The sequence below is a fragment of the Psittacula echo genome (genome assembly GCF_963264785.1).
Source record: "Psittacula echo genome assembly, chromosome: 2".
In the NCBI taxonomy this organism is placed as follows: domain Eukaryota; kingdom Metazoa; phylum Chordata; class Aves; order Psittaciformes; family Psittacidae; genus Psittacula; species Psittacula echo.
The window spans coordinates 100,140,156-100,212,244 of NC_137737.1; positions in this window are offsets into that span (position 1 = coordinate 100,140,156).

Genomic DNA, 72,089 nt, shown 5'->3' on the forward strand with positions numbered 1-72,089 from the left:
CTAAAATGTGTCTTTTTCTCATTCCTTTGACAGATAATTTTCTTCATCGCTGCAATGTCTCTGAGTGGAAGTTTCAGTGCAGGTCAACATTTTTATCTGCTTGTAATCTGTCAAAAAAACCCTCAAAACCCGATGCTTTCTAGCATAGTATTGATATTGGGGTTTAATGGATTGAATTTTCTTTTCTTTTTTTGTAAACTGGGCTACCATAGCTCACTAAAGAGTTGTTACACTTTGCCACCCTTTACTTTACTGGGGCAGTCTAAATTATCTTAGCATTTGACATGAGGTTAATTTTTTGTGATTAGTTAAACCACTGTTTCTCTAGTTCTCCATCCTTTCTCAATGAATAATTTCTCTCTCTTAGGTTCCTCTTGAGTGAAAGTCATCCTTGATTTCTTTTTGTTGATACATTTGGATCAAAAATACATAATGTGCTTCTAATAGCATATGGTAAAGATTTCTATAGACTAGGAAATATTTTCATCTTTGTATGTCATATCAGTGAGATTGCCCAGAGAAAAAAGAGGAGCCCAGAAAGTATCTTATCAGAAGTATGCATCCAGAAACACAGAAATTTCCAGAACCTGCAAATGAAATATTGAAAATGTGTGAGAAGCTCTTCAGCCGCCTCCTTGCCTTCATACTTCCCTGTTATCTGTCAGTGCTGCTTTACTTTTTCTAGAGCCTGCCAGGTTCTAACATCTTTGTTGCAGTGGTAAACGCTGTATTTACATCTGGAGATCAAAATACTTTAGTCAGCACTTTACTAATGTTTTTGGGTTTCACAACTGACCTTCTAGGTTTACACATACTAAATTTTGTTTCTGCCAGCCATCTAATCAAACTCACCCTGACTGATGTAGCAAGCAGAATACCAACTGTAACTAACTAGCCTGAGTTGGTCTTCTGTTCTGATTGCGCTCACAACCGAGCTCTCAATCCGAAACCTTATACCTGGGAGCACCAGTTTCTTTGACAAAAGCAAGAGGGCTTGGCTGCAGAAGCTTGTAAAATCTCTTGCTGGAGTGGATGCATGAAATTTACTCTTTATTGCTGAATTTCAGAGATACAGAAGACCAGGTCAGTAATTCAGTAAAGCTACACAATGTCATCTCCTTGCTCTAACATTCACCTCATTTACACACCAAAACCTCATGTTTAGCCTCTTAGTTACAGCCATACACTGGGGCTTTGTTTTCTTTTGGTTTTGTAGCATTATGCTCAGTCTGATCTCATTATCTACCCCTCCTTTGTATTACATCTATACTGTAGATCTCTACAATTGTACTGTATAACTATAACTTACTGTTCATTTCAAAGCCTAGATTTGTATTTTGGGTATTCTGAAGTGCATTTTGTTCAGCTGAGCCCATCTGACTGGTATCCAGGTTGCCCAGTTTGAGCATCGCCAGCTATAGTGTTTTCAGCATTATTAGTGTTACAATGAGCTTCAGCATCATTTGCAGAATTTATCTACTGTTTTCTTTTCATGTTTTCTTCAAAAAAACAGTGAGTACAATTGGGGTTTAGTAGAAGTTTTAATTAAATAGTCTCATCTGGCTTTAGATCTTTGCTTTTTTGTTTGCTTAAAAGGACCTGTGTGGTGTTTAGCACACAGGATGAATGGTGTTCACCATTCATGACCAGCTACTTAATTTTTCACTTTTATCTTCTTCATTCAGTATTTGGCCTTATATTTTATTTATTTCAAATTATAAGAACGTGCACTGAAGCTAGAATTATTAATTTCCTCATGGAATTTACTGCAGTACTCAATATAGTGCTTTACGCTTTTATCAGTGCTTCTGAGGCATTTATTTGAATACATTTCCAATAAGCTCCTCTGAGGTACAATGTTATGAATGTTCCAGTTTTACTAAGAAGATACATGAAAACTAAGGCAGCAGTTTCACAAGAAGCTAAGCTGATGTACTGTTTCTTGGTTTTTTTGGTTTTGGGTTTTTTTTTTTTTTTCTTTCTTTTCAAATGTTAGGCCCTTTCATGAATCAATTCATGTTCATAGCATATATGTTATGTAGAAATTTTTTTTTCTTGTCCCCCTGGGTAAACTTCCTGCTATATTAGTGTTGTGTAGGCTCATGGAGTGGTTTCAGGATGAAAAGTAATGGAGGCAGTGGAGTTCTCTACCTGTCAAGTAAGGTGGGCAATTAGATTTGTTTATGTCTTATCTCTTCCAACCTCATGACAGGATTACATACAACATGGAAGTAGCTGTATCAGACATCCCTGAACTTAAAGGCCAGTCGTTCCCATAAGGTGTTGCTATATCTTTCAATAATTAAGAATGCATATAGGCATATGGTGCTGTCTAAACATCTTGATACATTGTGCAACCTCATGTAGTCTGCACGTTGTTATGCACCTATCTGCATTGCATTTTGAATAAATTTTTTAATTTTTCACATTTCAAACTTTTGAATGATGTTTTTGAATTAGATTGGTTGGTTGGTTGGTTTTTTTTCTTCATAGGTCTTTGAAGCAGTTAAGGATAACAAGTTAAACAGGAAGCAGTACACATGCTAAGAAGCACAGGGACTCTTCATTAACATGCAGAACGTATATTAAAGAAAGACTTCAGCATTTTGGATCTTGCCTACTTAAGAGCTAAGACATCTGGTTTCAGCTACCTCATCCAAAAATCCCAAGTTTTAACACAGGACAGGTGCTTATTGATAAAAAGAGAGAATTATGCAATGTTTGGATTAAGATACTGCCAAGACAGAAAGTGCCAATCAGAGGGTATTGATGAGCCCCAAATTCTCAGCTCACCCTGTGATGTATTGTTGCTATAGCTTGGTCTTGTTTATCATCTGAAGATACTTATTTACTTAGCAAACGAGAGTAAAATTTTAGTTATTTTCTATAAGCAAGTTAGTGCATTTGTTTCCTGATAATCTATTTGTTAGAGTGTGGAAGAATCCATTACTGTTCTTTTGGTTCCTGATCAAACCAGATGAAGGTGAAGCATGTACATGTAGGTAGATAATGGCTTCTGTTCCCCAGCCCCTTTGACAAACACAAAAGTGTCTTGAGTGTTTCTAGACTCTACATTTATTCATACCTTTTTCTACTGGATGATGCTGGTGATGAAAGCGAGGGGTGAAGCTGAATCTCCTTCCTGTAACAGCTTTGAGGACCACAGTTTACCTCTGTTCCCATCAGGTGGGAAAACTAGTTTAAATGTCTCTTGTGTGACACTGAGCATAGTAACATGGCTAATGATGTTTTCAAAACTCTCTAAGGAGCCATGCCATGCTGATGAAAGTGTCCAACTAGAACAGCCCAATCCTCTGTCTTCCAAAACACAGTAACTCTTCACAGTGAGGTCATAAAATCAGTCAATAGTATGCTTCAGCTGTGGATGATGACTTGGAGATAGGTCAGCTGTGAATGTCGTAATTGTTTGAAGAGTGCATGGTTAATTGCCACTACTGAAAAGTGAAATTGCCACTAATGAAAGGTGAAATCAGTTCAAAATATTTGCTCAGCACCACCTTGAGCCTTTCTGGGAGATACTAGGATGGGATCTACTTCTCCAGAGGGAACAAAGTTACAGGAACTGTATGTTAATTCTTCCAGTTTTTTCTTGTTTACTTTCACACTTTCTAACCCATTCAAAGGAACAGGAGCTTCTAAAGATGGAAGCTTTTCCTGTGTTCCTTACTTATTCTTACAATGTACTTGTGCTCTGAGTGAGACAGGGTCCTCTGGAGAAAAATAGCCTGCAGTTATAACAAAGACTGCATGTGTTATTGTCCTTCTGCTGCTGAGGTAGGTAGATGTTATCTTGAGTGCGTGGTTGATTTCCTCTCATTTTACTCATTGAAAAAGAACAGTTTCTAAGGGAGTTGCTAATCAGAAAATCTTTCTATGAAAGATCCTGGACAATCCAATGGATTTCTATACACTGAAAGTCTGGCTATTTATTTCCTACATGAATAAAACTTAATGAAAGTGAAAATGTTTTAGATAGTATCTGCCATTTTTGAATAGTTGTAAGGTCTAGCTTTATATAAAAAATGCTTGCACTCCTTTAGAAAAGCTGGTAATAGCTGCCCTTATGTGGGAAAGAGTAACTTTTTAGTTTTGTGCAAATGGCAAATAAATTTTTTGGCAGCTTCTGGTTTTTTTAGTGTTCAGCAACCAAAAGCAAGACTTACAAAGCATTTAGCAGGCAACTCCGTTTAATCCACTGCACAAAAATTACATAAACATGTTTGCTCCTCTGGAGTCCCTCCCCTTCCTGCTGTACCCTTTTTTAGGTTAAGTTTCCCAGAATAGTGTTTGGGAATACCAACAGAGTTGCCTCTGTTGTCCTCAATACAAGTAGACATGCTGAAGAAATTACTTTTCCTCTATTAAGTGCAATTTGACTAAATAATGATGGAAAATGGAGATCTTTTGTTAAGTCCCTATAGCCCTGCATCATCCCTGGTCATGAAGGATCATATGAACCAGTGATGTTTCTAGTGCTTTTTAAATGATGGGGATCTCAACAGAAAATTATGTAATAGTCATGGGTAACAGTGTTCTAAGAAGACAACATCGTATAGAAACAGTATGGGTTATTCATTTTCAAGATGACACGAACTTGAACAAAATAATTATTTAGCACCCACTGAAAGCAGAAAATTCGGCTTTTAGGTGGTGAATCATAGAATAGTTAGGGTTGGAAAGGACCTTAAGATCATTTAGTTCCAAACCCCCTGCCATGGGCAGGGACACCTCACACTAAACCATGTCACCCAAGGCCTCATCTAACCTGGCCTGGAACACCGCCAAGGATGGAACATTCACAACCTCCCTGGGCAACCCATTTGTCCTGGGTTCAGCAGCAGCAGTCAGTTTGTCTCCTTCTTAGTAGCTGTTGCAGCACTATGTTTTTGACTTTCGGCCTGGGAACGGAGCTGATAACACTGATGTTTAGACTGACCAAGGACTTTGTGAGTCTCATGCTCTGCCAGGGAGGAGCGGAAGCCGGGAGGAAGCGGGGACAGGACGCCTGACCCAAACTAGCCAAAGAGGTATTCCATACCACAGCACATCATGCCCAGGGAGGTAACTGGGAGCTACCCGGAAGGGCACGTCCTCTTCTTGGTCGGGCTCTCTTTTCCGGCGGGCGATATCGTATTCTCTTCCCTTGTTATTTCTCTTATCATTATTATTATTGGTGGTAGCAGTAGTGATTTGTGTTATACCTTAGTTACTGGACTGTTCTTATCTCAACCCGTGGGAGATACATTCTTTCGATTCTCCTCCCCATCCCTCTGGGGGGGTGTGGGGGAAGTAGACTGCGTGGTTCTAATTTACAGCCGGGGCTTAAACCACGACACCATTCCAGTACCTCACCACCCTCACAGTAAAGAATTTCTTCCTTATATCCAATCTAAACTTCCCTGTCACGGAAAGGACTCAGTCGGAGATCAATGTGATCAGACAAAGCCATTTATTCTAGAAAACTAACTCTTTATATACTATTTCTTAAAGTTGTTTTCACTAACTTGGCCCATTGTGATTGGATACATATCTGTGAGGCCCTTAACAACTAACATATAATTGGTTAAGCACAGGTGTGAGAACCTGACCTTCAAAGTTTTCCAACAGTCCTCAATTTAACAACTCAGTAAATTCCTGCTCCTTCTTATCTTGCTGGGATTCTCACTCCCAGTGCCTTGCTCCCATCCTCCTTCACCTTTTGTTGTTCCTTGGTTCATGTCGGACTCCATGTAGGCACTTGCTGATCTGGGTATGTGGCTGTTCTTTGCCAGAAAATCATCCACATCTCCCCCTTTTTCTTTTTATACAAGCCAAACGCACTTTGTAGCACTCATAATCATTCGTTGGATACATTAAAAATACACAGCAACAAAATCAAAATCGTTAAAATGACAATAAACACCATTAGTCCACCTTTTACTAAAGCAACCAGCCAACCTGTCAGTCCCCATTCACCTAATAAATCGTCCAGCCAAAAGGCTTGCCCATCCTCATACACCATGTGTAAGATCTTAGCATGTTTCCATATTTCTTCAACAGATGCCAATCACAGGCTACTGGGTCTGCCATTTGTCTCCTGGATGGCTCTCTGATAACAGGGGAGGCCATCCCTCACATCAAGGTCTGGCATGGCATGTGTCCCCATCGCTCCATGCCTGCTGGGTTGCAGCCAACAGCGGAGCTAAAGGTTCTTCTTGGTGGCAAACACAGAGGCCAATCCAGTCTTGCCCTTGACAGTGGCAGCAGGCATTTGGTCAACCTCAGTTCTTGTACCTTGTTGTCAATGAGGAGTTTCACCTGCTTCATCCAGTAACAAGTTGCTACTGTGGCAAAGCACACACAGATTTACATTACCAGAGTAACTATTACAGGTTACAGCAGCATGTTGAAGATGCTGATGGCAACAAGAAACCAGCCAAAGAATTTTCTTACCAGTGGAGTTCTCCCACCCTCTTAATTTGTTCCATTACCTGCTTTATAACACTACCATCATATTAGACTCTTTCTAGCTTTTGCCTTAGCATTTTCTAGCAGCTGCTGCAAATTTGCATGCTCTAACATCTCTTTTACAAGTAACAAATCCACACAATACAAGGTATAGTTTCTCATTAGCAACTGGCTAGTAAATACAAGTGGTTTTATACACAAAATCACAGCCTCTAATAATAGCTACATTACAAGCACACATATTCAAGTTGTTACTTTTCAGCTGCCCCCAAGTGATGTCCTGTAATCATTCATTTTTTTTTTCTTCCTCTATCTCATTCTGCTCGGGGTATTCACTGTCAGCTCCTATAACTGAGGCATTGGGTTCCTCCACTTGTCTGTCCAGCTCATGGCAAAGCTTTGCAAACTGCAGGCAGCTGCCATGGACCTGTAGGTAGGACGACACAAACATACCCCCTCTCCCACACTATCAGCTCCTGAGAAGGAGCTGGGTTAAAGTGATTCAAAGGCATTCTGATGGAAAAGGAATGTGAAGCTACAGCTGCCTGCCTGCTTAGCAGCAGCCATAAATACCTGCCAGCAACAGCACCTTGCATTAACCCTTTCTTGTCCAAAATGTTAATCTGTTACCCATTAAAACTTTTACACAAACCCAACAACAAAAAATACACAGAACACTGTCTGCCCTCAACACACACACACATGCATGCATGGGATCCCACAAGCAAACTCCATACAATTACAATATTCGAAATACAAAAAACAGACAATCATTACTCCCACTACACAGTCCCTCATACAGAACGTGGCGTAAGGACCCTGTGAAGACAATCAAAAATCAGCTCCAAGAAGCACCATCGCAGTGTGAGGCAGCAGGCTCAACTTCAGCGGGCGTCCCCGCAGAGGCTCTGCCTCCCCCACATCGCATGAGTCTTGGGCTTTTACACTGACCAAAATGCACACTCATTCCGATGCAGGTGGCCAGCCTACATGGGAAGAAGTGGTCAGCAATATCCATAAAAGTCTCCAAGGGTTGACAGAAACATGGATATACTTATATTTGCTATCTTCTAGTACATGTGGATCACAGAGAGACTATCAAATGAGTTGTATAGGGGGTCCCAAGTCCACAGTCCACAATGGTACTCATATAACATGTTCAAAAGCCTACAAGGGTTAAGACTTGTTCAATTATTTAAAGGGATTCCTAATAATGGTGCATTAAATTGCTCTACATTTTCACACACCCAACAGTTTTTCACTTGTGTACAATTAACTACCTTTTCTGACAGATCTACATAAGCATTAGCCTTAAAAGCAGTATTAGCTATCTGAAACATAAGCATGAATATTGAAAGAAAGAATACTCTATTTACACTCATGACTATGTCTGTCTTCATGCTTTTAAGCAGATCGCTTGGCACACCTTCGCTTAGTCCCCTCCCAATGCTCAGGAGGAATCTGCCATTTGTATGGCACCAGTAAGGGCTTTGAACATTCAAATTGAATAATGCGTATCTGCTTCTTCTGCTTCAATACCCGTCTCTGCAGCTCAAACTGTCCTTCAGAAATTCTAGGCATGAAACCTGGCTCGTGCCTCTTCATCCAGCCAATTCATTCGTCGGCAATGAGGGTGTTCTGTCTTCTTTTGGCAACGCTGGCTCCTTCCAAGGTTTCACCCATCGAGCTGGTACCCAACGTGGACCAGAGTCTGTGATTACACACATATATCCTCCACCAGTTAGTTTTACTTCCACAGGACCCTTCCAGGTACCAGTTTCCAGATCCCTATACTGGACCAGTATACCCTGAGTCTTATTCACATAACCTGACCCTAACGCTTGACATGTATTACAGCAGGAGGGTCACTAGAGTCTCCTACCAATCACAAAAAGTTCATAGCATACACAGCTTTCTGTATTCTTGCTGCCGGGGTAAGCCCTTCTTCCCCCGTTTTTTGTTTTTCTAACAATTGTTTCAAGGTCTGATGCGTACATTCAATAATAGCCTGACCTGTAGGAGAATGAGGAATACCAGTGATATGAGCAATGCCCCAGTTATTTAAAAATTTAGACAGCATTGAAGAAGTGTAGCTAGGTGCATTATCCGTTTTAAGCTGTAAAGGTACTCCCATAACTGCGAAGCAACCACGCAAATGCGTGATTACATGGTGTGTGGTTTTGCCAGCCAGAGGGGTAGCCCAAACAAAGTGCGAAAAGGTGTCAATAATAACATGGACATACTTCAATTTTCCAAAAGATGATTCATGGGTTACATCCATCCGCCAAAGTTGGAGAGGCTGGAGACCTCGAGGATTGACTCCAAGGCCTATGCTTATTGTCTGGCCCTGACAATCAGGACAAGAGTGTACAATGCCTGTCAGGGACAAGCCAAACTGGCAAACTAACATTTTTGCTGATTGGTGAAAGAAGGCATGAAATGCTCGGGCTTGTTGAGAAACATCTACCGGTGGTCCTGCCCAAGCTGGAGCAACTAATTCATCTGCTTTGTCATTACCATCACTAAGGCTCCCTGGGAGGCCCAAGTGACTGCGAATATGCATAATGAAATATTTACAGTTATGATTATTTACGAGATGTAACAGAGTTTTCAACAAAGTCCATAACCTGCAATTAACAACCTCCTGTAAAATTGCCCTCTCTAGACGTTGAACAATTCCTATGACATACAAAGAATCACAATGTTAAGCAGAGTATCAGGCCATCGCAGAAATACCACAACAATAACACTTAGTTCAAACGTTTGTAAGAAATCTGTAGAGTGACCAGGTATTTTGTTTCTTCCAACCATCTCCTGTTTTCCAAATGTATCTGGCTATGTGATTATTTCTGCTAGCATCTGTAAAAACAGTTATACCTGAAACAGGTCTGTCAGAGTAAAAGGTAACATCTTCATATTGGTTGTTTTTTAGCACAGTAAACAAGTTATGTGGCGGAAAATGTATGCTAACTTAGCCAACAAAATCTACTAAGACAGTGAAAAACAGTGCTGGACTACTGTGCCCACTCCAACCATATTTTGGTAAGGGGTAAACAAATTTGTGATGGATCACTACCTAGAATTTCTTGACAACGTTCACAGCCTTGCTTAATTAAAAGGGCAAAGGCTTCCAATCATGTAGCAACAGTTTTGCGCAACCAGTAAGGTAAGAAGATCCATTCCAATATACACAAGGGATCCTTTTTCTGCAGATTCCATTGTGCCAACAGGCTAAACAGATGATACTGATTGTTTACAACAAACAAAGTTATAGATAAATCTGGGTTCCATTGGGAAGCATAAGAAGTAGATATTTTAGCCATAATATGGGCTAGGGCCTCATGCTGGATTTTTGACAGAGTTCTCTTTTCCTCTGTCTGTGGTTTGCTCTTCAAAAGAGGCATTAGTTCTGCCAAATCATTAGTAATTCCACATAAGGAACAGATCCACTGAATATCACCTATTGATTTCTGCATGTCTGACAAGGTTCTTATCTCCGTAGTAGTCTTCATCTTCTGGGGCCTAACTTCAGTTCTGGAAATAATCCACCCCAGGTATCTCCATGGGGCATTACGCTGTACCTTTTCAGGTGCAATCACTAAACCTACTTTTGCCAGTTTGGAGAGGTATCAGTTATGGTAAAATCTATTGCTGTTGCCATGTCCACTCCGGCACTCCCTGCTGTAGCGGAGGGGATGCGGTCCAAACACTCTGATTTTGTGTCATCGCGTGGGGTGGCATCGCGCTCACATTCAAGTTTCCCAACGGAGTTCCATCTTTCTTATACTTCGAGTGACATTCAGTTGCCCTATGGCCATGTTTGTCGCATCTAGTACAATCACCTCTAAAACCTGAAGCACCACCTGCTGAGTTAGTTTTCTTTACTCTACATCGTTTTCTATGATGCCCCATTTGCCCACAATTAAAACATCTCATGCCCTTCATACCCACTCGATCACCTCGACCTTGCTGTAACAAAGGTTTGACAGCAGCAGCAAAGGCAGTAGCCATGTATTCTGCCTTTTCTTCGGCCGTGCCCACCTTAGAACAAGCGTCCATCATTTCCTGCAAGCCAGCAGATTTCGGTAAAACCTGTAAAATACGCTTACAAGCTGGGTTAGCATTTTCCATGGCCAAGGACATAAGCACAGATTCTTTAGCATTAGGTGCCAAATCAATATTCTTTTCAATAGCTGCTGTCAATCTATCAATAAATTGCATATATAGCTCAGTAATTCCCTGTTTTATCGATGTATAGGAGGGATTAGGTTTTCCTGCTTCTGGCACAGCTTTTAAAGCAGCTAAGGCCAATTGCTGCGCTTGCTGTAACACCTCGGTTCTCATACGAGCCTGTACTGCATCAGGGTGAAATTGTCCCTTCCCTATTAACATTTCAGATGTAACACCATGTAAGGGATCATTAGGGTTGCGATCCAAATTATCATCAGCAGCTCTTTCAGCAAGCTCCTCAAACCCACTTTTAAAATGTAATAGCTGCGAAGGAGTTAACAGGACTGAAGCTACCTTAAGACAATCATTGGGAGTTAAGACCATACTACAAAACAAGGCAGTTAACATTTGTTGTGTATATGGAGAAGACAACCCATATTGAGAAATTGCTCCCTTAAGTTCCTTTATGATTTTCCAGTCCATAGGAGTCCATTGGGTTTGTCCCTGAACATTCGTAATGACTGGAAATGCAGCAGGGATGTCAATTGGTAGAACAGTGCCGTCTATCATTGCATCTTGAATAAGACCTCGCCATCTCAAGGCAGTAGGGTTAGGTTGCAGAGGGGGCTTCGAGGGCGGTGGCAAGGGCGTAGCAAAAGGATTAACCTTGTTTAACTTTTCTGATTCGTGCCCCTCTTGCTTTGCTTCAATTTGCCCCAATCGGTCTCGTAGGTCCCGTAATTTTTTATCTAAAAGCTTAGTCCACTGCCCCCAATCCTGGTCAGTTTTTGGCCCCGATTGGGGCAGCGCTAACGATGGTGTACATGGTACGGGTGGGTATAAATTCGGAGTCTCAGTGTCCTCCTTTGGATGTTCCCATTCTTCTGCATCAGGCGGTGGAAGGGCGGCGGCGGCGTAAAAGCGGCCGTCAGGGGCGGGGGGGGCTGTGAGGGCGGTGTGAGGAGCGGGCGGGCCGTCGTCGACGTGAGGGGCGGGCGGGCCGGCGTGAGGGGCGGGCGGGCCGACGTGAGGGGCGGGCGGGCCGACGTGAGGGGCGGGCGGGCCGACGTGAGGGGTGGGCGGGGGAATTTGGGGGCTGGGCTCAGGGGCGGTAGCGGCACGAAAAGGATTCGAGTTCGGCCGTTTTGGCGGCACATCATCCTTTTCAAAATCCCGATCACTAGTTATTGCTGCCGCCGGTGAAGGCATTGTCGGCACAGGATAGGGAGGATGCGCTGGATCCTCAAACATTCGCACTCTAGGGTGCACAAGCTTTCGAACCAGATGTTTTGCGCTTGAAGCGGCAGGCAGTTTCCCCTTAAGTACGGTGTCAGGTATCGGACTCACAGCAGCCGGTCCCCCATGCTTTTGTGAAGGCGAGTCAGAAAAAGCTGCAAAAGCTGACTTTACTACTTGTTGCTCAACCTTCATCGTGGATATAGTTTCTTTGAGTAACCGCCACAGGGTAGCTAGAGATTTTGCTTCTTTAGACCCAAGGGTAATTTCGTCCCACAAGTGTGCCCCGATCTTTTCCCAAGTCCCAAGCTCAAAGGCTTCGCCGACCCCCCGGATTAAGTTTTTCTCTGTACTCCAGAGCAACAACTTTTTTAACATAGAGTCATCATACTCTATCCCTCTCGTAAAGGGGATATGCTGGAAGAGCTTAAATATTGCTGCCTTTTTTTTACTCAATTGAGTCCCCATTTTAATCCTCTTCCGAACACTCGGCTGCTCACCTGAATTCCACAGTAGTGTGTCCCGGGCTCAAAGGCTCCGTAGGGTTCCGAGGCTTCTGCCTCCCGGGCTCAAAGGCTCCGTAGTGTTCCGAGGCTTTTGCCTCCCGGGCTCAAAGGCTCCGTGGGGTTCCGAGGCTTTTGCCTCCCGAGCTCAAAGGCTCCGTAGGGTTCCGAGGCTTTTGCCTCCCGAGCTCAAAGGCTCCGTGGCGTTCCGAGGCTTTTGCCTCCCGGGCTCAAAGGCTCCGTAGGGTTCCGAGGCTTTTGCCTCCCGGGCTCAAAGGCTCCGTAGGGTTCCGAGGCTTCTGCCTCCCGGGCTCAAAGGCTCCGTAGCGGTCCGATCCTGCCGGATGAATCCTGGTCCTGCCGGATCGACTTCCCCGCGGCACCGCGTTCTTCGTTTTCAATGTGAAAAAGCCTGTTCGGGCGCCATTTGTCACGGAAAGGACTCAGTCGGAGATCAATGTGATCAGACAAAGCCATTTATTCTAGAAAACTAACTCTTTATATACTATTTCTTAAAGTTGTTTTCACTAACTTGGCCCATTGTGATTGGATACATATCTGTGAGGCCCTTAACAACTAACATATAATTGGTTAAGCACAGGTGTGAGAACCTGACCTTCAAAGTTTTCCAACAGTCCTCAATTTAACAACTCAGTAAATTCCTGCTCCTTCTTATCTTGCTGGGATTCTCACTCCCAGTGCCTTGCTCCCATCCTCCTTCACCTTTTGTTGTTCCTTGGTTCATGTCGGACTCCATGTAGGCACTTGCTGATCTGGGTATGTGGCTGTTCTTTGCCAGAAAATCATCCACACTTCCCCTGTTTAAGTTTGAACCCGTTACCCCTTGTCCTCTCAATACAGTCCCTGATGAAGAGTTCCTCTCCAGCATCCTTGTAGGCCCCCTTCAGATACTGGAAGGCTGCTATGAGGTCTCCATGCAGCCTTCTCTTCTCCAGGCTGAACAGCCCCAACTTTCTCAGCCTCTCTTCATACGCGAGGGGCTCCAGTCCCCTGATCATCCTCGTGGCCCTCCTCTGGACTTCTTCCAACAGTTCCATGTCCTTTTTTCTGTTGAGGACACCAGAACTGCACACAATACTCCAAGTGAGGTCTCACAAGAGCAGCGTAGAGGGGCAGGATCACCTCCTTCGACCTGCTGGTCACGCTCCTGTTGATGCAGCCCAGGATATGGTTGACTTTCTGGGCTGCGAGCGCACACTGAAGCCGTCTCATGTTCATTTTTTCATCGACCAACACCCCCAAGTCCTTCTCTGCAGGGCTGCTCTGAATCTCTTCTCTGCCCAACCTGTAGCTGTGCCTGGGATTGCTCCTATCCAGGTGGAGGACCTTGCACTTGGCATGGTTAAACTTCATAAGGTTGGCATCAGCCCACTTCACAAGTGTGTCGAGGTCCCTCTGGATGCCATCCCTTCCCTCCGGCGTATCAACCGAACCACACAGCTTGGTGTCATCGGCAAACTTGCTGAGGGCGCACTCAATCCCACTGTCCATGTCACCGACAAAGATGTTGAACAAGACCGATCCCAGCACCGACTCCCGAGGGACACCACTCGTTACCGGTCTCCAGCTGGACATCGAGCCATTGACCACAACTCTTTGCGTGCGGCCATCCAGCCAGTTCTTTATCCACTGAGTGGTTCACCCATCAAATTGATGTCTCTCCAATTTAGAGACAAGGATGTCGTGTGGGACAGTGTCGAGTGCTTTGCACAGGTCCAGGTAGATGACGTCAACTGCTCTGCCCCTGTCCGTTAGTTCTGTAGCCTCATCATAGAAGGCCAGCAAATTGGTCAGGCAGGATTTCCCCTTAGTGAAGCCATGCTGGCTGTCACCAACCACCTCCTTGTTTTTCATGTGCCTTAGCATGACTTCCAGGAGAATCTTCTCCAAGAGTTTGCCAGGCACAGAGGTGAGACTGACTGATCTGTAATTCCCTAGGTCATCCATTTTCCCCTTCTTGAAAATGGGGGTTATATTTCCCTTTTTCCAGTCATCGGGAACTTCACCTGACTGCCATGCTTTTTTAAATATGATGGCCAATAGCTTAGCAACTTTATTCGCCAGCTCCTTCAGGACCCGCGGATGGATGTTGTCAGGTCCCATGGACTTGTGTACGTTTAGGTTTTTAAGATGGTCTCGAACCGGATCCTCTCCTATGGTGGGCCTAGGGTCTTCATTCTCACAGTCCCTGTGTCTGCCTTCCAAGACTTGGGTGGTGCAGTCAGAGCCTTTGCCAGTGAAGACCGAGGCAAAGAAGTCATTAAGAACCTCAGCCTTCTCCAAATCCTGGGTAGCCAGGTCTCCCAATATCTTCTGGAGAGGGCCTACGTTGTCTCTAGTCTGTCTTTTACTCGCTATGTACCTATAGAATCCCTTCCTGCTATCCTTAACATCCCTAGCCAAGTTCAATTCTAACTGGGCCTTAGCTTTCCTAACCTAGTCCCTAGCTTCCCAGACAACATCCCTGTATTCTTCCCAGGCTGCCTGTCTCTGCTTCCACCTTTTATAAGCTTCTGTCTTCCTTTGAATTTTCCTGAGCAGCTCCTTATCCATCCAAGGAGGTCTCCTGGCCCTCCTGCTGCACTTCCTTCTAGTTGGGATGCAACACTCCTGAACTTGGAGCAGGTGATCCTTGAATAACAACCAACAGTGTTGGGCCCCCCTGCCTTCTAGGGCTATATCCCATGGAACGTTACTAAGCAGGCTCCTGAAGAGGCCAAAGTCTGCTCTCTTGAAGTCCAGGGCAGTGAGCTTGCTGCACGCTCTTCTCACTCTCCTGAGGATCTCGAATTCGACCATCTCATGATCGCTGCTTCCAAGGCTGCCCTGGAGCGTCACATTTCCAACCAGCCCTTCCCTGTTGGTGAGCACGAGGTCAAGCATGGCACCTCTCCTTGTCGGCTCCTCTATTACTTGCAGAAGGAAGTTGTTTCCCACACAGTCGAGGAGCCTCCTGGATTGCTTGTGCCAGGCCATACCTTCACTCCAACAGATGTCAGGGTGGTTGAAGTCCCCCATGAGAACAAGGGCCTGTGAGCGTGAGGCTGTTCCTATCTGTCTGTAGAGCACTTCATCCACAGATTCCTCTTGATCAGGCAGTCTTTAACAGATCCCCACAGTAATGTCCCCCATTGCTGTTCTCCCTTTAACCCTGACCCACAAACTCTCTGTCGACTGCTCACCCGTCCCCAGACAGAGTTCCATACTCTCCAGCCTATCCTTAACATAAATAGCAACTCCCCCTCCCCACCTGCCAGGCCTGTCTTTTCTAAAGAGCCCGTAACCACTGTTCCTTGAATGACCTTTTAATTTTCTTTTGTCCTGAGCTATCACCTGCTTCTTTCTGTGAACTTGTGGACAGCCAGGGAAATCCTTATTGAGGGCCACTGTGTAGGCATAGTATGCTTCTCATACTTGAGTCTTGGGCTGTCAGGCCTACTAGCATATATGCATGCCATTCTTACTAATATGAGAGGAGAAAAAAGTCTTACAGATTTTACCAAGGCCTAGTAAATTCTGTTGGGAACAGATGTCCAGCGTGTCCTAGTTAAGAGCTGCCTACGATTGTACAGTTAGAGACTTAGCTGCAGAGAGAGAACAAGTGAATTATGTTCTAAAATAGGGAAAAAAGAAAGACAAAAATTTTTGCAAGGGTTTTAGTGTTTTTGTTTTATGGCTGTTTAGATTTGTATTGCCTTTCCTTATGGAATACAACTATTTCTGGTGAAATAAGTTTATATTCTCCTTAATATTCTCTAACGGTCTCTGTGGTACATGTTTACTAATAGTCTTTTTTAATATCTACTTTTTATTTCTAGCGTTAGTAATACACCTGGTTTCATAGAGGACTTTATGCTGTAAATGATTGTCTCCATTAAACGAGAACCTGGGAAATAATGTCTTTTGCAGTAATATGCTAATTTGACATAGTCCTTTTCTCTTTTAACTTGGGTTTTATTGATTTTTTTCTATGCCTTTAAAATAACTTGCTCTCTAAATAAAGATGAGGCTCAGACTTTTTCTCTTAACAGTTTATGTTAGCACTAGATATGGCTTTGATCTTTTCCACAGGAGGTGAACAAGATCACTCTAATGGCAGTTTACACAAAGTGCTTCTGTTCCTTTAACTTATTTTTTTTTACATGCATGGTGTATATATGCATGTATTTGCTACTGTAAAACTTTCTGTTAAGTTTATCATTAGCTAAAAGTCATCAGCCTTGACTGAAAGGATACATGATGACTGAAGATGACAGTTGTATCTTATTGTTTATAGTGTGTATATACATATACACCAGATATACCCTCACATGGTGGTGTTACCTGCTCCCTGCACCCCAGTATATATCCTTACATGTTCCTTTGGAGTTTGTGAAAGCTTTTCAGGAGTATATTATTAATGCATATGTTGTTTACTCTTTTCTTATCTTCTTCATGGAAAGCAAGTTTTATTTGTAGTAGTTTCATTTCGATAGAAGGCCTTTAGAAAACAAATACCCTGCTGTGTCTGTCAGAGAGGACACATCAAAGAAGACACTTCGCATTTGAAAGGGGATGAAGTTTGCAAAAGTTCTTAGTTATTTCCAGATTTAATGCCAGAGTTTTGCATCTGCACTGGTAAAAGCTCAAAAATAAAAAAAACATGTAGTGTTGTGGTATAAAACTCTTTCACCAGGAGAGTGCAAAAATAAAGTAAAAAAAAAGGATCATACTTTCAATTATTAGTTTTTCCTACTATTCCGACTATTCATGAGGGACTGTAATGACAGGACAAGGAGTAATGGGTTCAAACTTAAACAGGGGAAGTTTAGATTGGATATAAGGAAGAAATTCTTTAGTGTGAGGGTGGTGAGGCACTGGAATGGGTTGCCCAGGGAGGTTGTGAATGTTCCATCCTTGGCTGTGTTCAAGGCCAGGTTGGATGAGGCCTTGGGTGGCATGGTTTAGTGTGGGGTGTCCCTGCCCTTGTCAGGGGGGTTGGAACTAGATGATCTTAAGGTCCTTTCCAACCCTAACTATTCTATGATTCTATGATCTTATGCATGCACAGAAAAAGAAGCTGCATTTTTATTTATAAAACACTAAGGAATTTATTGCATGCATTAACAGCATTGGGTAAAGAGAGCAAAAGCAAACCCACAAATTTTCTTGTGGTCTATCTGGCCATTTAAAATGGTGTATGTGTTGCTTTTCTGCTTTGTAATTTAGTGAGACTGTGACAAAGAGGAACTTCATATTCTTGCATATGTATTGCATTGCTCTCAGTTTTTGTTGCAAAGGACTTGATCTACTACCAGTAAATTTTATTCCAAGAAGTAATGATGACTTTCTTGCTGTGACAAATAGAAAACTTGCTTTCTGTTAGAAGATTGTCGTGATTGCTGCTAATCTTCAGCCACTCCAGTTTTATCAAAACTGCAAACACTGGGAACAATATATGCTTAAGTTTTGAACTGGTAAATTAATCTCTTCTTTCCAACTTTCAGTGTTGACAGTCATGTTGCTGTTGAACTTTATTGCTTTATGTACCATCTTAGTTTCTTCTTTGTGCCTCTTTCCTTTTCTATGCCTTTCTGTGTCTGTGTCTCCTCCCCTACACAGACAACATCCCTGGGCATGACGTGCTGTGGTATGGAACACCTCTTTGGCTAGTTTCGGTCAGGTGTCCTGTCCCTGCTTCCTCCCGGCTTCTCCTCCTCCCTGGCAGAGCATGAGACTCACAAAGTTCTTGGTCAGGGTAAACATTCTGACCAGCAACTGAAAACGGCTTTATCAGTATTATTCCCAGGCTGAAAGTCAAAACCACAGCGCTGCACCAGCTACTAAGAAGGAGAAAAACTGACTGCTGCTGCTGAACCCAGGACACCCCCCCACCAGTTCAAGTGCAAGTCCTTGGTACTGATTGTTTGATTGTTGTAGTGTGTAAAACTTATCTATGAATTATGAATCAAATATTTGTGTGACTCATTAAATGGCCAGAAATTCACAGTGCTCCTGTTCATTTACGTAGTCCCCACATGCAACGTGTGCCAAATGGACTGGATTAAATCCTTAAGTTTCCCTTTAATTTCCCACTATCACTGGGTGTTCTCTATAGCCTATTCTGTGCATTTTTAGTTCTCAGCTCCAATTAAAAACTCCGTGTCTTCTGTTCTTTTTGTTTAGCTTGTAAGCCACCAAAATATTACTGGATATGAAACTTTTTTTGAAAGTAATTTTTGCAATTATTCCAAAAGAAAGCACCACTAGCTTTATGCATCAAACTTAAGATAACTTTGTTAGCAATACAGGGTGGATCAGAAAAATGGTAATCAAGCTGTCATATTCATAAGTCATTCAACACACATGCATGCTGGAAGATAATGATCTAAAGAAGCACTTTACTTAATCTCCTTTGCTATATAGGATATGGGCTTTAGTTCTGCTGCCTTTAGTAGAGCATGTGCTCAGAATTAAACATATGTTTGATTTCCTTGTTCAGTAAAAATCAATTTTCAGTATGTTGTTAAGTATAATGAGAGATTTAATGAGAAGCAAAATACGGCCAGTTCAGTAACTGGGCTATACTTCAGTACTCTCAGTGGTCATTCTAAGTTCAGAAACATCTTTTCAGTAGAGCTATGAATTACCAGCTTTTGCTTTCTACCTATTTTCTACTTCCTTTTAAACTAATTGTCTGTGTTGGAGCATTAGCATTATTGCTAGTAAAGAAGTAGTATGTTGATCCAATGACACATGTTTCTTTACTTCTACTAAACAAAATAATGGTGTTAATTAATTTGGTGCTGTTTTACAGCCAGAAGACTTGTCTTTTTAGGAGCTGCATAGATTCTGGAGCGTAGTGGTGGAGTTTTGCTTGGATCTTCTCCAGTGGAAACCTCTGGAGAAATATTCACTAAGGTGTTAATGCAGTTATATTACCTAGATATTAATTACATCCTGATATAGAAACACAAGATAAGTGTTCTCGATAATAGAGCTTTTTAGAATTTCCTTCTTTGGTTCTTTTTCCCCACACTTCCTCTAAGTCAATTTTTTCCTAATTGTACATTTCATAGTTTAGTTTTGTATTTTCCTCTCCATTTGTATGACTGTTATTCAGGCTTAGGTTTCCCCATTCTTCTTTGCTCCCACACTTGAGGGGTCTCAGTTTTTTGGTTTTTTTTTGGTTTTTTTTATTTTTTTTTATTTTTATTTTTATTTTTTTGTTTTGTTTTGTTTTGTTTGGTTTGTGTCAAGTTTTTAGGTTTTGTGATTTTGTTTGTCTAATGAAAGTAAAGGGTGCTGGAGCATAATCAAAAGAGCATTTTCTTTGCCACCTCCTCTGAATATGTATATAGCTTTGACAAGTAGGTGGGAAAACCTACCGAATGGCCATGGCATATAAAATGTAGCATAGAATGAATCATTTTAAGCAGCCTCGACAGAGTGGGAGATGTTCTGGTTCGAACTGGAACCATCCACCTACTTCTGTTCATTCCATCGGCGCTAGTCTGTTCTCTACTCTGAACTCCTGAGAGTTACTTATCCACCCACATGATTAATCTACAGAAAACGTTCTGAAAGGTTTGTCCTCGCTCTATAATCTTTGATACTTTCTACCTATGTTGTGTCATCAGCTAATTTATGTTTTTTGTTTTGTAAAGGCAATGAAATGAGGTGTTATTAACAATTTCAGAACAGAAGTATATGAAAAGTGCTCTTGAGAAACAAATATAAAATCTCTTTTATGTGACCTTTCATTATTGGGTTTTTTTGGTATCCATAGATGTATCTCATTACATCTTTTCTGCTCTCAATTTTTAAAACAACTTTCCACTCAGAAATTATTGCAACCTATAACATGTTGTCCTGGGTTCAGTAGCAGTAGTCAGTTTTTCTCCTTCTTAGTAGCTTTTGCAGCACTGTGGTTTTGACTTTCGGCCTGGGAATGGAGCTGATAACAGTGATGTTTAGACTGACCAAGGACTTTCTGAGTCTCATGCTCTGCCAGGGAGGAGGAGAAGCTGGGAGGAAGCAGGGACAGGACACCTGACCCAAACTAGCCAAAGAGGTATTCCATACCACAGCACGTCATGCCCAGGATGTAGAACTGAGAGTTCCCGGAAGGGCTGGATCATGGCAGGGTGGGGGTGAGGTACTGGTTGGTGAGCGGTTGTATTCTCTTCCTTGTTATTTCCTTTAGCATTATTACTATTAGTGGTAGCAGTAGTGATTTGTGTTATACCTTAGTTATTAAACTGTTCTTATCTCAACCCGTGGGAGTTGCATTCTTTTGATTCTCCTCCCCGTCCCTCCAGGAGCGGAGGGAAGAAAGGTGTGTGGGGGGGGGAAGTGGACTTCGTGGTTCTGATTTACGGCCTGGGCTTAAACCACGACAGTTCTTTTTGGCGCCCAACGTGGGGCAGGAAGGGTTGAGATAACAACAGATCTGACTGAGGCACAATGCTGATTTATGGGCTCTCAAAGTTGTTCTTTTTGATACCACAGTTTCTGTATGTCGTAGCTTGCTTGGAGCCGGTATTTGCTGTGTTAGTGTTTATCAAGTGTGGGCCTTGGGCTAAGGTTCTTGTTTCATTGTACTTTATGGTAATGGGCCATAATACGGAAGGGCTCCGGCAGCAGGGCGGGATGGACGTGGCCGTGGACTTGTACCTGGCCGTCCCGCTGCTCTTCACCGTCCTGGCCCTCGTCCTCGCCTCCGTCTTTGTGAGGTTGCGGGGAGCTGAGGGGGAGCGGCCCCGGGAGCCGGCGGCGGCCGAAGCGGCCCGGGAGAGCGGCCCCGGGGACCAAGCGGCGGCGGGAGTGGGGCCGGAGGCCGGGAAGGAGGCGGCTGCCGAGGAGGGAAGGAGGCGGCGGAGGAGCCGAGCCCCACGGCCGAGCCCAGCCCCGCGGCGGCCAAGAGCATCCCCCAGCAGCCGTCCGCCGAGCCCCGTGAGCCTGAGCCGCAGGAGGATGCAGGAGACCCCGCAGCACTTTCCAGCAAGGCAGAGGAGGAAGATCTGGACTCAGAAAAAGCGAAGCTGGTGGTGAGAGAGCCTTCAAGCACAGCAGCATCATTTGAGAGTTCTGAAGGTTTTGAATGGCCTTTGGGTATCCTTGGAACCTGCCTGCTGATTGTGATGGGGATCACCATGTTGGCACACACACAGAGTGTGTTCTACCAACGGCCATTTTGTCTGATCCCGAGAGTTAAGCAGAGTCAGGTTTGGGTCTTGTCTGGGTTTAGACAATACAGGGGGACCAAGAGGTTTTCCCCAAGGCTGGACAGTCATGAGTGTCATGGTGTGTGGGACAGTATGGGCGAGTATCTAATCCACTGGGCCCCTCCAGTGCTTTGGAAGCGTCGGAGATGGAAGGCAGCTGTGTGGAGTCCCCGACGACAAGTTGCAGAGACTGCTGCAGGGGAGGGTGAATTATTTTAAGCCTGATGGGCCCATCCATCAGGGCGGAGATGCAACACAGAGATGGACTCATGATCGAGGGGTGGACTTTGCAATGGGCCTCTCCTGCTCTGAAAGACTGTTACAAGAGATGGAGCCCACCATCATGGACCGAATGGACTCAGCAGCTTTATAGGGATTGGTCCATGCACTAAGATAAGAGTGCACTGAGATGAAAGTGATGGTATATTGAAAATGTGGGATCTGAGCATGACGTGAATGGTATGGAATAAGGGGTGGATACTGTCCTGGGTTCAGTAGCAGTAGTCAGTTTTTCTCCCTCTTAGTAGCTTTTGCAGCACTGTGGTTTTGACTTTCGGCCTGGGAATGGAGCTGATAACAGTGATGTTTAGACTGACCAAGGACTTTCTGAGTCTCATGCTCTGCCAGGGAGGAGGAGAAGCTGGGAGGAAGCAGGGACAGGACACCTGACCCAAACTAGCCAAAGAGGTATTCCATACCACAGCACGTCATGCCCAGGATGTAGAACTGAGAGTTCCCGGAAGGGCTGGATCACGGCAGGGGGGGGGTGAGGTACCGGTTGGAGAGCGGTTGTATTCTCTTGCTTGTTATTTCCTTTAGCATTATTACTATTAGTGGTAGCAGTGGTGATTTGTGTTATACCTTAGTTATTAAACTGTTCTTATCTCAACCCGTGGGAGTTGCATTCTTTTGATTCTCCTCCCCGTCCCTCCAGGAGCAGAGGGAAGAAAGGTGGGGGGGGAAGTGGACTTCGTGGTTCTGATTTACGGCCTGGGCTTAAACCACGACACATGTTCACTCACTCTTACTTGCAACAAATCTGGCACAGTCTTCACAGCTGACAGCTGCTGGGAATAACATGTGTTACACATCTCTACTGCACTCAGAGGCTGTGTCTGTGCTGCTGTCCATCCATATAATATATTCATTTCCAGAGCCAGCTCATTCTACCTAGAGCTGGGTCATCACAGCAGGCAGTTCAATGTGCTGCAAACCCAACACCCCCCTCCCCAAAAAAAGAAGTAAAGTAAGTCTGACCTAATAGTGACAGAAGAAGCTGATGGCTGTACTGCTCGTATTCCTTATTCAGTAAATAAGGTGCTTCTGCATGAGCACAGAGCAGTTACTGAAGTGCAGACAGTCCTAAACACTGAGGCACTGGAACAGGTTAGTAAGAGGCGTCCCTGCCCGTGGCAGAGGAGTTGTAACTAGATGATCTTAAGGTCCTTTCCAACCTTAACTATTCTATGATTCTACAGGATGTGATGAAGTTAAAAGCCTCTGGCATAATTTAGCCATTGGTGGCCTGTGTAGGTTTCTTGCAAAAGGCTCCTTGAACGTCAGCTTTCCTAGGTGTCTGGGCTGAAGGACATATTTTACTCAGGTGGATACACATCTTTTAGAGCACTCATACTATTTCAGCCGTTTCATACAGTGTAAAAAGATGAGAATATGGATGAGTATATACTCCCTGCTAATTCACTGGATATTCAGAGAGAAAATGTACCTAAGTGAGTTTCCCCCAGGCATCTAAATAAGCAGTTTGAGAATGAAAGTTGTGACTACTGAGCACATCTGGAAGATAAGTGCATGAATTGTAAAACCAGTCCTACAACTGAATTTAATCTGTCCTACATATGTGCCAAAGTCTTCCCTCTTCCCATGCTAGTGCTTTCATGATTCAGGGCTGTAATTCACCTGGGGCTTGCTGGTGCTCTGTCAATGTTTAATTGCTCTAATTGCTTAATTACCTGCTCTGGTGAAGTGGTAAAGCCTTGACATTTCACATTTTCCCTAGGAATATGTATACGTGGGATATATCAACCTCTGTATTTGGTAAAAACAGGACAAAATAATTCAGTTAATCCAGTCTTTCAGTGGCAACATCTACATTGTATTGGGCCACTGGATCACTTGTTTTCTTTGTCTGTAGATCTTTGTGAGAGGTTTCCTCTTTAAAATATATCTATTTAGTTTTGAATTTGCTGGTGAAACAGGAAAGCTAAAAAGGGTGTGTTGAGCCGTATTTTTGCAGGCTAATCCAATTAAACTGGAAAGTCACTTTACAGGGGGTTCCTTTGAATGCCAAGTGAGAAGCATGACCTCATCAAGCAAGAAAGCTATGTTGTATACAGACTATTAATTCAATGTTCAGGGATTATAGCAGTCACTGGTGAGTGACACTTTAGGAAGAAATGTAATAGATGATGCAATTAAATTTTTATATTTATAAAAAGGCAAAAAAAGGTATTTTTCTGCAATAAGTAATCTTTTGTTTGCATGTTATGGATTTTCATTGTAGAAGCAGGGAGAATAAGTTTCAATTAGGTTAAGTTTTTGTGCAGTGAATGTTTTTGTGGTAAAGAAAAATTGAAGAGATAAGGATCCTAAATGTTATTTACTGTTAATAATTATTTCTTAAAGGTATCTTTTACTTCTCTGAGAGTGGAAAAGAAAATGGTCAATGTTTGCTTAACTGTTTTTCATAGCTTGGGGAATGCTATTGTTAAGATATTACAGAAAAATTCTTTATGGGATAGATATTCCTTAAGTGTCTGAAATTAAAAATACTCTTGAAAAGCTTCAGAAAATTTTGTGTTAGATTTGACTGTAGAAACAATAACATGGGTAGAAGATAGTGCAGTTCTAGTAGTAGTAACATGATGCCTGTGCACTTACTGTGACAGGGACAAGTATTGCTAATTTTCTGTTTTCTTTCACTGGCAGCAAAGGAAGAAGCACATTTTATTTAATCAAGAAAAAATTAATTGGATGATAGTGGGGGGGGTGGAGGGAGGAAGGGTGTCTTTCAAAACTACTGTACAAGTTCTGTTCAGTTCCTTGGAGAATTTGAGGAGTTGTACTTGTAATTTCTAGCATTCATGAAACCAATTCAATAAGCTCTTGAAGGTCTAGGTCCCTTTCTCCCTCCTCCCCTCTCTCTGTAAGTAGGCAGCGTGCGTGTTGTAATGGCAATTACATACTTTTGCCTCATGTTAGCACCGTCTCTCATTTTTGCCTCAAGTCTCTCACCATCAGAGAGAGATCAGTGTATAATAATAAAGCTACAGGAGCAGTAAGAAAGCTTCTTATTGTGCGAGCTTGGGGCAGAAAATCTGCTGATTATATGGACAAGAAGAATCAAATGCAAAGAGAATAGGCAATGCCAGACAAGAAGCTGTAAAACATGAAGTCCTTCAGCTTTCACCAATACTGTTATGATTTAGGCCTAAGGAGAATATTTCTTGATGTCAATCTTAATTTTCCTATTCCCCTTAAGTAAGTGTACTTTCTTGATAAAGCCCTGGACTGGGATGGATAAACGTGCACCTGAATCTTATCTAGGCCACTGCGAGTTTTGCTGAGGTTTCCTAAGAAAGTCACTTGCCCAGCCTATGCTATTTATTAGGGTGTTATGTATTGATGTGTAAATTACCTTCTAATTATAATATTTACAGATTAAAAGTCTACATTAATTTGTAGATATTGCTATTTCCTCAATGTATTACATTTTAAAGAGCATTTCTTTTTTAAATTAAGCTATTGCAAATTCTACAGGCTAGATATGTTCCTAACGTAAAGCTGGGATTTGTGAGGTACAAAGAGGATAAAGAGTCACTTTTGCTCTTATTGCTTCTAGGCTGCTGAACCTCAAAATGCTTTTGAGCTGTCACGTCTGACTACAGCTTAATCAGGGCAGGTCTTACTGGACACCAGTTCTCATCGTCTCTACACTTTTGTGTGGAGAAATGGCTCATGTGTTTCCTTCCCAGCTTATACGTCCTACTTAGAGTGTGACACAGTCAAGCCAACGAGACTCCTTATGAATTCTGAAGGAGGTGGTCTTACCTTACTGCTCTCCTAGTACAGCAGTTGTGCAAATACAGATTCTTGCCTGAGACTGTAATAAGTCAGTTAAGGGCATTACACCAGCATAAAAATATTCATGCCTTCTTGTATGGCTATTTTCTCTCCTGGTTTAACTTCTCAAATTCTCTTATCCTTGGAATCCATTATAAACTGTATCCTGCTAAGAAAAATATGTAGAGAAAAGCACTCAGCTCAATTTTTACATTCATTTCATAACAAGATCTGTGAAGCAAAATAATAAGAATAATAAACTAAGAAGATATTGAGTACTGTTCTACTTTTTAAAAGAGGAAAAATGAAAAAAAGCTTGCACAATTTTGTTTATGCATGTGCTTGCCCTTTAAAGTGAAACCTATGTAAGAATATCTTTTTAAATAACCTAGAGTGAAATTGTAGATTAGGAAAAATGTCATTGAGAGTGTAATAGGCCATGTAAAAGCTTTATAAGGCATTTTCCCAACAAAGTTATTTGTTAATAAGGTACTTCTTCCTTTGAGCTGCCTTAATTTAGTCTTATTTCACTGTCTGGAAATGGCTCACGAGAATCTGAAGCTTTTGGTTCTTTCTGATGCTGTATGGAAGTAGATGAACTGAGTAATGCAAGCACATGTATCTGCATCTGCTGAATTAATGACTCTAATAGCAGCATTGTGTTCTTTGCCTCCTTCCTGTCTGACAGGTGTGGGAGAGAGGAGGAGGAGGAGGAGATGGCTTGTCATAGGTGAGTCTCTGCAAAAGAAAAGCCTGAGAGAAAAACCGTAGGCTTCCTGCACAACCTGATCCTTTTGCTCAGGGCTCTTACTCCCACACCTTCTAGTGTGTTCTTATTTGTAGCTGTCTGCTTATTTCTGTTAGCTGTCTGATTCTTTAGGGAGCCCTATTAGAGTGCATGGATCATGCAAGGACAAAATTTAGTAATACTCTAAAAATAGGGTGAGTGAAGGATCCTTCTCTCATACGTGGTATACTGGGTAAAGTCAAACTACTGCATAACAATATACTCTTTTTTTTTTTTTTTTAATAATTAGAAATACTTTTCTCTGAGTGTAGTAACACTATTCCTTGAGAGGATGTAAGCAAAACCTACAGATTTTTTTTTTCTTTTTAAGGAAAAAAGATAAAGTCCTTGATCTCTACTTAATATCACAGTTTAATAGCCTCCATTTTTTTCTTGCCCCAGCTTTGTCATAATCTGTGCTTTACATTAAAAATGAGCTTTCTTGCAATATTTTGCACTAATAAACTAGCCAACCAAAAAAATGTTACTTGATAACAGGGTTTACTTTTTTAAAAAGGTGAGTATTTAGAAATGCTGTGATTTATGAAGCTGTGTGAATGACTATCGGTGGGTGTACTTTTTTCTCTTGTGCCAAGTACAGTAATAATTAATTTCATTGTTGTTTAAATGTTCATTTTATACTTTTTTATATGACATTTATATGTAAACTGCCAGAATTCAATGTAAGGTCTTAAATATATTTGCAATTGAAGAGTTTGTTTACCAAACTGTGAAGAGTGTCAACCTTCAGTTGCATGTACTCAGGAAGGCCACCTTAGCAAATAGGTCAAATGGAAATACCAGCTTGGGCTACCTCTTATATGTGCCTTCTCTTTCTGCTGTACAAATTCTGAATGTGAGTACTGCAAATAGACTCCAGTATTTTAAAAAAAGAAGAAAACAAACTGAAGCCTCAAATCACAACTATGGTCTTTTAACCAGTCCTTTTAACTTTCATGATTTAAAATATTTGAATTAATGCTACAAGGCTAGCTTGTTGGTGAAAAAATTATTATACTTAGATGTGGTGCTTAATGAGACACTAAAAAAGCTTGAGCATAGTCCACACTGGCCTTTGCAGCTAGCAGTGCTGTCATTTACATTGTGCTGGTGGCTTTTATATGGGTGCTGATTTTATTATGTATGTAGTTGAAGCTTAGTAGACTAGAAGGAAATTATTTAAATAAACAGGCTTTGTTATGAGTTTTCTTGCTTTCCCTTGACATGTCTAGTCATTGAGATTTTTGTGTTTTGGGGTTTTTTTTTATTTCTTTGGTTTTTTGAGTGTTTTTTTCTTTTTGTCTTTTTGGAGAAAGGACAATAATTTTTTAGTTTTTATCAAAATTAGTTATGTTCCAAATTGCTTTGACTGTGCAAAAAAAAACAAAAAAAAAAACAAAAAAAAAAAAAGGTGGATTTTCATTACAGATGCAAACAAATCTGTGAGAAATCAAATGCTTTGGAATAAAGCTTAATTGTTATGGCTCCATCTTGCGAACGAAAGATGGGACTTAAACTCTTCTTTCAATGATTGGCACTGAAGCTGCATTCTGAGCTGCTACTTAGATTTCTGGGCTTTTGGGAAAAAAGCTCTCCTTCCTTTTGGTCTTCCAGGTAAAAGTGGTTGCTGCTGCCAAACACAGAGCTATTGAGCTGCTCCTGATATGTGTGCAGATAGGAAATTTTGCAGTGCTGTTCCACAGTTTATGAATTCATCATGGCAGTTGCTGTGGAGCAAATGCTGATATGTGTCTCCCTTTGGCAGTATGGCAACACTTCCAGGAAGAGACACCTGTGGCTCTTTGAGTGATCTTTTATCAGGAAACAAAGCATCTTTGGAGGATCTCTTAGGTGCATGGGTCAAGATGGAACATGGTTTTCTCAGATTTATACAGGCAAGCTCAACTTAGGCTTCATTTTAGGTGCTTTGTGTGCTGTTTGAGCCCTGATGTGGTGATTTATGATTTGTAGCTAAAGATCAGTTCCTGATTAGAAAGCATGAAAGAGGTGTTATAAAGCAAAAGGGGGTTTTTGGTATTTTTAAAAGAATTTAACACCACCTTTCTCTGCGTTCGATAATTGATCAAACTAATGAAATCAGTTTAACTTTGCAGTTTCTGATAATGTTTAGGAGGATTTAATTTGCTTGTCTCTAAATTTTTTTGAAGTTATATTGTCACTACTGGATATTTCTTGCATTTGTTTCAGTTATGGAACATAATATTTAGTGAAGATCTTGAACATGTGGTGAAGATCTTTATAGATGATTACACTTTTCTACCCTACATTTTTAATTACTTGTTTGTTTCGAGAATTCATTGTTCATTTTCTTTACAAAGAAAATTGTAGCAGATCCTTGCTTTTCTTTAGGTAGATGTCTTTTTCTTTTCCATTTTAATGGATCTCCTCTGCTTAATTTCTTTAACTGATCCAAATGAAAGATCTTATTATGGTATTGAAAGCAGGAGGTGTGAGAGGGAATTAGACAATTGTTAGAATACAAGTCACCGGAACTGAAGATACCTTGCAGTCATTTTCTTGATTGTCCCTTTGGGAAAGAAACGTATCTGTTTGTTTACCTTGCATGGTCTTAGCTCTTAGAATTTAGTGGATATTAAAACCAGCAATGCTAGAAGGACAAGAATACTTGCATTTTGTCATGGGAAGTGGAATTATGTCTCAATTCTGTCAACAAAGAGCTATTATGCTCAGATCACAGCAGTAGGTAACAAACTTGAAACCTTTGCAACTAGGAGACTGTTTCTATCTCTCCGAACATTATTTTTCTGAAGAAATGGTTCTCACCATTGTGTAATGTTGTTGTTTACCGTGGAGTGCTTCAGTCATTTAGTATTATATCTTGTTGCATTTAATCTAAGGTAATTCTTTTGTTTCTGATATTGCTATTCCATAGGCCCAGACCTCCTTGGATGGATAAGGAGCTGCTCAGGAAAATTCAAAGGAAAAAAGAGGCTTATAGAAGGTGGAAGCAGGGACAGGCAGCCTGGGAACAATAAAGGGATGTTGTCCTGGAGGCTAGGGACCAGGTTAGGAAAGCTAAGGCCCAGTTAGAATTGAACTTGGCTAGGGATGTTAAGGATAGCAGGAAGGGATTCTATAGGTACATAGCGAGTAAAAGACAGACTAGAGACAACGTAGGCCCTCTCCAGAAGACATCGGGAGAACTGGCTACCCAGGATTTGGAGAAGGCTGAGGTTCTTAATGACTTCTTTGCCTCGGCCTTCACTGGCAAAGGCTCTGACCGCACCACCCAAGTCTTGGAAGGCAGACGCAGGGACTGTGAGAATGAAGACCCTAGGCCCACTATAGGAGAGGATCCGGTTCGAGACCATCTTAAAAACCTAAATGTACACAAGTCCATGGGACCTGACAACATCCATCCGCGGGTCCTGAAGGAGCTGACGAATGAAGTTGCTAAGCCACTGGCCATCATATTTAAAAAAGCATGGCAGTCAGGTGAAGTTCCCGATGACTGGAAAAAGGGAAATATAACCCCCATTTTCAAGAAGGGGAAAATGGATGACGCAGGGAATTACAGACCAGTCAGTCTCACCTCTGTGCCTGGCAAACTCTTGGAGCAGATTCTCCTGGAAGGCATGCTAAGGCACATGAAAAACAAGGAGGTGGTTGGTGACAGCCAGCATGGCTCCACTAAGGGGAAATCCTGCCTCACCAATTTGCTGGCCTTCTATGATGGGGATACAGAACTGACGGACAGGGGCAGAGCAGTTGACATCATCTACCTGGACCTGTGCAAAGCATTCGACACTGTCCCATATGACATCCTTGTCTCTAAATTGGAGAGACATCAATTTGATGGGTGAACCACTCGGTGGATAAAGAACTGGCTGGATGGCCGCACGCAAAGAGCTGTGGTCAATGGCTCGATGTGGGGCTGGAGACTGGTAACGAGTGGTGTCCCTCGGGAGTCGGTGCTGGGATCGGTCTTGTTCAACATCTTTGTCGGTGACATGGACAGTGGGATTGAGCGCGCCCTCAGCAAGTTTGCCGATGACACCAAGCTGTGTGGTTCGGTTGATACGCTGGAGGGAAGGGATGCCATCCAGAGGGACCTCGACACACTTGTGAGGTGGGCTGATGCCAACCTTATGAAGTTTAACCATGCTAAGTGCAAGGTCCTCCACCTGGGTCTGAGCAATCCCAGGCACAGCTACAGGTTGGGCAGAGAAGAGATTCAGAGCAGCCCTGCAGAGAAGGACTTGGGGGTGTTGGTCGATGAGAAAATGAATATGAGCCGGCAGTGTGCGCTCACAGCCCAGAAAGCCAACCTTATCCTGGGCTGCATCAAGAGGAGCGTGACCAGCAGGTCGAAGGAGGTGATCCTGCCCCTCTACTCTGCTCTTGTGAGACCTCACTTGGAGTATTGTGTGCAGTTCTGGTGTCCTCAACATAAAAAGGACATGGAACTGTTGGAAGAAGTCCAGAGGAGGGCCACGAGGATGATCAGGGGACTGGAGCCCCTCGCGTATGAAGAGAGGCTGAGAAAGTTGGGTCTGTTGAGCCTGGAGAAGAGAAGGCCGTGTGGAGACCTCATAGCAGCCTTCCAGTATCTGAAGGGGGACTACAAGGATGCTGGGGATGGACTATTCATGAGGGACTGTAGTGACAGGACAAGGGGTAATGGGTTCAACTTTAACAGGGGAAGTTTAGATTGGATATAAGGAAGAAATTCTTTAGTGTGAGGCTGGTGAGGCACTGGCATGGGTTGCCCAGGGAGGTTGTGAATGCTCCATCCTTGGCGGTGTTCAAGGCCAGGTTGGATGAGGGCTTGGGTGGCATGGTTTAGTGTGAGGTGTCCCTGCCCGTGGCAGGGGGGTTGGAACTAGGTGATCTTAAGGTCTTTTCCAACCCTCACTATTCTATGATTCTGTGATTGTTCTGTGTCTAAAATATGGAATTCTAACTCTGCTATTTCCTGCAAAAGCCAAGAAAAATATCTTGCTATGTAATATTATCATCTTACCTAAAGTGGCCATTTCACGGGTCTGAGTTGCTGAATGTAGTAACTTCTTGCTTTCTTTTTAGCATTGTGTTTTCAGGGTAAGGTCACTGTTCTGTGATGGATTATATGAGATAATAATGCTGTGACCAAAGTATATGGAAAATTAAAAGGAAGAATTAGGCATAAACATGAGTCATAAAAATGATTTAAAATTTATGCATGTGTCAACATTATTTTTTATAATTGCCCTTTACAGAATTATCTTTATATTCTTATTTTTTATCATTAAAGTTTGGATCTTTCTATCTCTAAGTTGTAGACAAGAAGAAACAGCATATCTCAGATACATTTCAAAGCAATACTGTCAATAGGCAAGGGAATTTTAAGAAGTCTGAAGTAGTTTGTTGTTTTACATCAGTCAGAAGCAAAGGCTTGAGGTCTGTGGAATGTGTGTATTTTTAATGAAAATTATAGCTCATTATTTTTAATTCTGAAAGCTATCTTGTTAATAGTAATGAAGATGTCTCTTTTTCCTATATGTATTTACAGTGGCTAACATGTTCTGCATAAGTGCTTGTAGAAGTTGCTAAAGGGGCTGCTTGTACAAGCTGAAAACAATTTCCATTTTCCTATGTCTTTTGTGCTACTGAAAGGCTGGCCTTTTGTTTGGCAGGTTTTTAATTAGTTTTATGAGTAATGCACATTCAATAGTAATGCATTTAGTGCATGTTTTTATTAGTAAGTTGCCTCCAGGCGGCTTCACCTGGAGGCAGCTAACAACGTCAGTTTTTAGGATTAAATCCTAGTGTGTGTCCATCCACACAATTGTCTAAAGCTGTGCTAATAGACTATTATCTTGTAGAAACTTTTTAATGGAGGCACCAGGAGCTCTATCTGAAGTGAATAAAAGAAAGGACAAATGGGTCCATTTTTTTCCTGACAGTTCTTTTGACCAACTCAAGAGACAGGGAGATTTATTAGGCAATAAAAATCTAGGTCTAGCAAGTTGGGAAAATTCCCATTGGTTCTGATTCACACCCACTTTATGTTATTCTTTTAAAAGTTCTTTTAATCATTGATTTATTTAAACAGAGATTTCACTCAGAACTCCTAATTGTGGTGGTCTTTTTTTTAAAGACAATTACTTTTTTCAGTGTTATGTAACTTTCTGTGAATGTGTGAAAGTTTAAATTTCTCTGTGTAAGTTCTTTTAATTTTTTATTTTTAAAGGTGTGTTTATACTCCAGTAACCTCATTCTTTCCATTCAACTCTGTCTTTGTTTTACAAATGCAGGAATGATGTTCGAAGAATGAAGAAAAATGGAAAGTTAGTTGGATTTTGACAGGAATGGACTGACCAAAATGATTTACTTTCTTTTGACATAAATGTGTCAAATTTTGAAAAGTATTCGACTGCTGCCAAAGCTAGACTGGTATTAAAAACTTTATATTAACTTGCACTTTCAGAAAGAAGTTCAAATGAACTTTTATTTTAGCTTGTCTGAACAGTACTTTCTTTCTAGGTCTTATGTTAATGAATTATTTTACAATATTTTTACAAGTGGTTGTAATTCTTTATTCAAAACCAGTTTTATGTTAAGTCTAAGATGTTTCCCTACTTGAGGTCTATTATCATGGGATGTTTTTAACCTTTCCTTTTTCATTTCTTTCCTAGGGATTTTTTTTCGCAAGCAGGAGTAAAAAGCAATTAAATACTGTTTTTAATTTCAGAGTTTGATTAATTTGCTTTAATGTGAACAATTCCATTTTAGGTCTGCTTCTGGAACCTATGAATGAAAAAATAAAGAGACTCTTTAGCTCTTCCAGACTCAGTTCATAAATACATTGGAAGGTTATTCTCTGTGGTGTGTCTTCCATCTTTTCTGCTTCCATTTAAAGTGTTCAGAAAGCAAGCACTGCTTTGGATTCCCTACAGAAACATTTACAGAGATGGATGTCTCACTATCTAAAATCTTTCAGCTGCATATTTCTCTATATTCCTTCCTGCTTTTTTTTTTTAGCTGTAGTTTCATGTATAATTCTAAAAAAAAGTTAATTAGACTCATCATGGGATAATTGTATTTTCTTTACCTGAGCTAATGTAAAAAGGTAGACTTGTGAATAGGTAAATGGTTGAACAATCTTTTGAAATGTCTACACTGTGTGTTTTATCATAATCTCAGTACACATACACAAACAATTTTTAAACAAATTCAGATGGAACAAAATACTCCACCAACATTTCTAAGATCTTTATCATAAAGTTGAAGTCTCCTGATATCTTAAAATAGATGTAAGTCAGGTCAGGATCCAGAAAGATCAATGGATTGGAGATTGATTTGGAGTCATATAGGTAGTGGTGGTTTAGCCTTCCACAGTAAATGAAATACCACTGCATGTGGGAAATGCTGTAGCTCAGGAAAAGATTATAGGTTGTAATTTAGGCAATGGGAGTTCTTTGTCTGTGAAAATTAGATTAAATTAGAAACTGATTCCATAAAATGTGAGAAACCTAGTAAAGTGTCAGAATAAAATATTCTGCAGAACAACCCCGCAATTTTTCGATACTTTTTCTTCTTGGATTTGGTTTGGTTTTGTTGCTGGTTTTTTTTTGTTTGCTTGTTTATGTGTTTTGCTGATTTGTTTTGTTTGTTTGTTTTTTAATATATAGACATTTACTTTGCTGTTTTAAATAGAAATGTAACAATTTGTAATAATCCTCAATACACTCAACAAAAATATACTAGAATTTGTAGTGCTAAAAGACTGTCTTACAATGACTGTCAGTCACTTTTTGTCTGCAATGCCTTACCACCTGCTGAAAGACAGCCATGAGCAGACAGACATGGCGTTTGACTCCCTTCACTCTCCTACTCCACAAACAACTTCAAATTTCAACTTCTAAATTTAAGCCTGTCCTGGGTTCAGCAGTAGCAGTCAGTTTTTCTCCTTTTTAGTAGCTGTTGCAGCGCTGTGTTTTTGACTTTCAGCCTCGGAACAAAGCTGATAACAGTGATGTTTAGACTGACCAAAGACTTTGTGAGTCTCATGCTCTGCCAGGGAGGAGGAGGGGCCGGGAGGAAGCAGGGACAGGACGCCTGACCCAAACTAGCCAAAGAGGTATTCCATACCACAGCACGTCATGCCCGGGGATGTAACTGGGAGCTACCCGGAAGGGCACGTTCTCTTCTCTGTCGGGCTCTTTTCCGGCGAGCGGTATCATATTTTCTTCCCTTGTTATTTCTCTTATCATTATTATTATTGGTGGCAGCAGTAGTGATTTGTGTTATACCTGAGTTACTGGACTGTTCTTATCTCAACCCGTGGGAGTTACATTCTTTCGATTCTCCTCCCCATCCCTCTGGGGAGTGGGGGGGGGGAAGTAGACTGCGTGGTTCTAATTTACAGCCGGGGCTTAAACCACGACAGTTCTTTTTGGCGCCCAACGTGGGGCCCGAAGGGTTGAGATAACGACAGATCTGACCGGAGTGTGTCTAATCGTATTTGTGATAAGCATTCAGTGTTTTAGATTAATAGTCACTCGTCACAATGCTGATTTATTGGCTCTCAAAGTTGTTGTTTTTGATCTCACAGTCTCAATATGCCGTAGGTTACTTAGAGCCGGTATTTGCTGTGTTGGTGTTTTTCAAGTGTGGGGCTTGGGCTAAGGTTGTTGTCTCGTTGTATTTTGTAGCAATGACTTGTAATACAATAGAAGGATTGATCATGAAACTGATCTGGCTTGTGTTCCCAGTGTGGTCACCACCTTTATACTTTGGGAGGTATATAATACAAATGCTTAGCAACTATACATCTTTTTTCTCCTTCCTGGGTGGTCAACCTATGAAGGAGACATTCTTTTACCCTCCCAGTGCCCCTCCCAGACCGTTTACAGCATCGTTTGAGAGTTTTGAAATTTTTGAGTGGCCTTTTAATATTGTTGAGACCTGTTTGCTGATTGTGATGGGGGTCACCATGTTGGCACGCATACAGAGTGTGTTTTGTCCACAACCATTACGTCTGATCTCAAGAGTTAAGCAGAGTCGGGTTTGGGTCTTGTCTGGGGTTAGACGACAAAATAGGGGGACTGAGAGATTTTCCCCGAGGCTGGACAGCCATGAGTGGCAGGGTGTGTGGGATAGTATGGGCAAGTACCTAGGTCAGTGGGCCCCTCCAGTGTTTTGGAATTTCACCACCGAACAACTGCAAAATCCAGAAGAACACTTAAATGAGGTGTGCTGTCATCCTGGTCATACCAGAGAGGGACAAATCATGTCAACGTGCTGGGGCTTGGCCTATGCCTACCGGGCCTTGTTCAACGCTATCCAGCACCTTCAAAAGGGAAAAAATGTCCCTGGATCTGAGAGCGAAGCAACAGACAGCGCAGCTTCTCCAGCTCCGAGCACAGCAGCTACACCACCCCCAGCGACAAGTACAGCCACTACTCAAACTTCGACTGCAACAGACAGTGCAGCTACCCCAGCTCCAAACACAGCAGCTACACCACTGCCAGCGACAAGTACAGCCGCTACTCAAACTTCAACTGCAACAGACAGCGAAGCTACCCCAGCTCCAACCACAGCAGCTACACCACCCCCACCAACAAGTACTGTTGCTACTCAAACCACAGTGATGACTGCAGCTAAACCAGAGGACCAATTCGTACCAATATCGATTGCCCCTCTACGCAAGAGAAAAAGCAAAAAAGAGGCAAGAAGGGTGAAGCGAGATGAAGAAACAATGTATTCACCACTCAGGACAGCATCTGGTCAGGAGTCATCATCACATGACGAAGAAGAAGAAGAGGTGACTTCTCGACCTCGGACCTCAACCGAGCTACGGAATATGCGAAAAGATTTTACCCGTCAACCAGGGGAGCACATCATCACCTGGTTGCTGCGATGCTGGGACAATGGGGCCGATGGTCACGAACTAGGAGGTACGGAAGCCAAGCAGCTGGGATCACTTGCTAGAGAAGGGGGAATTGACAAAGCAATTGCAAGAGAGAAAAAGTCCCTCAGTCTTTGGAGGTGGCTCTTGGCAGCTGTGAAAGAAAGGTTTCCATACAAGGACGATGTTACGAGTCGTTCGGCCAAGTGGACTACTTTAGACAAAGGCATCCAGTCTCTGAGGGAATCAGCCATCGTAGAGATGATTTATCACATCAAACCGAATAACGGAGATATACCCATAGACCCAGATGAAGTCGAATGTACACGACCCATGTGGCGAAAACTTACACGGAATGCACCGTCATCATATGCCCATTCATTGGCAACAGTAACCTGGGGTGACATAGTAACACCAACAGTGGATGAAATGATTCATAAACTCCGAGAGTTCGAAGACAATCTCACCCCTTCCATCATCTCAGCTGTGGAAAAACTGTCCCAGGATGTCAAACAATTGAGGGACGATCTATCTGATTTATCCAGCTCCTCACGTGTACCAACATACGTCTCAGCTGTTAACAAAAGACGTCCTATTGTTCGAGACAGAAGATATAGAAGGCAAACACCACGGGCCACCCTATGGTTTTACCTGCGGGATCATGGAGAAGACATGACGAAGTGGGATGGAAAACCTACTTCAGCTTTGGAGGAACGGGTGCATGAATTGAAAATAGGAACAAGGGTCAAGACTAACCATCCCATGAGAGCTGCGGCTTCAGTCTCTGGTGAGCAGGTTCCCAGATGGAGCGGAAGAGCTGATTTTACTCCAGCTCCTATGATAACGAAGAATAATCCCTTTCAATACGACTTAGGTGTCCAACGTTGTGATGACTGTTAGAGGGACCCTGCCTCCAGCCAGGTGGAGGTAGGGGATAATCTGATTTACTGGACTGTGTGGGTCAGATGGCCTGGCACATCAGTCCCACAGAAGTATAAAGCTCTCGTAGATACCGGTGCACAGTGTACCCTGATGCCGTCAAGCTGTCAAGGGGTGGAACCCATCTATATCTCTGGAGTGACAGGAGGTTCCCAAGAGTTGACTGTACTGGAGGCTGAGATCAGCCTGACTGGAAGGAAATGGCAAAAGCACCCCATTGTGACTGGTCCAGAGGCTCCATGCATCCTCGGCATAGATTACCTCAGGAGAGGGTACTTCAAAGACCCAAAAGGGTACCGATGGGCTTTTGGTATTGCTGCTTTGGAGACTGAGGAAATTGAGCAGCTGTCCACCTTGCCTGGTCTCTCAGAGGATCCTTCTGTCGTGGGGTTGCTGAAGGTCGAAGAACAACAAGTGCCAATCGCGACCGCAACAGTGCACCGGCGGCAATATCGCACCAACCGAGACTCCCTGATTCCCATCCATAAGCTGATCCGTAGTCTGGAGAGTCAGGGAGTGATCAGCAGGACCCACTCACCCTTTAATAGCCCCATATGGCCAGTGCGAAAGTCTAACTGAGAGTGGAGACTAACAGTAGACTATCGTGGCCTGAATGAAGTCACACCACCATTGAGTGCTGCTGTACCGGACATGCTAGACCTTCAGTATGAACTGGAGTCAAAGGCAGCCAAGTGGTATGCCACGATTGATATTGCCAATGCATTCTTCTCAATTCCTTTGGCAGCAGAGTGTAGGCCACAGTTTGCTTTTACTTGGAGGGGCGTCCAGTACACTTGGAACCGACTGCCCCAGGGGTGGAAACACAGCCCTACCATTTGCCATGGACTGATCCAGAATGCACTGGAACAGGAGCAAGCTCCAGAACACCTGCAATACATTGATGACATTATTGTGTGGGGTGATACAGCGGAAGAAGTCTTTGAGAAAGGGAGGGAAATAATCCAAATCCTGCTGAAAGCTGGTTTTGCCATAAAACGGAGTAAGGTCAAGGGACCTGCACAGGAGATTCAGTTTTTGGGAATAAAATGGCAAGATGGATGTTGCCAGATCCCTACAGATGTGATCAACAAAATAACAGCAATGTCTCCACCAACTAATAAGAAAGAAACACAAGCTTTCTTGGGTGCTGTGGGGTTCTGGAGAATGCACATCCCAAATTACAGTTCGATTGTAAGCCCTCTCTATCATGTGACCCGGAAGAAGAACGATTTTAAATGGGGCCCTGAGCAACAACAAGCCTTTGAGCAAATTAAACGTGAGATAGTTCATGCAGTAGCCCTTGGACCAGTCCGGAACGGGCCAGATGTAAAAAATGTACTGTACACCGCAGCCGGGGAGAATGGTCCTACCTGGAGCCTCTGGCAGAAAGCTCCAGGGGAGACTCGAGGTCGACCCCTCGGCTTTTGGAGTCGGGGATACAAAGGATCTGAGGCCAGCTATACCCCAACTGAGAAAGAGATACTGGCAGCCTATGAAGGGGTTCGAGCTGCTTCGGAGGTGATTGGCACTGAAGCAGAGCTCCTCCTGGCACCCAGGTTGCCCGTTCTGGGCTGGATGTTCAAAGGCAGGGTCTCCTCTACACATCATGCAACCGATGCGACATGGAGTAAATGGGCTGCACTAATTACACAACGAGCTCGAATAGGAAATCCCAGTCGTCCAGGCATTCTAGAAGTCATCATGGACTGGCCAGAGGGCAAAGATTTTGGAATGTCACCAGAGGAGGAGGTGATGCGTGCTGAAGAGGCCCCACCATATAATAAACTGTCAGAAAGTGAAAAGCAGTATGCCTTGTTTACTGATGGATACTGCCGTATTGTGGGAAAGCATCGGAGATGGAAGGCAGCTGTATGGAGTCCTCAACGACAAGTTGCAGAAACTGCTGAAGGGGAGGGTGAATCGAGTCAGTTTGCCGAGGTGAAAGCCATCCAGCTGGCCCTGGACATTGCTGAACGAGAAAAGTGGCCAGGACTTTATCTCTATACTGACTCATGGATGGTGGCAAATGCCCTGTGGGGGTGGTTGCAGCAATGGAAGCAGAGCAACTGGCAACGCAGAGGTAAACCCATCTGGGCTGCTGCACTGTGGCAAGATATCGCTGCCCGGGTGCAGAACCTGGTGGTGAAGGTACGCCATGTAGACGCCCATGTACCCAAGAGTCGGGCCACTGAGGAACACCAGAACAACCAACAAGTGGATAAAGCTGCTAAGATTGAAGTGGCTCAGATGGACTTAGATTGGCAACATAAAGGTGAATTATTTTTGGCTCGGTGGGCCCATGACACTTCAGGCCATCAGGGCAGAGATGCAACATACAGATGGGCCCGTGATCGAGGGGTGGACTTAACAATGGACACTATTGCCCAGGTTATTCATGAGTGTGAAACATGTGCTGCAATTAAACAAGCCAAACGGTTAAAGCCTCTTTGGTATGGAGGACGATGGCTGAAGTACAAATATGGGGAGGCCTGGCAGATTGATTATATCACACTCCCACCAACCCGCCACGGCAAGCGCCATGTGCTTACCATGGTGGAAGCAACCACCGGATGGCTGGAAACATACGCTGTGCCCCATGCCACTGCCCGGAACACTATCCTGGGCCTTGAGAACCAGATTTTGTGGCGACATGGCACCTCAGAAAGAATTGAATCAGACAATGGGACTCATTTCCGGAATAACCTTATAGACACTTGGGCCAAAGAGCATGGCATTGAGTGGGTATATCACATCCCCTACCATGCACCAGCCTCTGGGAAAATCGAACGGTATAATGGGCTGTTAAAAACTACACTGAGAGCAATGGGCGGGGGAACTTTCAAGCATTGGGATACACACTTACCAAAGGCCACCTGGTTGGTCAACACCAGAGGATCTGCCAACAGGGCTGGCCCAGCCCAGTCAGAACTTTTACATATTGTAGAGGGGGACAAAGTTCCTGTGGTGCACATGAAGAATTTGCTGGGGAAGACAGTCTGGGTTATTCCTGCTTCAGGTAAAGGCAAACCCACTCGTGGGATTGCTTTTGCTCAGGGGCCTGGATATACTTGGTGGGTAATGCGGGAAGATGGGGAAGTCCGATGCGTACCTCAAGGGGATTTGATTTTAGGGGAAAACAGACAATGAACTCAATTGTACGCTGTTGCCTGCTATAGCCATCAACTAGAAGTCTGCAGGGCACCAGCGACTGGCCCTGACTTCCCTCCGACCATCATCCCAACAGAGAATGAACTTTGATAGAACCGTATGAGTTCTACAGTGAAGGAACGATCAGCATCAGCAGACAACGATCCAACACTGCATACAGCTTCTTCTGCCCTGAAAGACTGTTACAAGAGATGGAGCCCAACATCATGAACCGAACGGACTCAGTAGCTTTATAGGAATTGGTCCGTGCACTAAGATAACAGTGCACCGAGATGAGAGTGAGGGTATATGGAAAATGTGGGATCTGAGCATGACGTGAATGGTATGGAATAAGGGGTGGATACTGTCCTGGGTTCAGCAGTAGCAGTCAGTTTTTCTCCTTTTTAGTAGCTGTTGCAGCGCTGTGTTTTTGACTTTCAGCCTCGGAACAAAGCTGATAACAGTGATGTTTAGACTGACCAAAGACTTTGTGAGTCTCATGCTCTGCCAGGGAGGAGGAGGGGCCGGGAGGAAGCAGGGACAGGACGCCTGACCCAAACTAGCCAAAGAGGTATTCCATACCACAGCACGTCATGCCCGGGGATGTAACTGGGAGCTACCCGGAAGGGCACGTCCTCTTCTCTGTCGGGCTCTTTTCTGGCGAGCGGTATCATATTTTCTTCCCTTGTTATTTCTCTTATCATTATTATTATTGGTGGCAGCAGTAGTGATTTGTGTTATACCTGAGTTACTGGACTGTTCTTATCTCAACCCGTGGGAGTTACATTCTTTCGATTCTCCTCCCCATCCCTCTGGGGAGTGGGGGGGGGGAAGTAGACTGCGTGGTTCTAATTTACAGCCGGGGCTTAAACCACGACAAAGCCTTATGCTGCACTCTGTCCCTACACACAGACCCTTTTTCAACACTATTCTTGTGGGGCAGACTCACTAACTTTCCCAGAATGACATGATCTGTGTGTTTGGACAGCTGCTGCTTTAACTGCTGTGAAGCTGACCACTGAGCTTCTGGCTTTCTGTCCATCTGTCATTGGCCAAAAAAGTCAAACTAAGCATGTGGAGAACCTTACTTAATGTATTTTAATATCTGACATTAACTCCTTCCAGTACAGCTGATCAAACACACACATATGCACACACTCACAGTTATTCCTAATTTTAATTAACATTTATAAGGGATAGGTCATTGAAGTTTCATTAATTAGTTGAGGAGCATCTGGTTTGAATGCTACTATGTGCTTGGCAAAAGGAGGAAAATGTGCAGGGAGGGACATTCATGAACGAAATAGATAAACAGTGCATCAAGATACCAAACCAGGCTTTTTTCAAGTTTAATCTTTGATGAATTTACCTGAGATACAGGAAAATATCTGTCTGATTACAGACTTACTGGCTGTACAAAGTATTTATTGGATGGATATATAAGTAAAACTGTTTTCATAAACAATAATGGATTTATGGTTCTTGATTCTTCTAGTGTAAGTAAAATACCCTTTTTTCTGGTAGCTTAATGCTGCTGGTGTTGGTCAGGCCATCCATAATCACAGTGACTGAACTTGAAGGAACATGGATGGGGGAGTTCCTGATGAGCAAGAGCCTTCCCCAGACTGTTCCCTTTTACTTGGCTTTCTGCTGCTGCTGTTGCTATCCTCTTTCTTTAGGCATTTAAAATAATTTGAGAAGCTGGTACATCAAGATGACTTGCTACATTTTATACTGGGGAGTAATATGTGATAAGAAGCAAATTCTTGTAGAATTCCCGAATTCCCTTTAAAAGTTTGTGCCATTTTCTGTGATGAGCAATTGCAATGTACAGTAGGGAGTACAGGGTGCAGGATTTCTTGGGTAGTTTGCTTGTGTTCCTGTGCTATGCTATCTGGATTCAGGTAATTGTTTTATCCTTATAGGAAAAGAGGAGAGGGTGGATTGAGAAGCCATACCCTGCAAGCAACTTGTTCCCAAAGTACAGGAAAATGACCATAAATGTAGGAAATAATATTACCCCTACTGGCATTTTGCTAGAGGTTTTCTGTCTGGTTGGTTTGGTTTGGGTTTCTTTTTTTAATGAACTGATCTGTCCTTGATCCTAAGAACACTATAAGAATGGATTTCACAAGTCATAATTTGAGTACATAGCCTACCTTCTCTTTAAATCCCTTTTTTAATCTTTTATCTAACTCTGTTTTAGAAATCTTTCTATGTAAATGTAAGGATTCGAGCCTTAACGAAACTATGCTCATATGTTTCGTTTGTTTCTTTTTTTCCCCCTTTTTTAATAGTCTTGAAAATAGTTTCTTTTGTGTTACTGATTCATTCTTATATAAAAAGTTACTTATATAAAAAGTATTCAGAAAAAGTCATAGAAACTGTGGCCTTAAGTTTGTTTTGGTTTATTTTGTTTCATTTTCCCAAGGATTGATTTTTATTGAGAAATAATCCTTCTGTTTTTCCTCCATATATCAGGGCTTACTTCTAATCTTAGAATCCAAAGCCTCTAAAATTGCTTTAGATTTATTTTTTAATTTTCTTTTGCAGATTGGCATGGATTTCTAACATCTAATGCAATATTACTTAAACTGTAGTTTTAACATTAAACATCTGAGAAAGATGAGATGTCCAGAGTAATATTTATTACTAAAAAAAAAAAAAGTTAGTGATGTTATTTTCATTCTGTGAATTGATTCCTTGTCCTTATTTGCAGATTGTTATTATCATCAAGTAAGGAGGAGGGAACAAGAAAAAGCTGTAGTAGCCAAAAAGGTAGTTAACTGACATTTTTGCAATATTCGTTGTGTACTGTATTAATGTGGGAATGAGCCTAAAGTAAAATCACAGAATTCTAATGCATACAAATTAAAAAGGGACCTCTGAATGAAATCCACGTTTGTAATCCTGGAAACTGTAAAAGCAGACTTGACCGTAGGTTTTCTGCTGTCTTAGTCTCAGCAGAGTCCTCTTATTCCTTTCCATTTCATTACTTGTTCTGTCACAGCTAAAATAGTATCACCTTTCTGCATCTCATCTAGGATATATGGTAACTTACATGTCCAAACTACAGATTTTGTCCTGTTCTGTTACTTTTCTGTTGTTTATTGTTTTTTGGGTTGGTTTTGTGTTTGTTTTTCTTCTCTCCTCTCCCGTGAAATACATTTCTTCATCCCTGCCTACTGAGTAGCGACCCAGAGCTGAAGGCTACATCACATAACTCTTTCACAGCTTCTGGACAGGGCTGCTGTCTGGGTGTGTAGTGTTTAAGTGTAATTAGGGTTGAGGAGAATCCTTCATACTAAGCAAAATGATACCCTGTTAACCCAGCTTTTGTAAGAACTGCTTGAATACTACTAAACCGCAGTTAATGTAGTGCTATATGGTTTTGGGATCTTTTCCTTTAGTATAACCATTTCCAGTTATGGGATGCATCATGTCTGCTTGGAAGGAATTTACTGAGAATATTTTTAATTTTTTTTTTCTTTTTTTTTGACAGGAGAGTTTGGAGACACAGTTCCATTGATGTAAAATGCTTGTCAGTAGGAGAATTGGGTAAATGCTGAATTGCCCTAACTTCAAATATGAGGAAGCCTATTCAGAGAAACACTCAATAAAAGATTTTTGAATCTTTAATTCAGCTTAATCTTAGTCAGTGCATTTTGTAAAACAAACTCAGAAGTTTCTTAACTTCTTCAGCAACTTGCTAAATAATCTCAAAGTTTTCTTGGATTATGGAATTACTTGCCAAAAATACATTTTTTCCTCTTGAAATCCAAGTTCATGTATCTCCTTTCTAAGCATTATGAAAGAACAAGTTAGAGCAGACAAGCAAAAATACTAATTTTTAATGTCTCAATTCGTGCTCTGTTTCCTGAGTTAGTTCATAAGTTAGCTGCATTTTGTGCATGGCCATAAATCTAAGAAAGAATTAAAGATTAGATTATAAGCTGATAGGATAGTACACTAAATGATCTTTGAGTAACAAGGCTTTACAAAGAAATATTTTTTTAAGCATTGTCTCTTCCATTCTGCCTATATTCTTGTTACAATCATGTTGGTGCTTTAAATTTTCTGTAACTATGTAGACTCTAAGTCTAGAAGAGATTAGAAAGACTATCTAATCAATAATATGATTGATATGCTTTGCTTCATTTGGAAGAAGGAAGACATGACCAACTTGCCAAGCAAAACCCAGTGGCCAATGTTAACCAGTATCTGTTTTCTGACTTCTTTTTAGGTATTTCTTTCCTAAGAGGGAAGGAGGAGAAAAAAAAACTATATAGCTGAAAAAATCCTGTTTTATGTATTTGAAAAATGCTCTGTTGGGGGGGGGTCTTGGCACAGAGGCATAATTAGGTCAAACACATGCTTTGATTTACTTTTTAAAAAATCTCTGAATGTTTGACTTCCTTTCCAGTTAATTTCTGGTTGGTAGCCATTTCTGTAATTTTTTGTGAGGATTTCCTTTGCTGTATCCAGTCATATGTCAGAGAGAGCTAAATGTGCTTCCCCTAAAAACCTGGGATCAATAGGTGGTTTCAGTGCTGATTAGGTGAATCTACCAGCGTGTTAAATTTGCTTATGAAATTTTGATTGCAGAAAATATGTGAGTGCTAATGATGGGGAAGGTATCTTATTTGCTTTGGCTGCAAACAAATGCTTTCTTAGAGGTCTTTTTTAGAAGTCTGTTGCCTGAATTTTGGAAAATAGCTTTCATCCTCTCTGGCTCTTCTTGTCAGCCCTTTTCTTGTCTCACGTAATCAAACCTATCATCTGATGCAGGGGCTGCTTTCTCTCTCCCCTCTAATCATTCTGCTTTGAAACTCTCTTTCTAATGAATTATTGTTATGCTTGGTTTTGTACCATGACGAAAATAAGTGTGAACTTGTGAAGTTGCTATCCTTGGATGTTGTCCAATAACTTCCTCAAAATAGGTCTAGCCCTTACAGAATGGGTTTTTCTCACCTTGTCACACATGCTTTTACTGTTGCGTTACTTGGGTTAAACAGATTATATTTCCATACGGGTACAGCATGCAGCTTTCAAACTTGCTTGTTGTCTTTCAAATCACTAACTTAAAATCCATCCTATTTAGCTTTTAAATGTTTGTCGCTCTACCAAATGAAGTTTTCTCTAGCTAGCAATAGTTAGATACCTGGTTAATGTGCCTTGTGTATTTACGCATTCTTGCAATTTAATCCCAAAACAACAGTATGGTCTCTACTGATAAGCACAATAAAATCCCCATATATATTCTACTCCGTTAACTTTCCTAATAATTTTAAGCCAATTGCTCTGACGACTTCTGGGTGTAATTCCTATAAAATACACCATTCCCTGCCCTCTTCTCTGTGTTTAAAAAGTGTGCTTGTTATTTTTCTTTTGCAAAATTGGTCATTGCTGACTTGTCCATTCTGTATCCAGCTTCCACCGTGGGAGGACAACTGGAATGTTTCCAGTTTCCTTGTTCAACCACAGGGAATATGAGTGTCAGAGTAATAAGAATGAGCAAGCTGCTGGTCCCCAGAGACACTGTAGCAACGTAGCACCATCTGTGAAGAAATGTTATGGAAGAGGCTAGCTTTTGCATTTTTAAGTTCTACTTTGGTTAGACAGTTGAGGAGAAAACTGACAATATTTGTAAAGCTAGGAAGATCAAAGACAGTCAGTAGGCCTTTGGAAATACTTTAGAAGCAAAGGGGAAAGTTTGGGTTAGTTTCACGTCTGAGGAAGTACACAAAGAATTCTGAAAATACTTTGTTCATATAAACATGGCTTTACCACTGACTAACATGATCAGGAGATGTTTTTATTCACATTTTTAGTTATCACTTTTAAATCTATGTCTATCTATCTATCTTATCTATCTATCTGTCTGGTAACAAATGGTACTAAGACATTGATGTTTTGTATTGGCTCAGTATTTCCAGCAAGTTAAAAAAAGAACTTAGAGACATTTCAGTATGAAACTAGAATATTTTTGAGTAGGCTTCTGAGAGGAAGACACATTATTCATGTAGATGTTTTCCAAATTTCCACTTTAAATGCTTACATTGTTGGGATGCTTGTTCCTTTCAAAACTTTATAAACTTGATTACACTTTGTTTCTAGCCAAATGCAGTTGTGGTTTCACTTCTAAATGGATTTTTGCTAAAAAGCTAGAGTGTTAAATTTAAATTAAATTTAAATTAAATAAAAAAGTAAAAGAAAAAAATTAAAGATACAAGTCTGACAACTGGCAAATCTATTTCAAATTTGCCTCACAGATGTTTTCAGACTTTAAAGAAGCAATAAGCACTTATTCATCAGAGTTCCTTATATGTGAAAGTTTTCACACCATTCATTAATTTCCCCTCTAAATCATGCTTGTTAGCCTTTTGTACACAGTCTTGTAATGAGATGTTTAGCCCCTCTGATTGTTAGCATTACATATCCTGAATTTGCTTCATTTTATGATAAAAAGTAATAATATGAAGTGATGCTTTTTAGGACAAAGCCAGTCTGGAAATAAGGGCTTAGATTAAAATATCTCTAACTTCTTAAAATGCTGTGAGCTGCATCTTATATTCTGCATTACTTGTGCTCAACAGCCTTTTGAAAAAGGATTTATTGGAAAATTGTATCTCCATACAGGAAGTATGCTGTGCAAATGTGTTTTTACTATGAAGTTTACAAACTGCCATTAGATGTTGTAAATGTAGTTTTGGGGTAGGCTTTTTTATGATTTATGGCAAATACACCAAGCATTTCATTGTGAAAACTTCAGTGGTTTATATAGAAAAAAATTGGGTTACCCGAAGTATCTCAGCATTAAACTGATGTATGTCATTAGCGTTGGTGGTGGTTGTGTGTAATGTGTTTCTCTTCCTGTTTTCTTGCATTAATTAAATACTGTAAGAAATGCTAAATACAAACAGAATTGTTTCATTAAAATATGATTTTTACAGTTACTAAAAGTGTAATAATTTTTAAACCTTGTATCATGAGTGTTAAAATAATGCAGAGGCTTGTATTCACAGGCAGAACATTATCCATTTGAAAGGAACATTTAATGTGGAGACATTTACAATTATGAAGTATGAAGGTCTAAGAAACTTTAATAGAAATTTTCTCTAAATGTGTTTTAAGGTCTTACATTTTGTGACAGCAAAGACTTAGTAGGAAGGAAGAATTTATAATTTGAGAGAGGTGCAAATTAAAAAGCAAATTGATTTTTTGGTTAACGTATTAATTTAAACAAAATATATAGTAGCTCAGAGAAGGGCTTTCCTTTGTCCAAGAATCAAATCTGAATCTATCCCTAGTATTCTCAGAATGAAACATTTTTAATAGATTTTTGCTATAGCAATACTTTCTCTTCCCTTCACAGAAGAATTTTTTGTTTGTTTTTTGGGTTTTTTTACACTTCATTTTCAGCTAGCACAAAGTCCTCAGCATTTCTCCTAACAGGTAACTGCACAGGAAAGGGAGATGATTAAAATAGTGTAGTAAAGTAAAGCTCATCATATGCTTTCTTGCAAGTTTTTAAATAGGTCTTCCTTGGTAAACTGGCTGTTTTCAAGTTGACCCATTGAGAATTAGCTTTAGATTTGAGTTTGTATTATATGAACTAGGAAATTTACTGCTTAGTTTATCTGATATCAATGATTTGTTTGTCTAATATAGTTATGCAGTCTTTAGATGAAAGAATGAGCCAATAGAAGCTTATGCTACAGGCTATGAAATTTACTGGAAAATTGTTCTTCCAGCAGAATGTTCTTAATGGCAGTTTTCTTCTGCCTGAAAGTTGGAGTTCCTTGTTTTGACCTATTTTCCTCAAATATTTTTAATATTTCATGTCTAAAGAAGCTAATTGCCAAGTCCATTTAAAATATTCTCTTCTTATTGGCTTCAGTGTTGAATCAATGGCTTCAATCTGGAATGCTCTTTTGTTGTACTTGGTGATTTGGATTACTTTTGGGTTTTTTTTAATATTTCAATAATTTTATTTTTTTTTTGCATGCCAAGATAGCAGAAAATGTAGCAAATATGTGAAATCTAGTACCTGATTCACACTCTGAAGTTAGTCAAATAATAAAAACAACCATTTACCTTCTTGTCTTGCAATGCTGCTCAAATCCATGGTCAAGATGTGCTGATGTTACACTTTCTAGGTAACTTCAAGAATCAGGAAGTCATGAGTAACTAATGACTTTGAGAAGATGGAAGAACTGCAGATATTGCTGGAAATTCTTCCAACAGAAGCTCTTACTAAGATATTTAGAATGACATGCAATATATCACTTTTAGTAAAAGAACATTCTGGCCTGGCTGTCTGAGGAAAGAAGTTCTGAAGAGAAACATGCTGACGAAATGGAAGTCAACCACTGATCTATGATCTGAAGGTCTGCATAACTTTCAACCCCAGAACATTTAGTCTGAGTTCCAATTAACAAATCTATCCCTAATTTCATTTCCAGCATTCATAAGGATGCACAAAGTTTGATATGCTTTCTCCAGATGAAAACTTCAAAGTAGAATTGTCACCAGAGATTAATTATTTTTGTGATACACTGTTCTGCAGAAGGTGACTATTGTAAATATTCTGTGTTAAATTACAAGAATGACAGATAAAACATCTTGCTTTATAGGAACCTTGTGCTATTGATAAAAAGCAACATTTTGTCAAGGCTGTTGAGCTTCTTGTGATGTGGTTTTGGAGAAGATGGCAGGGTTTGTCTGTATGGGTGATAACAACAGCAGTGACTGTCCTTCACATTTCTGTCACTCAGCAAAAGTGGACCGCTGATCACAGCAGCCGAGTCATGAGGACTTGGTGAATGCAGAGCACTGCATTATGCTGAAGCTTCTAGCATCCCAATATATGAGATGTCTCAATGGTCTTAATGGAGCTGTTCATCAGACCACTGGGCCAAACTTCTCCTCTAACATGTTCACGCAGAAAAGGGTCTCTGAATACACTTTTCTCTGTTTACACCAACCACCCAAGGTTTTACTGTAGCTTGGGACACTGGTACGAAGAAAAAGGGTGTACTGATGCAGGAGAAGGTTATTTATACAAAATCCTTGGCTTCTAATCAACTTTCACTTTTATACCTAGAACATTGCTTATGGCTCCTGACTATATTCAGGATGACAAAACTGAAAGCAAAGCTGGTTTATTTAGCCCTCAGGGCTTTTGTGCCCCCATGCTACTTACAAACCAGTCATGATTTGGCTCATAAATTGTTCAGTGCTTTGCACTTTCAGAGGAATGATTAAGGACACTCTGTCGACGAATAAGCTATTTGTACTCTCCAGTCATCAGCAAAACATTGTTAATAGATGCTGTAGTGTTTGGCTTTGACTTGCCCTTTTCAAAGTTCATATAGTCTGCCATCTGAATCATAGAGAGCAGATGCACTGGGGTCTGATCTCCCTGCTATTTGCCAAAACTGAAAAGATATTAAACGTACGGCAACAGCATAGACATACCTGACACTGCTGAGAGTAGGCCAGGTCATTTAGATTTGCTTCTCAGAGATTATCTTTTTGTACATGACATTGTGAGGATGAGGTATTATATGACTATATTTTTAAGAACAAAATACCTCAAGCCATGAGTGTTCATGTGCCTTCTCTGCACACTCTATCAAATGCTTTTTGTCAAACTGATAAGTATCAAATATTGATTTGTGTTGTTTTCTTGGCACTCCTTTTGAATTTGTCAAGTTTAATGGATCTTTCCCATGATGTTTCATTTATCATGGAATCCATAGTCATTTTCAGGTGAAATGACAGCTCTTATGATTGAATAGCAACTTCAGCATTAGTCTGGATAAAATTTGCCTTCTATTGATTAAAGTCATGTGTTTCCATAATTATGGAAGAGTGATCTATCACCCTTCCTTTTTAAACGATGTGTCAATAATAATCTCAAAGAATAGTTTGCTCATCCTGTGTATAAGGAAAGGTTTGATAACTAAATACTGGGGATTGATTGATTTACATGGCTTGATATTGGTGTATGTGACCACTTATATCTTGAATGCTGGTACCTCTTAGCACAAGGTCAATAAATGCTTTGAAGGAAATTAAATGAAATAATTTTGTAGTTTCACTCAATGGAAGTCCTTCAGGAGGAAAAGACTGCATTTGGCACTGCTTAGCCCCCAGATAGCCTTCATGGTTAGACTGAATAAGCAGGAGGAACTATTTTGTGCACTGAAAAGTAAACACCAGACACTTTCAGCTTATAATTTTCAATATCAGGGGTGAGATATTTCTCTAAGTATTCACATTTTTAAATGAAGGTCTGTTTTTTTCTGACAGTTATCAGTGCAGTATTCTTAATGAACTCCAATATCAAGGCAACTATCTTAAGCATACTTATCTAGTCTAATTCCAAAAATAACCAGAATGTCAGGATAATAATATTTTTAATTGTATTCACTTGCAAGAAGTGATCTGTTTCTTGTAAGAAAATGTTATGTAGTTTAGGTGTACATGCTGGGATATGCGGAGATATACCTTCCCGTCAACCCTGTTTTGTTGTTTTAAAATGTCAGGAATATTTAGCATAAATTAGTATGTTTGAATTTGGAGGGTGTCTATGTGTGAAGTTTTTGTATTAGAGGGAGAGCTATCCCTGCTCCTTAGTCTGAAATAAATACCTGATGTAAACAATGGGGTTATATAATTTTGCAGTAAAATTTTATTTTAAATTTTTCATATACTTTGATAAATCTGAAAGCAGCAACATTATTGCAGCTCTGTTAATGTAACAGAGTGTAATGATAAATGGTTAAATGGTTATGAGGAGCAGATTAACTTTTAGGATTGTTTACTATCTTTTTTATGTTGCTCTATATTCTAGCTAGTCATCACTACAATGCACTTACATTTCTTGTTTGGAGTCTTTAGTTGGTAACTGTGTGGTTTTGTTTTGTTAGTTGGATGGTTCGGATCTAAACAGGGAGGATTTTGACTGGTTTTAGATTCTCTTTTTCAGGGGTTTAAAATGCTGTGTTAGGATTTGCTCAAAGATACCCCCGCTCTGGCAAATTTTACCTTTGCTAAAATGAGGCTTCTCTCCTTTAGTCTTACTCAAGTTTTGGCACTGAGGTGTGTCATTTCACTGTCGGATAGAGAATGTTATGGCAGAGGGAATACAATGTTGTTAAATCTTTTCAAGTTCTTATAAAGTTGACTTCTTTTTTCTTCTGTGTGTCTTTCCACTATGCTACTTGCTTGCCTTCCCAACTGCCCTCTTTCCCTCCACTCTCTTGCTGTCCTGCTGTTCTGTCTACTTGATGCAAGAGAGCTGAGAGCAAGAAGTGGCTGTTACAATTGAAACCAATTATTTCACTTCGTGATTCTCTATGTCTGTGTTTTAGTGGTACAGAAAACTATAATTCTAAAACAGGCAAGAGCATTTAGATTCATGCCTGATGCATTCAAGTTTTAATTAGAGAAAGGAAGATTGTTCTGCCCTATGGTTAACTTATATGCTGTTATCATGAAACTAACCGATTTAAAATTTGACATGTTTTCCATTCATATAAAGGCTTCTGAAAAATATGCATGATTGTAATGAAGGAAAAAACAAACAAACAAGCAAACAGAAAGATGTAACCATATGTACTTTCAATATTTTATTATGCTGCCAGTAAGACGATTGTTAGATCATCTAACAATCTAAAATGGAACCTTTCACTTACTGCCAGAAACATATTTAATAGAATATGCCAGTCAATTTAATAGCAAAGAGTTTCACAGGGGAACAAAGGTCCTTGTGAGAAAGGCTGAAAAATAAGTGCAGTCAGGCACCAATGATATCCTTGCAGATGCCACAGGTCTTCACAAGGTACCCTCAGAAAAGCTTGCGCAGGTATGTGTTATCCTAAAACAACACACTTTTTTGATTGCTGTATGATTGAAAATGCCCTTTTGAAACAGCCATTTTATAGTCACCTTGTGGACTCACAGAACTATCATCTGATCCTTTGTGCAGCTAGTGGAGAAGTATGTTTCCAGTAAACCATTTTCTGTTGAAAGGTCTGTTGCATGGACTTGCCCTAACTTCACAATAGAAATGACAATTGAGCACCAGAGACAGGAAGGTTTTTTGACACACATTGACTAGTTCAATGCTTTCTTCCTACGGCGTGAAATGTTGACAGCAGAATGATTTATGATGCCCCATAAATAAGAGTCAGTATTGCTAAAATTCTTTATTTATTTTTATTTTGAAAATAAATCTTGTGGATAAGGAACATACTTTGTCTAGAAAGATAAAAGAAGCGCACAGCTCAGGAACTTCACATACATGAGTTTCATTTACAGTCAGGCTTCCTCTTCAGCCTTTGCATGCCTTTTGCACTGACACTTAAACCATGACTGGGTCCAAAGTTGTTATCATATAGGCTCATTAACCTTGGCTAACGTGCTGATAAATCTGGCTTAAGATTTGAGATAGTAATGAAGCTTGAATTGAGGTATTGCTTCGTGCAGCAGTAAGGGCCATGTCTTCCCATCTTACGTGAAGGTACAAGGTCCATAGAGTAATAAGAATTATATAGATAATCCTCTAGTGAAAAAGAGGAGAGGAAAGAAAATGGAATATGGAGAGAATAACAGTGGGAATCCATGGGGGAAATTTTAACAGCTCATCTCTGTAAGTATTTTTTCTAGTCTCTGAGGAAACCTATTGATTCTTGTCTTTTTGTTAAAATTTCCCAATATTTGAAGCATTATTCTGTAAGGCTAAAACTGCTTGCTATCAGTGTATAATTACCTCTTTCGCAGGCTCTACCTGTGTTGTGCTCTCAGCTTACTTGCATGTTATAAATATGTTATAAAATAAACACTGTTTTGATTTCCTGCTCTCTCAAGTAATCTAAGATTCACTTCTGTTTGGGGTGGGGGAGGCATGTAGGGGAAGTTGGCTGTGTATCTGTATGTATGACTGCATATACAGTGATTTACAGAAACAGTAGATTTAGAGGTCCTCTAGCTATTTTTGGATGTTCAGGGCAGGAAAGAAAGTGACTTATACAAGTTTTGGGGCTTTTTTTTGCCAGCCACACCATTTTTTATAGCTATATCTTGGGATCAAAAAACCCATATATTTTACTGCAGTAATCTTACAGAGGTTTCAGAATATTTTTAAACCTGGGTTTACAGTTTCCCTTCCAGTGGACTTCTTGGAGGATAAGATATATTTCTGCATGACAAACTGGCTGCTTTCACCTTTTTAGTAGTAAAAACCACCCCAACAAATCTTTAGAAGTTTTTTTTTTTTTTTTTTTTTTTTTGTATGTGTAGTTTCTCGCTACTCGTGTGGTGAGGGACGGAAGCACTAGTTCCCTCTGAACTAGGGTCAAGACATAGAGCATTCACGTAATGCGGGTCAACAACAGATTTATTGTGCAGTTACAATTCCTTATATTTGCCGCCTAAGCACCTCCCCAGAGTCAGCTGGTTCCTGTCCCTCCTAGCAGCTTTCCGTCACATCACGTGATCTTCTGTGTGCCAATCCCTACATCTCCCCTGCCTCAAGACTAGAAAACTTCGGGTTTCCAGATAAGCAACTTATAGCTCTAATCAACTAAATAAGAAAGGTTCGTGTAACTAAGTATTCACACATGGTGCGTAACTCCAAGTAAGAAAGTTCGTGCAACTAAGTATCCACACACAGTACGTAACTCATAACTCTAATTAACCAAGAAAGAAAGGTTTGTGCCACTAAGTATTCACACACGGTGCGCATTATATAATCAAACAAGAAGAAACAAACTTAAACACAAAGCATCAGCCTAAAGGGACCTAGACGCAGATGTTTCCGGCCAAAGTGTTGTCATATTCAACGGCCAGCTACAAAGTTCATAAGGCACATTGTGACTGGATCCGTGAGTGAAGTCATGTGGATGCACACGGGTCATGGATGTCATTTCGCACCACAGGTTCGTTGTATCTCTCTCTCCCAGACATAGCCAAGCGCCAATCACCACCTGTAAAACATAGCTCAAATACAAACTTACATAGCTCAAATACAAACTTCCAGACACAGCTACAAATACGGTAATAGCCATTTTGCCGGTACCCAGCGTAGCCCAGTCTCACCCTCCACACAGGCATAGCCCTGCCCGTGAGCCCGTAGGGCAAATGGACCTATCTTACCCTTTTCCGGATCTTTCACCCATACCTGCGGATACAGGGGTTTGTCTAGAGGTGGAGCAAAGTGCGAGCTCATCTGTGATTGTTCACTTGATCCACGTGAGAATTGATTTAAACTAGTCAGAGCAGAAAGTAAAAGTCGGCGCACACGGACTGCGGGAGTTTTTCCGGGTACGGACTCCCCCGCCTCAAGACACATGAGGCGAGCTTTCAGAGTCCGGTGCGCGTGTTCGACGATAGCTTGGTCAGTGCTGTTACAAGGACAACCGGTCTTATGTTCAATGCCCCACTGTCGTAAAAATGAAGCCACCAGTTGACTTGAATATGCTGGACCGTTGTCGGTCTTGATCTGGCTAGGGACTCCCAAGATTGCCATGACCTCGCGCCAATGCAAAATGGCTGCCTTAGTGTCTTGCTTGCGTTGTGCCATAGCTAAGATGACACCGCTACAGGTATCAACCGTGACATGTAAATAGCGCATAGGAGAAAAGGCAGGATATTCGCTAACATCTGTCTGCCAGATATCATTAGGTCGCAAGCCACGGGGATTAACACCTGCTTCCCATAAGGGGGTGTGAACACAGGTGAGACACAGATGGATAATATCCACAGCCTGTGCTCGCGAAAGACCCATAGTCCGCGCCAACGCTCGCGTACCAATGTGTAGCAAGGAGTGTAAACGTTTGGCATGCTGAAGAGGGGTCTCTGTAAAAACTGGAGCGCAATAGTCAGGGACTGGCAGACCTTGTGCAACACGGTCTGCCCTATTGTTACCCTCAGTTAGGAGTCCGGGAATGCGTGAATGATTGTTACAGTGTTTCGGGCAAATTTCAGCAGTTCGCTCAGACAATGCCTGAAAAAGAACTTGCACACACTCCGTTGTAGCCTCAATGACCCACATTGTTTGCTTCAAAAGTTTCCAGACAAAAAGAGAATCTGTTGCAACATTAATGGGGTCCGCTGACCACTGTCGTAGCACAGTAGCTACAGTATATGCTTCTAGAAATTGAACAGACTTTCCTGGGGCCTGGACCCCCCCATCTTCCCACACGCCTTCCTTTTGCCACACATATGCGCCTTGCTGAGTACAGGAGAAGGCGTCTGTGAAAATGGTAATTCCCGTAACTGGATTTTCAACTACCCAGGAATGAGGTTGCAATGCTGTGGCTTGCACCACAGCATCCCAAGGAGTCGGAGTTTTTGCAGCAAACTGACCTCGAAAACCTGCCAAAACAGCTTGTAGCTTTTCCGACAAAGGATAGTATAACTCCCACGTAGTCAAGGAACATAGGAGGAAACAGCAGGCGATTTCTTTTGCCAACAGATGTCGACCGACAGTGAGCACCTTTACCATTAATTGTGCTAATAAGTCTGGCCATAGTATAAGCGCTTTTTTCCCTTTCGAGACATACACCCACTGTAATGGTGACCAGTCCTGTGCTACTAAACCAATCCCTGCCCCTTTCGTAACCCAAAGGAAAGCCCGGATCTCATGCTGCGGTTGGAACCTACAGAGACTACACTGCTGTACACATGTGAGTATCTGCGACAACCGTCGACAATGCTGTTCAGAAAGCTCTCGCTTGTCCGATATGGAAGTAGCCTCTTTCAATAAGTGATAAAAGGGGATTAACTTCTCCTCAGGAATGGGGCAAAAGGCCCTCATCCACTGCAGCTGGCCCACCAACTTCTGCACCTCATGCACCCTGGAGACAACGTTAGTGACCGTACATAACTGTTGACAGACCTCACGAGGTCCAATCAAGGTGCCAAGATATTTAAAGGGGCTAACTTGCTGCACTTTTGTGACACTAATGTGCAGCCCATGTTCTTCCAGATTTTTGTACAGCGTCGTCCCCGCACCTTGGAGCTGTTCTTCTGTTTCGGCCGCTAACAGAATGTCATCCATATAATGTATTACCTGTACTGGTAACTTCCTCATTGGCTGTAATGCTCGATCTACCACCAGCTTGCAGATGGTTGGAGAGTTCTTCATGCCCTGTGGTAGCACAGTCCACTGAAAACGTTGTCAAGGCTGCTGCTGATTCGTTGTGGGAAGCGAAAAGGCGAAATACTTCCTGTCCTTTGGATGCAAGGGAATGCTGAAAAAACAATCCATAATATCATAAACACAAATGTGCCACCCGTCAGGAATGGTAACAGGGTAGGGAAGGCCGGGTTGAAGGGAGCCCATTTCTTCCAGACATGCATTAACCTCTCGCAGATCATGTAGCAACCTCCAAGCACCTGATTTTTCCTTAATTACAAAAACAGGGGTGTTCCAAGGGCTAACTGAAGGTTCTAGATGGCCCAGTTTCAACTCTGGAGTCACTAATTCTAGCACCGCTGCTCCTTTCTCCTCAGACATGGGCCACTGCTCTATCCAAACCGGTTTCATCTTCTTCCACTGTAGCTGCAGCTGCTGTATCACAGCAGTGGCCCATGCTAAAAAGGAGTGACCAGATGACACCCCCACTGTCTTAAGGCATCGCGGCCTAGTAAGGTTACAGGTAGTCCTTCGGAAACATAAGGATTCACATATACTTCCCGTTCCTGATCTGCTTTCGATCCCCCCTGTAAAATGACCTGAATAGGAGCACGGCTTCTTTGGACTTTTTGCAAACCTCCCACCCCCTGTACCTCACCACATGGTGACGTCCGCCAGCCTTTGGGCCATTGTTCTTGTGGCACCATGGTACAATCAGCTCCAGAATCAAGCATAGCAATACATGTAAAAGAGCGAGGTTCCATATCCAGGAAAGTGTGTTGAAAACAGACTAAACACTCCGACCCAGTAGCTAAAGATAAAGACAATGCCATTAGTAGGGAAGATTCCCCCAGGGTAGGCTTTGAGGGTTGTTGACGCTCATTGTGGGGAACCCCTCTTTCCCCTGCCCTGTCGCTCCACTTCCCATTTCCCTGCGGCTGCCGTTGCTGCTGCTGCCGTGGCCGCGATTTCCGGCAGTCACGCGCACGATGACCACTCCCCCCACACCGCCAGCAGGTCAAGCCTGAGTTGTCTTCTCCGCCCTTTCCCTTATTTGGTAAAGGGAAGAGGCATTGGCGGATTTGATGGCCTGAACCTCCGTACCCGTAGCAGCGGTTTGTTTTAGCACCTCCCACTCCTTTGTTCTCCGGATTGCAAGCTGTCCTTAACGCCGCGATCATGGGGGCCGCGTGCCCCTCTCCCTGCCGGGCGGCCCACCACCGCAGTAACCCGGGCAGCGACAGCTCTTGCGGCGCTTGCTGTAATATCACCCTAACAGTAGCAGTACAATTGTCTCTCAGACATTGCACCACCACTGCTTCCTTTGCAGCCTCAGGCAGTTTTGCGACTGTAACTGCACTGTGTACCCGATCTACAAAATCCGTGAAATTTTCTCCGACTTTCTGCCTCACATGCAGCCACGGCTGATGCTGACCTTCAGCTTGATGCACCCTTCAAAACGCTTTAAGTGCCATTCTCCCCACTGCCACCCAGTGTCGCCCTCTCAGCCGCCTTATCTGGTCCTGCGGAGTAGCAAATTGCCCTTCACCCGTTAAGGTGTCTGTCGTGGTCCCCGCCAAAGGGCCACCCTGCCCCCCGTCGGTGACTATCAGCGCAGCAGCTTCCTCCTGCCAAAGCTCTAAAAATAGCAACCATTTCGATGTCGGGAGTATACCTCGGAAAAGCTGCCTGGCATCATATGGAGACGTTGGAGTGGACAAAATGCACTCCACCAGGGTGGACACTTGTAGGGAACTGATCCCATGCTGTTGGACCGCGCTAGCAAGATCTTTCAGGGTTTTAAGGTCGTATGGCTGCCATTCATACCCCCCCCCACGGCCTCCTGCGGCTAAGACCGGAAAAGCCTCCAGTGAGGGGGCTTGCCATTCTACTCCGTTCAGCACACACTCTTTCACAACTAGCCTCCAATCTGTTACACCTTTACCGGGTGGATAGACCTGAGGAAGCCGCAAGCATGCTTGATCTACTTGCCGCAAGGCCTCCTGTACTCCCTTTATCAATTGAGGTAATCGGTCATCTTCTACCTTTTTTACTCTGTTCTGCTGTCGGTTCACTGCTTCCCTCTCTCCCTCCGAATCTGATTCCTGCTTTTGTTCACGCCACTCATTCCAGTTAGTTCCCCCTGGACCAACCCGCTGCGGTGGTTTTTCCCCTTCTTCATCGGACCAGTGATACTTAGGAGGTCCCCGCGCCCTTCTTCTTCTTCAGGTACCAGATATCATCTGGATCCGGGGGTTTATGCGGGTTCTGATCACTAGAGTCCTGAGGCAGTTGATCTTTCCCTTCTGCAATATGTTGCAGAGCCTCTTACATCTCCCTCCATGGACATGCGGGGGGTGATGGAGCCCCCCCCTCCCCCCTCCTCCGCCGGTTTTCTTAACGGGCATACCAAACTTTCCTCCCTTACCAGAATTGCAGGCGCTGCCTGAGCCCCCTTGTCAGGGATCTCCCCCTCGGGTGGCCAGTTCGATTCGCTGAGAAAGAGGCGCCGGTTTGGCAACCTTCCACCGCCGCTGCCGGTCCGGCGGTGTCAGTGTGTGGTGTACTGTACAATGCTATACAAGCCGCAAAAACGGCCTCATGTTCTTTACGAATCTTGGAGACAATATTTTCAATGGCACACCATGTCTCCCCTATATCTCCTGCTTTCTTTTCCCCAGCCAAGACCGCTTCCAAACGCTCTTGGCGGATTCGTCCCCATCAGGAGTTATCTAATACGTCCACGGGGGCCTTCACTGCCTCCCAGCCTTGCAACCATTGGATGCAGTGGCCCGCTGGCCCGGAGTGTATCGCCTTCGGCAACCCAGCTTGCTGTGCGAAGGCCTTCAATACCTGTACAAAGTGGTGCATATCCATCGTTCTCATGTCGGGGTCACCACTTGTAGTTTCTCGCTGCTCGTGTGGTGAGGGACGGAAGCACTAGTTCCCTCCGAACTAGGGTCAAGACATAGAGCATTCACGCAATGCGGGTCAACAACAGATTTATTGCGCAGTTACAATTCCTTATATTTGCCGCCTAAGCACCTCCCCAGAGTCAACTGGCTCCTGTCCCTCCTAGCAGCTTTCCATCACATCATGTGATCTTCCGTGCGCCAATCCCTACAATATGCTTTTGCTTTGGAGCTGAATATGATCTAAAAATAAAATTTGTCATTTGCAGCCTAAGCATCAATGACTTCTTAAAGAAAATAGTGATGTCATTGCAAATAGCTGCAGCACAGAAACAGTCAGAAGTGCGAGCATTCTCAGCACCTTTTTGAACCAAAACCAGGATCACTTCTAATAAGGCATGAATGGTGTGGGGGCCACAATGCCAGACTTAATGGACAAGGTTCAAAAGTTAGTAGCTTGAAGTATTGGAAAAGAAAGAAACTCTTAAGGGATGCCGAAATATGCACGTTCAGCTAAGAGATTTATCTTTTCTGAAGAGAGTAATAGGTTTCTTTAAAACTTTCATCTAAGTAATAAAGTGATAGAGGGATTTCTTTTTCTGAGAAAACCCAGTCTTAACTCCTAGTAAGTGTAAGATCGGCAGAGAAATAATTCTGTATTTATTTCCACTCTATTTGAGCAAGTGTGGAAAGGAACAATTTAGGGACATAGGCACTGATGAATGGCTTTACTATTAAAATCCTAGCAACTTTTTACCAGTGAATTGGACACAATCAACTTTTATTTCTATATATTTTTTTTACACTAACACTTAGAAATAACATTCTGACTTGATTTTTTTTAATATTTAACATTTCAATGAATATTCAGCATATTTATATGAATATTTCGTAGTTCGTTCAAACGAATATTCTGCTTCAGCAGGAAACACAAAATGCTAAACATATTTATATTCATTAGAGATGATTTAATTGAGCAGTTTAACTTTCAAATGTCTTCATTGACACTTTGGGAGAGGATGGTGGATTACTAAAAATCTCCAGTCTTTCTATCACTGAATGATAGTTCTGGAGTAATTTAGATTAATGGAGATAGGGCTGTATCTTGAACATAGAATGAGGACACACAAAGAAGGCAGAGTCACAAAAGATAGGAATATACACTTTGGATATCTAAAAATTTCTGTCTAAAAATAGTCTAAGCAAGCTGCCCAGGCTTGCTCTACAGCAAGAGAGGGAACGGAAGTGCACTGATGCCAGTTCTATACAACATCTTTTAGACACAGAATTACCCCCGTCTACTGTGAAAGGGATCTTTGCTTTTTCATCCCAAGGGTGTTTTCATCATACACTTGTAGCCAGTCTTTCCATGGTGATAGTTATTTTTATGTTGTATTATGCAAGGATACACTTTGTAATATACAATATGAACTATTTCAAAAGAGTAAAGTGTTTGCCCTATTCAATTTTTGTGATGCCTTGGAATTTTCTGGAGAAAGAAGGACTGGTGGAATAAGGAGTATTTTGTGATGGATAGAGAATTGTGTGAGACAAGTAGTCTCCTACAGAGAAGTACTGAGAAGTGACAATGAAGTTGATGAAGACTTTGTGTTCCTTTTCAAACTGGCAATCTGTCACTAGCGAGGTCCCCCAGGGATCAGTATTGGGCCCAAAGGTGTTTAGTATCTTCATAAACATTCAATTTGATGAAGTTACTACACTGAGTGTGGAAGTGGACACTTTGAAAGGGAGAGCCACGTTACAGAAAGATAGGCTGGGAGAATGGGCTAGCAAAAACCTAATGAGGTTCTACAAGGACACCTGGGACACCTGGGTAAGCACAATCCAGGCTGAGATCTACCCAGCTGAGGAACAGCTCTGTGGAAAGGTACCTGAGTGTCCTAGCGGACAGCTAGCTCAATATGAGTGAACAGTGTGCAGCTGCATCAAAGACAGCCAAAAGGGTGCTGGGTTACATTAACAAGGGCATCGCCAGCAGAGATAAAGATGTCATTATCCCACTCTAGTCAGCACTTTTCAGGCCACACCTGACATACTGTGTTCAGGCTTTGTCTCCACTGCACAAAACCAATGTGGACAGGCTGAAGAACATCCAGAGAATGTCTACAAAGATAATCAAAATACTGGGAAGCCTGCTGTATAAGGAAAGGCTGAGAGAATTGTGATTGTTCAGCCTTGAGAAAAGATGAATTAAGGGAGACCTTATCAGAAAGTTCCAGTATCTAAAGGGTAGCTACAAAGAAGACAGCGAGTCATTTTTTACAAGGAGTCGCATGGAAAAGACAAAGGGTAATGAGTACAACTTACTCCTGGTGAGATTTCGGTTGGACATAACTGGAAAATTTTTCACAATGAGAACAATCAGTCAGCCATTGGAATAGTCTCCCCAGGGAATCACAGAATCACAGAATCCTGAGGGTTGGAAGGGACCTCAAAAGATCATCTAGTCCAACCCCCCTGCAAGAGCAGGGTAACCTAGAATACATCACACAGGAACTTGTCCAGCCGGGCTTTGAATATCTCCAACGTAGGAGACCCCACAACCCCCCTGGGCAACCTGTTCCAGTGCTCTGTCACTCTCACAGTAAAGAAGTTTTTCCTGATGTTCAGATGGAACCTCTTATGCTCCAGTTTACACCCGTTACCCCTTGTCCTGTCACTGGACATCACTGAGAAAAACCTAGCTCCATCATCCTGACACTCACCCTTTACATATTTGTAAACATTGATGAGGTCACCCCTCAGTCTCCTCTTCTCCAAGCTAAAGAGACCCAGCTCCCTCAGCCTCTCCTCATAAGGGAGATGTTCCACCCTCCTAATCATCTCTGTGGCTCTGCACTGGACTCTTTCAAGCAATTCCCTGTCCTTCTTGAACTGAGGGGCCCAGAACTGGACAGTGGTGGGTTCCCCGATGTTGGACACTTTCAAGATTCAGCTGGACAGAGTGCTGGGCCATCTTGTCTAAACTATGCTTTTGCCAAGCAAGGTTGGACAAGATCATCCTTGGGGTTCCTTCCAACCCGGTATTCTAGCATTCTGTGATTTTAGTTGGTCAGTGGATACATTGGGACAAGTATTATCAAGACGCAGGGTAAGAACACCTGCCAGTACACTGGGAAAATTGTGTTATTATAACTCTTTTGTTCTAATGGTATCTTGGAAAATTCGTCATATGTGAAAACTATTGTGCTGCATTCTTTACAAATCTAGATTGAAAATCAATCATATACCAAAGTACAGTTTAAGACTAAAAGGAGACTGGGTGGTTTTGATCCTACGGGAGGAATAGGCTTGGAAGCCATAACCCTAAGAAAGTATGGTACATTGTCATTGTTGTGGCTGATAGGATATTAGTATAGAAATAGCAAGTAATATTACTATTTAAGTAATATGCTATTTAAGTAATGTTTTATTTAAGTAACCCGCCAAACATGTTCCAAGCTGTTAGTCATTTTATTACCATTTACTTAGGTTTGCTTACTGTGCAAAGGTCTCCCTTGCTTTTCCCCGTTATTAGTATGTAATATGCAAACTGGTCTGTTCATGTCTAATATGTTAAACTGCTGGTATACTGATACTTTATATTGTACTTTATATGATACTGCTGATACTTGAGCACATTCAAACTGCTCCAAAAGATACACAAATATGTATGTTAGACCTGAGTCAGAGGATTGTCTACAACTTTCTCACATCTTGGCAAATTTTGTATCAGGAGCCGGTGACAAAGTTAGTCCATCTTTTATCAAGTTTCATGGAACCATGCAATTGTCTGCCATTTGATGGTGTTATAAATAGAAAAAGAAATTCAGCTGTGAATTTGTGGTAGAGGAATTAATTTCTTCTAGAACAAGAACAAAACAAAATATGTTTCCTTTGTGCCAGTGGGAAAAAGCAAGTGCTATTGCTACCATGATTGTCCCTCTAGGATGCCAAGCAATTTATGAAGAACAAATGACGGGGGAAGAAAATAAACTGCATTATTGTGTTGCAAAGCTCACTGTAGATTTTGTGATATGTAAGGCTTTTAAGTGGCAACTAAGGCTTTGAAGTGTGTTTTTTTGTTAGAGAAGTGTGATGTCTAATCGAAACTCTGAAAGTTTATTAATGTTTTTTGGTAGGTAGCCATTTTGCCAGTGAGTATATACCCCCAGAAAGCTCTGAGATGCCCAGCAGAAAAGGAAAAGGCTGTTGATTAGTTCTGGAGGTTCCCTTGTAAGAAATTTAATATATGAATGTTTTCATAAATGGAAAACTAGGAAAAATATAAATGATACTTTTGTGTTAACTTGTAGCCTGCTACCCAAAATATGATTTAAGAATTGTGTGGTCTGCGTGCACCCAAAGAAACCAAACCATTTGTAGGTAAATGGGTAGTGATTGCTTTCCCCTCTAATAGTGGTGGTTCTATTCACACAGGTTGAAACTTAAAAAGGGTAAGGACACAGAGAATCACTAAGCACACGAGAGCCATTACCTGAGTTGTTGTAGGATCCTGATCTAGAGTGTTAAAGTGGAACTTGCCTTCATTTGGCTGTTGGACTACTAAGCACCAATGTGTGCATGTCAGCTTTCTTTCCTTGCACTTGCTGTCAAGCCTCAAGAAAGTTTTGAGACCTTATGGGGAGTAGGAGAAAAAGGTTTGTGGAGGTTATTTGTGGTTCACCACCTGTGTGATTAGAATGAAAATACATTCAATGTGCCACTATAGGTGGGTCTGAAAGCCCAGTATGCTGTACAGGTTGAGTTCTGCTCTCTGTAATACCAGGTAGAATGAGACAAATTGCCAGAGTGAGTTCTTGCTCATATACAAGATCACAATGGCTAGTAAAGAAATATTTCTGCTCTGCTTCTGTGAGGAAAAGAATGCTATGCACTACAGACTTTCCTTACTAAGGGTGTTTTGGGGGCTTAAACAAACCAACCCAGCTACTGGAAATTAGGTGGTCTTTGTGAGGTTTTCTCCTAGTAGTTCATCTATTCAGATGGTAATCTGTTGAACTACGCTCCAACCAAATTTTAAGGCTGAAACCTCAGTCCAACGATTTGATTTAGCAATGAGCTTCCCTGCTGTTATTTACCTGTAGGTGTGAGGGACAGGAAAATAGAAAGAAAGGAAACAATACAGCTTTTGGGCTGTATTTTAGCCACTGGTCACTGGGTCAAAACTTTTGGAAGAAGCTGGAAGTAGTCCACTTCGTTCTAAACTTAGCCCATGCTTCTAACCACAGAAGCAGAAGAAGTGGAAGAGGCTGGATCATTCAAAAAATCCACCAACTCATGCTAGCCTCTGGATCAGTATAGGAAAACCATGGAGCTCTTGTGGGAGGAAAACTATAGAGGCAATCAGTTTTCAGAATTTGAGACTTGAGCAAAGGCCAACAATTAGAATGTTAGCTACTACCAGAATATAGAACTATAGCATAGTTTGGGTTGGAAGGGATTTTTAAAGGTCTTCTAGTCTAACCTCCCCTGCAATGAGCAGGGATATCTTTGCCTAGATCAGGTTGCTCAGGACCCTGTTCAACCTGCCCTTGAACACTCCCAGGGATGGCGAACCTGTTCCAGTGTTTCATCACCCTTAACTGTAAAAAAATTCTTCCTTACATCCAGTCTAGATATGCACTCTGCCAGTTTGAAACCAGTACCCCTTGTCCTATTGCTACAGGCCCTGATAAAAAGGTTGTCCCTATCTTTCTTATAAGCACCCTTTAAGTACTGAAAGGCTATAATAATGTCTCTCCAGGCTGACCAATTCGATCTCTCTCAGCCTTGCTTCATAGGAGAAGTGCTCCAGCCATTTTATTTTTTTAGTGCCCCCCTCTCTGGACCTGCTTCAACAGATCCATGTCCTCTGCTGGGGCCTGCAAAGATGAATGCAGTACTCCAAATAGAATCTCAGCAGAGCAAAGCAGGTGGGGAGAATCACCTCCCTCATCCTGCTCGTCACGCTGTTTTTGATGCAGCCCGGGTTGGCTTTCTGGACTGTGTGCCCACATTGCCAAATCATGTCCAGCTCTTCATCTACCAGTACTTCCAAGTGCTTCTCTGCAGAGCTGCTCTTAGTGCCTTAATCCTCTAGTCTGTATTGGTACCGGGGACTGCTGCAACTTTGGTTTGCTTATTAGCAAATTTGCTTGTTTATTACTAAATTGAAAGAGCATGTTTATGCTCTTTAAATGTATGCAACAGTACTGTGCTGATGTCCATTATGTGATCTTTTTCTTCTTTTTATTTCTTTCTCCGAAAGGTCCATCAGCAATTTGAATTTATAGGATTCTAAATTTGTACTATTTAAATTCACTTGAAAGAAGTGTTTTATTCTGTCAAGTCTCTTAATTCACCTCCTATTATAAGCTAGAATTTAGCTGAGGCTCAAAAAGCAGCCTGCATTTGATGAATGCATTGTATTTAGCTGAAAGTAGCAGGCAAAAGTATTTAAAGTTTGTGTTTTCTATGGATCTTCTCATTATATCCATTCAAATTTTCTGTGTCATGAATGTTGAGGATGCTTGGTTCCAGCTTTACTTCAAAACAGCTTGCAGGCACCCCAGAATCTAAAGAGTCACAAGTGTTATTGTCTTTTAAAGGGATAATTAGCTTAAGTACAAGCTGTTGCTAATGTCTCTGAATCACTAACAGCACAGTGCTCTTAACTCTACAAAGTCAGATTATCTCTCCACTATACTCGATCACGCAGTTACATGTGATGGTATACTATAGCATGGGCTAAGTTATTTTTCTTAAGTTGAAATTCTGTTGCAACAGTTTAGTTGTAGCAGTGGAAGTTGATGGCTGTTCTAAATGTTAGTCTGCCAGCTTAGCTCATTAGTGTGTTTTTCCTTCATATAATATGCACAACTCTTTGTGTATGAAACTAAGGGAATAATTACTTAAATAGCCCTATTCTTCAAATGACTGTAAATATTAATGTTCCCCATTTCTAAGACCTTAAAGAATACAAAGGGTTTAACTTGGCCTTTGAATATGCAACAAGTTTCAATAGCTTCATTAACCTATGGAAGATGTTTATAAATTCTCATGTAATTGCTTTGCTCCCTTGCCCCTCATTTGAGAGTACTCTTAATGAGGATTAGCTCACTAATTTATGATCTGAATGTTACCTGTTCTAAGTTCCGTTGCCCAGGATGGAAAATAAGAAAAAAATACTTTTGATAGATAGTTCAAGCAGTCCCCTACCCAACATTTACTCAGTGCTGCTGAAGCTTCCTCTGAACTACTGGTAAATATAATCCTGTTTGACCTCGCTGGGCTCTCAGGATATTTTTTTCTTCTTCCCCCACCCTAACTTTACAAAAAGGTAATTATGCTATTTTTGTCCTCCATAACAGCTTTTTCCAAGTCCTAAGTGCTGTGTTGTGTTCCCTGGTGAAGTTTTATTCACACTTCTCTCTCTGTGGTGTTGTTGATGTATTTTTATATATATATATATGTGTGTGTGTATATATATATATATTCTGACTTTGATCTCTATTTGTTTAATGTCACTGCTTTCTTTTCTTATTCTAGGAGTTTGGAAAATGTGCCATGTCTGTCATGTCAGACAACTTACTTTTCCATAATCTACCCTGTCTATCTGTTGTGGTTTAAGCCCAGGCCGTAAATTAGAACCACGCAGTTACTACTTCCCCCCTTCCCCCCAGAGGGATGGGGAGGAGAGTCGAAAGAATGTAACTCCCATGGGTTGAGATAAAACCAGTCCAGTAACTAAGGTATAACACAAATCACTACTGCAACCACCAATAATAATAATGATAAGAGAAATAACAAGGGAAGAGAATACGATACCGCCCGCCGGAAAAGAGCCCGACAGAGAAGAGGACGTGCCCTTCCGGGTAACTCCCAGTTACATCCCCCGGCATGACGTGCTGTGGTATGGAATACCTCTTTGGCTAGTTTGGGTCAGGTGTCCTGTCCCTGCTTCCTCCCGGCTTCTCCTCCTCCTTGGCAAAGCATGAGACTCACAAAGCCCTTGGTCAGGGTAAATACTCTGACCAGCAACTGAAAACATCGGCTTTATCAGTATTATTCCCAGGCCAAAAGTCAAAACACAGCACTGCACCAGCTACTAAGAAGGAGAAAAACTGACTGCTGCTGCTGAACCCAGGACAGTATCCACCCCTTATTCCATACCATTCACGTCATGCTCAGATCTCACATTTTCCATATACCCTCACTCTCATCTCAGTGCACTGTTATCTTAGTGCACGGATCAATTCCTATAAAGCTACTGAGTCCATTCGGTCCATGATGTTGGGCTCCATTTCTTACAACAGTCTTTCAGGGCAGGAGAGGCTGTGTGCAGTGTTGGATCGTTGCCTGCTGACGCTGATCATTCCTTTACTGTAGAACTCGTCCGGTTCTATCAAAGTTCATTCTCTGTTGGGATGATGGTCGGAGGGAAGTCAGGGCCAGTCGCTGGTGCCCTGCAGACTTCTAGTTGATGGGCTATAGCAGGCAACAGCAGACAATTGAGTTCATTGTCTGTTTTCCCCTAAAATCAAATTCCCTTGAGGTACGCATCGGACTTCCCCATCTTCCCACATTACCCACCAAGTATATCCAGGCCCCTGAGCAAAAGCAATCCCACGAGTGGGTTTGCCTTTACCTGAAGCAGGAATAACCCAGACTGTCTTCCCCAGCAAATTCTTTGTGTGCACCACAGGAACTTTGTCCCCCTCTACAATATGTAAAAGTTCTGACTGGGCTGGGCCAGCCCTGTTGGCAGATCCTCTGGTGTTGACCAACCAGGTGGCCTTTGGTAAGTGTGTATCCCAATGCTTGAAAGTTCCCCCACCCATTGCTCTCAATGTAGTTTTTAACAGCCCATTATACCGTTCGATTTTCCCAGGGGCTGGTGCATGGTAGGGGATGTGATATACCCACTCAATGCCATGCTCTTTGGCCCAAGTGTCTATAAGGTTATTCCGGAAATGAGTCCCATTGTCTGATTCAATTCTTTCTGGGGTGCCATGTCGCCACAAAATCTGGTTCTCAAGGCCCCGGATAGTGTTCCGGGCAGTGGCATGGGGCACAGCGTATGTTTCCAGCCATCCGGTGGTTGCTTCCACCATGGTAAGCACATGGTGCTTGCCTTGGTGGGTTGGTGGGAGTGTGATATAATCAATCTGCCAGGCCTCCCCATATTTATACTTCAGCCATCGTCCTCCATACCAAAGAGGCTTTAACCGTTTGGCTTGTTTAATTGCAGCACATGTTTCACACTCATGAATAACCTGGGCAATAGTGTCCATTGTTAAGTCCACCCCTCGATCACGGGCCCATCTATATGTTGCATCTCTGCCTTGATGACCTGAAGTGTCATGGGCCCACCGGGCTAAAATAATTCACCTTTATGTTGCCAATCTAAGTCCATCTGAGCCACTTCAATCTTAGCAGCTTTATCCACTTGTTGGTTGTTCTGGTGTTCCTCAGTGGCCCGACTCTTGGGTACATGGGCGTCTACATGGCGTACCTTCACCACCAGGTTCTGCACCCGGGCAGCGATATCTTGCCACAGTGCAGCAGCCCAGATGGGTTTACCTCTGCGTTGCCAGTTGCTCTGCTTCCATTGCTGCAACCACCCCCACAGGGCATTTGCCACCATCCATGAGTCAGTATAGAGATAAAGTACTGGCCACTTTTCTCGTTCAGCAATGTCCAGGGCCAGCTGGATGACTTTCACCTCGGCAAACTGACTCGATTCACCCTCCCCTTCAGCAGTTTCTGCAACTTGTCGTTGAGGACTCCATACGGCTGCCTTCCATCTCCGATGCTTTCCCACAATACAGCAGTATCCATCAGTAAACAAGGCATACTGCTTTTCACTTTCTGACAGCTTTTTATATGGTGGGGCCTCTTCAGCACGCATCACCTCCTCCTCTGGTGACATTCCAAAATCTTTGCCCTCTTGCCGGTCCATGATGACTTCTAGAATACCTGGACGACTGGGATTTCCTATTCGAGCTCGTTGTGTAATTAGTGCAGCCCATTTACTCCATGTCGCATGATGTGTAGAGGAGACCCTGCCTTTGAACATCCAGCCCAGCACGGGCAACCTGGGTGCCAGGAGGAGCTCTGCTTCAGTGCCAATCACCTCCGAAGCAGCTCGAACCCCTTCATAGGCTGCCAGTATCTCTTTCTCAGTTGGGGTATAGCTGGCCTCAGATCCTTTGTATCCCCGACTCCAAAAGCCGAGGGGTCGACCTCGAGCCTCCCTGGAGCTTTCTGCCAGAGGCTCCAGGTGGGACCATTCTCCCCGGCTGCGGTGTACAGTACATTTTTTACATCTGGCCCAGTTCGGACTGGTCCAAGGGCTACTGCATGAACTATCTCACGTTTAATTTGCTCAAAGGCTTGTTGTTGCTCAGGGCCCCATTTAAAATCATTCTTCTTCCGGGTCACATGATAGAGAGGGCTTACAATCGAACTGTAATTTGGGATGTGCATTCTCCAGAACCCCACAGTACCCAAGAAAGCTTGTGTTTCTTTCTTATTAGTTGGTGGAGACATTGCTGTTATTTTGTTGATCACATCTGTAGGGATCTGGTGACGTCCATCTTGCCATTTTATTCCCAAAAACTGAATCTCCTGTGCAGGTCCCTTGACCTTACTCCGTTTTATGGCAAAACCAGCTTTCAGCAGGATTTGGATTATTTCCCTCCCTTTCTCAAAGACTTCTTCCGCTGTATCACCCCACACAATAATGTCATCAATGTATTGCAGGTGTTCTGGAGCTTGCTCCTGTTCCAGTGCATTCTGGATCAGTCCATGGCAGATGGTAGGGCTGTGTTTCCACCCCTGGGGCAGTCGGTTCCAAGTGTACTGGACGCCCCTCCAAGTAAAAGCAAACTGTGGCCTGCACTCTGCTGCCAAAGGAATTGAGAAGAATGCATTGGCAATATCAATCGTGGCATACCACTTTGCCTTTGACTCCAGTTCATACTGAAGGTCTAGCATGTCCGGTACAGCAGCACTCAATGGTGGTGTGACTTCATTCAGGCCATGATAGTCTACTGTTAGTCTCCACTCTCCGTTAGACTTTCGCACTGGCCATATGGGGCTGTTAAAGGGTGAGCGGGTCCTGCTGATCACTCCCTGACTCTCCAGTCTACGGATCAGCTTATGGATGGGAATCAGGGAGTCTCGGTTGGTGCGATACTGCCGCCGGTGCACTGCTGTGGTCGCGATTGGCACTTGTTGTTCTTCGACCTTCAGCAACCCCACGACAGAAGGATCCTCTGAGAGACCAGGCAAGGTGGACAGCTGCTCAATTTCCTCAGTCTCCAAAGCAGCAATACCAAAAGCCCATCGGTACCCTTTTGGGTCTTTGAAGTACCCTCTCCTGAGGTAATCTATGCCGAGGATGCATGGAGCCTCTGGACCAGTCACAATGGGGTGCTTTTGCCATTTCCTCCCAGTCAGGCTGATCTCAGCATCCAGTACAGTCAACTCTTGGGATCCTCCTGTCACTCCAGAAATATAAATGGGTTCCACCCCTTGACAGCTTGATGGCATCAGGGTACACTGTGCACCGGTATCTACGAGAGCTTTATACTTCTGTGGGACTGATGTGCCAGGCCATCTGACCCACACAGTCCAGTAAATCCGATTGTCCCCTACCTCCACCTGGCTGGAGGCAGGGCCCCTCTAACAGTCATCACAACGCTGGACACCTAAGTCATGTTGAAAGGGATTATTCTTCTTTATCACAGGAGCTGGAGTAAAATCAGCTCTTCCGCTCCATCTGGGAACCTGCTCACCAGAGACTGAAGCCGCAGCTCTCATGGGATGATTAGTTCATTGACCCTTGTTCCTATTTTCAATTCATGCACCTGTTCCTCCAAAGCTGAGGTAGGTTTTCCATCCCACTTCGTCATGTCTTCTCCATGATCCCGCAGGTAAAACCATAGGGTGGTCCGTGGTGTATGCCTTCTATATCTTCTGTCTTGAACAATAGGACATCTTTTGTTAACAACTGAGACGTGTATTGGTACACGTGAGGAGCTGGATAAATCAGATAGATCATCCCTCAGTTGTTTGACATCCTGGGACAGTTTTTCCACAGCTGAGATGATGGAAGGGGTGAGATTGTCTTCGAACTCTCAGAGTTTATGAATCATTTCATCCACTGTTAGTGGTATTACGTCATTCCAGGTTACTGTTGCCAATGAATGGGCATATGATGACGGTGCATTCCGTGTAAGTTTTCGCCACATGGGTTGTGTGCATTCGACTTCATCTGGGTCTATGGGTATATCTCCGTTATTCGGTTTGATGTGATAAATCATCTCTACGATGGCTGATTCCCTCAGAGACTGGATGCCTTTGTCTAAAGTAGTCCACTTGGCCGAACGACTTGTAACATGGTCCTTGTATGGAAACCTTTCTTTCACAGCTGCCAAGAGCAACCTCCAAAGACTGAGGGACTTTTTCTCTCTTGCAATTGCTTTGTCAATTCCCCCTTCTCTAGCAAGTGATCCCAGCTGCTTGGCTTCCGTACCTCCTAGTTCGTGACCATCGGCCCCATTGTCCCAGCATCGGAGCAACCAGGT